At 48.7% G+C, this 70,777-nt stretch overlaps 1 protein-coding gene across 3 annotated transcripts; it reads right to left on the bottom strand.

Moving 5' to 3' along the window:
- Positions 1–37,145: 37,145 nt before the first annotated feature.
- RPS6KA1 (ribosomal protein S6 kinase A1) lies at positions 37,146–68,224 on the bottom strand. Of its 3 annotated transcripts, XM_034647309.1 has the most exons (22): positions 62,671–62,842; positions 62,317–62,486; positions 59,515–59,631; positions 59,169–59,250; positions 57,376–57,456; positions 57,120–57,199; positions 55,746–55,852; positions 54,994–55,031; positions 54,484–54,626; positions 54,060–54,130; positions 53,684–53,772; positions 52,608–52,672; positions 52,251–52,353; positions 50,704–50,834; positions 49,212–49,337; positions 48,927–49,016; positions 48,384–48,542; positions 40,230–40,391; positions 39,907–39,983; positions 39,524–39,641; positions 38,458–38,595; positions 37,146–38,117 (listed from the first exon to the last, which is right to left on the bottom strand). In XM_034647309.1, the coding sequence occupies exons 2-22, from the start codon at positions 62,374–62,376 to the stop codon at positions 37,995–37,997; spliced, it is 2,160 nt and encodes a 719-aa protein (XP_034503200.1). In that variant the 5' UTR covers positions 62,377–62,486; positions 62,671–62,842; the 3' UTR covers positions 37,146–37,994. The 3 variants fall into 3 exon arrangements, with proteins under 3 accessions (XP_034503200.1, XP_034503205.1, XP_034503193.1); XM_034647314.1 differs by lacking the exons at positions 62,317–62,486; positions 62,671–62,842 and adding an exon at positions 68,181–68,224; XM_034647302.1 differs by lacking the exons at positions 62,317–62,486; positions 62,671–62,842 and adding an exon at positions 60,443–60,784.
- Between the last annotated feature and the right edge of the window lie 2,553 nt (positions 68,225–70,777).

Here is a 70,777-nt window from a genome sequence, read left to right as displayed (position 1 = left end):
CACGAAAAATGGGACGGGAGGTCCTGGGCGTGTCAGAGAGAGTCCGCTCCGGGTTTTCCCGCCCACTTTAACTCCGTGAGCGCTTCGACCGCGCGGCGCTTCACTCCACCGGGCGCGCCCGAGCCCTCCGCCGGAACTCCTTCCGCCTCCCCCACACATCTTTCTCCGGCAATGCAAAGTGGGAGCTCGGACCTCTCCCTGAGCTCCTCAGTCCAGGCTGTCACCTCCTGTCTTTTCGGGGTTGCGACTCTGACAGTTCCTGGCAGCTAGAATTCTCTATTAAGGTTGCTCTGAGGGACTACTTGATGTCTCCGTGCGCTCGGTTGTGCGGCCGCGCTCTGAGCTCTTCCTGGAAACTCCCGCCTCGGGGAGCCAGGAGAGCCCGGCCGGGGGGAGGGGAGCGGAGGGGACGCGCACGCCCCCTGTCCCGGGGGAGGGCTCCGCGCCCCCGCCCTCCTCCCCGCGGGGAGGGGAGGGAAGGCGCGAGAGGGGGAGGGGAGGGAGCGGGGCGCGGAAACGAGGGGGGGCGAGGCTTCCCGCCCCACCCCCCACCTCGAGAACAACGGGTTCCCGCTGCTGCCCCCTGCCGCCCACAGCGCCTCGCACCCCGCGCCCCTCCCCGGCCCCGAGAGGGGCGTCGGGGGCGCAGCCGCCGCCGGGGCCGTGGGAACCGGAGCCGAGACTTACAAGAACTGACCGGTTTCCTGTCAGAAAACTTCCAGTTACTTTAGAGAAGCCGGTTGGGCCAACTTGGTCCCAGCCGGAGTTGGCCACATTTCACTACAGCCCGGTGACCTCCCTTCTACTTTAAAACAACGGGGAATAATCTTGGGGAAGCAGTCGGTTGATAAAACCAAGAGCAACACCACGTTGCACCGTTCCGACTCAAAGGAAATTAAACAAAATACTGATTGTGAGGAATTTTTAAAGGGCTACCAAACAGAAGGAACTCGGGTTTTTCGAGTTAAAGCCCTCCCCCGCCCCCGCAACTGTATGTACACAAAGATTTCAGTCGTGAGAGTTTACTACAGCAGTACATCTGCTTGTAAGCTTACTTGAGTCTGTAGTCTAAAAAACCTTCGTGAACTTTTAAAAAGGCGTTTGTTTCTGAATCCAACAGGAAAAAAACCAATTCGAAAGAGCCTGAAAAAGTTCAATTAGAATAGCAGCCACATTTCAACATTTCCCAGATTTTGCAATATTAAACTGTGAGGGTTTGTGCCAAATTTTAAGGCAAGAATTCTTACTGCCAAATTACAAATTTCTCAAAATGAGGGGTGTTCAACCAAATTGCTGCCAGACCCCATAAACAGGCACTAACAGCACTGCTATAATTACACCTTATTATCTCCCTCTCAGTCTTACTTGATTCACTGCCGGATAAAATCCTCATCCCGGGAGTCACTAGCTGGCCTTTTTCTGGGGCTGAACAATCACACACCTCCCATTCCTCAGTGCACCCAGTGCTTTAGTTGTATAACTGATCCTCTATTCCATTCTTCACAGTCCATCTCTTCCTAAAATGTAACCCAGATAGGTTTTCACCTCAGCTTTTCACCTCAGCTTCCCTAGGGACTACGAAATGAAGATGAAAACAAATTTATCGGAATTACAAGAAAAATTTCTTCTTTGAAGAAAAGGATTTAGGCCAAGAAACCAAATTTGTTGTTTAACTCAAGCCCCCTACAGGGATTTAGCATAGTGGGTTGAATGCAGTTAAACCAGCTTAATCACCTTCTTTGTTCTGGGCTCTTTGCATTTATTTAATGTTGTATTTTAACACGATTTGACACAACCTATACTAATTTCTTCTGTTAGTGAAGAGTCTACATTGTAGACCATACAACATTAGCGAACTTAAGTTTCTGTGGGAACTTTGGCATTTTGTAGAACTCTGTGCTAAACGCTATATGACCAAGACTAAAGAAGAGGGGTGATTTGGGGAGGGGGGAAGGAGGATAGGAAGTCATGTTTTCATTTTTTAAATCCAGAGATTTTTAAAGCACAAAAGATTGGCCATTGTAGACCACTTAATTCTTTTGGTAAGATCTGTAGCTCCACAGCCCTCACTAGGAGTCATATTTACTCATTTTTGTCTGAAAGTTTTGTTGTTGTTGTTGTTTCAATAGGAAGAAGAGAAAGATAATGCTGGATCTCATCCCCGATAGATTTTAATTCTTCTAGCTTTTCTCCCTCTTAAATAACAATTCTACCCTGCTTCTCACCAGCCCCAGATTGAGGGGCATTCATTCACAAATGACTCTTGAGCCTCCTTCTGAAAGTCTGCTTCCTTATAAAGCCAAAACCTCAATACTAAGGCTCAATGAATTAAGGCTTGTAAAGATGCAGGCGGAAAACTTAAGTGTCTGGGAGAAATAATCTCCTTTCTGTTTTGGTGTTATCCAACATGCAGGAATATCTGTCCTTCACTATGTGCGAGCCAGACACGGTTCTAAGCTCTTTATATGAATTAACTCCTCACAACAGGCCTAAGAAGTGGGTACACTTGTTGCCACTATTTTACAGATGAGGAAATTGAGACACAGAGAAGTTAAGTAACTAGCACAAGAATACCCAGGCTACAATCTGCAGAGTCAAGTTTTGAACCCAGGCTGCTTCCATTATTCTTATCATCCCAGCTGGTTAGTTATCAGTTTAGCTGTCCATAGAGTGAAGAGTCACCATTCGTTCACCACCTTTCGCATTCAGGATGACCAAGTCCTGGGCCATGTTCTTTCCTCTGGAACTCCAGTGAAGTGAAATTCGTTGAGATCTGCTTTGGAAAAGCATTTTCAAATCAAACTACTCTCTTGGAAGCCAGCCTCAGACTGTTAGCATATGTATTGTAAATGCTAACCAGGACAGACCCATCCAAATGCACCAGATTCAGAACATGCCTACCTCACATTTTAAAGAAACAAGATGGTTAGAAAGCAATTTGGATTCTCTGATTTTGAACTAGGTAGGAACCAGGAGGGGAAGCGGGAAGAGATGAGGAGATAGAAACCAAGAAAAAAATAAATGTAACCTATGTGCACATGCAGAGATCAGTACTACAGTGCAAGGAATGAGGCTCAAGGTCATGCAGAAGAAAAGTATGTGTGTGTATTGTGACAGAACCAGAGAAGGAACATAAACATCAAAACCAAGCACATGGCAAGGGGAGGCAGTGGGGAGTCAGGTTGGGTTTGCCCTCATATGAGTTCACATAAATTAAGTGGAATTTTAGGCTAGACTGATAGAAATAGAGCATCTGGAACAAGGGGGGGGGCGGTGAAGCTCCACTTTATTCTGTTTAGACCACATCTAAGTAATATGTTTCCTTTTAGAAGGATATAGTAAAGAGCAGCCACCCAAGATGGTGAGGAGACTCGAAACCCTGGCTTATGAGGAAGAGTTGAAGAATTCATAAGTGATAGAAGAACCATCTTGAAATAACCGAAGGGGTACTGTATGTAAAAGGAATTAAACTTGTCCTGGGAGGGAGGAGCAAGACTAGAACTGATGATTAGGAGCTTTAGAAACACACATTTTAGCTCAGAATATGGAAGAAGTCATGTAAATATGAAATAGACTGTCTTAGAATGTAACAAGCTCCACATCCCTCACTAGAAGCATACAAAATGGGGGCGCCTGGGTGGCTCAGTCGTTAGGCGTCTGCCTTCGGCTCAGGGCGTGATCCCAGCTAGGATGGAGCCCCGCATCAGGCTCCTCTGCTGGGAGCCTGCTTCTTCCTCTCGCACTCCCGCTGCTTGTGTTCGCCTCTCACTGCCTGTCTCTGTGTCTGTCAAAATAAATAAATAAAAAATCTTAAAAAAATAAAAAAGAAGCAGCATACAAAATGCACATGGTGGCTAGACTATTTAATATTCAAGGTGCCTATCATCCTTGCTCTGCCGTTCACTTAGACACTGTAAAAAGAAGAAAAACAATATAACCCACCTCATTAGTTTGTTGACTAGCACTTAGTACATAGTGATAAGTGATAGCACTCACTAAAAGTCAGCGGATAGTAACATCCCCGAAGTTCTAAGATTTAGTATTTCTAAATTTATCAGTGGGCAATTATTTAAGGCTTGTGTTTATAGATCACTTTTTTTGGCATTATCAATATTATCCTGAATGGTGGCTTGGGTATCACTTAGCAACTTTAGGATATCCTGATGCAACTAAAACTTATTTAGTAGCACCCAGGGAGCAATATTGTGAATTCTACGCCATCAGGATCTTAAAGGTTGAATAGTAGCACTACATTGCAATTCTAGAGGCAAACAACATGATAAGATAATGTGGGGTGACTGTAGGAAGGGTGGAGAAAATAAACTTAATAAAATCTGGCAGACTGAGGGAACTTAAGCCTTCCAGCTTTGTGTTAACTGTTGAAAAGCAATAGCTGCTGAGGTCAGCCTTACATTTCACATACACGGTACAGATGAAATGGCTCATCTTGAGCAAAAGGTGTCATGAAGTCCATGAAACCAACTGGAAAAGCTGTGTACAGAGACAAAGACAAGCCAACCAGTGATCTGGTTACCTGCTCACCCTGGGAAACAAGTTCCGTAAAGACTCTGCTATTTCCCGGAGAATAAAGCTGACCTCAGCAGCATCTTCAATGAAAAGAAAATGTGTGACTGCTAAAAGAGCCAGTAAAGTGGTCTTAAGCAATCAGACTTACTACTTAAGTTCTTGGTTCCTCCAACCCCAAAGGGAAAATGGAGAGGAGGCTGTACAGCTGTGGAGTAGGACGAAGCTGGAACTAGGATCCAGGCTCTGCAGAGGCTAGATAAGTGACTGCGGCAAATGGCTTTACCTCTTCAGGCCTCAGTTTTCTCATCTGTGGAGTGGAAATAATAACATACATAGCATTATTATGAGGATTATAGCATTTTTGTGAGGGATTATAGGATCCCCCTCATAGCACTTTTGTGAGAATTATAGGATCTATTATATGTAAAATATACTTAGGGGGCGCCTGAGTGGCTCAGTCAGTTAAGTGACTGACTCTCGATTTCAGCTCAGGTTATGATCTCAGAGTTCTGGGATAGAGCCCTGGGTCGGGCTCTGCACTCAGTACGGAGTCTGCTTGTCCCTCTCCCTCTGCTCCTCCTCCTCTCTCTCAAATAAAATCTTAAATATATATATTTTATATATAATATATATTATATATAATTCTATAATATATATTATAATACACAAATATCATATATAACATATGTTATATATTATAAAACACAAATATCATATATAATATATATTATAATACACACACTCGGGACAGTGCCTGACACATGTTGACTAATGCATTATCAGAATAAAGTTTTACTGGAAAAGAGGGAAGAAATTGTGACCATGTTAGTGTTTGCGATATAGACTCTGCCGTCTAGAGATAGCAACGTTATACAAAGGGAATGGAGAGCCATGACCACCACACAACCCTCTCAGGTGGTCACTAAAGGGCCTAACGCTTAGAACTTACATAATTTATAGAAGGCCAGATGAAATAGAATTGTAAGTGTCCTTGCTCCAAATGCAAGGTAAATAATTTCCCTTCTCTCTCCTTTGGTTCTGTTTTTCTCTTCAAGCTTTAATCATTTTGACACCAAGCTGTACAAAAGTAATTTAAAATTAACATGTCTGACACTTGGTAGCTAGCAGAACCTGATTCTGAACCCTGCCCCCTCTCCAGGGCAGCCAAAAGTTTTCTTTGATTGGCTACTGGTCCTGCAGCAGCTGATGAAGGACCCAGGAAAACACATCCAACAATTAATTTGCTAATTTAGTTTTCTGTTTAATTTGAAACCAGAAAATCTTCAATCACTCAGGAGCTTGGCTTTCTGGCTCAAGCATTGGCTTTTGAAACTTCTTGTTCAGTAGTGAGCAAAGAAACAAGGGGAGAAAGCTTACCTTCATAGGTAAATACCATACCCTCTATGCCCTTCTCTCTTCAAGGAGGTTGTTTATAGGATCACAGTTCACAAGACCTTTTACAAGAAAAATTGGGAGCAATACATTCATATTCAGTGTAAGTAAACTGCTTCCTCAGTTATGGGGAATTTCCAGACCAATATGTTTTCAGGATTTAGAAAACTACCTTAGGGTTACAGACAGACCCAGAAGGGTTTCAACCGTTTGAAGTAAGCATTGCCTTAAATTGTAAAGAAGCTTTCAGGTTCCCTGGGAACTTTTCCATTGATTTTGAAAAGAAGAGGCAAATTTGTATCAGAGATTGAAAAAATTTGTAAAAAGAGTTTAGTGAGAAGATGCACACAGGTCCCTGTGGTAGTTTTCCCTTTCTGGATAGAGTCTCAGAATTAAGAGGCGAGGTAGGCCTAGCCATCAAGTGTGCACCAGAATCCATACCCTTTCCGCCACTTAGAGTAGATTTTGTTTAGTGGGTGGTTTAATTTTACTCTTTATTTTCCCACCTCAGTCAGGTTAAATTCTTCTGCCTGACTTCTAAGACCTTCTATAATCTGGCCCAACCCTACCTATCAATCTCTATTTCTAACTCTTCATCAAAGTACGTATTCTAATTTGGTCAGACTCCCTGTTCTAAGAACATGCTGTTGTGTTGCTGTCTCTGAACCTCTGTTCATTTCCCTACTGATTTCCTCCACTTGCTCCTCTTTCCTTTATTCAAATCCTACCCAAAACTCAAAATCTTATTTCCTCTACTCAGTCTTCACCACCTCTGACGTCTCCCCTTCTGGTCTTCGTATTGGTAACATTTATAGAATGTGCCACAGGTTGACCACTGTGACGAAACCCTGCTCAGGTATTTCTTACCTCATTTCTTTTTTTTTTTTTTTTAAGATTTTATTTATTTATTTGACAAAGAGAGAGACAGCCAGTGAGAGAGGGAACACAAGCAGGGGGAGTGGGAGAGGAAGAAGCAGGCTCCCAGCAGAGGAGCCTGTTGTGGGGCTCGATCCCAGAACGCTGGGATCACGCCCTGAGCCGAAGGCAGACGCCTAACGACTGAGCCACCCAGGCGCCCCTTACCTCATTTCTAACTTTCCAAATAAACAACAAAGTTCTTAAAGATGAGGTCCACGTCATATCCTTGGTATCCCTCACAGGGGTTCTCCACCCTGGCTATCCACGATAATCATCAGATGCTTGTTTTAAAACACAGATTATTGGATTGTACTCTCTCTGAGATTCCGTTTTGTTAGGTCTAGAATGGGACTCAGGAATCTGTATTTTTTGCAGGTGCTCCAGGTATAGTCAGTCCCCTGATAGGAGTGGGAGAACCATTGCTCATAGCACACAGCAAAAGAGTCACTCAGCTTGAATATGAACATTTGGGTATAAACTACAAAATATGTACTTATTTATATCACATTGTGACCTAATCAATGGGCATTCACACTGTCAAATTCACACCTCAGGGCACAAATTGGAAGGCGGCTAACCTGGCTTACCTTCTGTGGCACCAGTCTGGTATGTTTGAAATCCAAATCTCCTTTCACCTCATGATCTTTTTGTAATTACAATTGCAGAGATCAGGTTGATAGAATTGATACAATTGTAGCTGGTTAGAAATAGGGACTCATTTCCCCATCCTTTTCCATTAGTTGCAATCTATAGTATTTGTGGAGCGATATTTGGGGGCAAGAGGACTTTGACCTGTGAAAAAAGCTGGTCAGATTCTGCCCCAGGCACAACTGTAAAATTGGTAAAATGTTCCTGCCCAGTTCTCACCCCATATCCTAAATCCAACTCAAGTGTTAAATGATGAAGGATTAAGCTGTGATCCCCTCCTGGGGTACTTGTGTTTCAGAGGGAATCCTCTGGAAGTGAGAGGAGAGGATTATCTAAATGACTCCCAACCTTATTTGATAGGCAGAGTGCCAGAGCCCAAGATTTGGGAGAGCATTTTCTTAGAAGATGACCCCTGACACCTCTCTGCTACCTCCTGTACTCTACTATCTTCCGTAAAGTAGCCAGTGACTTTAAAAGTTTCCAGTCATGGTTCTCAGAGCTGAGCAAATGGGACCCTTTCTGTTTTAATGTGAACACGTAGGGATGTCTGGGTGGCTTGGTAGGTTAAGTATCTGCCTTGGGCCTGGGTCATGATCCCAGAGTCCTAGGATCAAGTCCGCATCACTGGCTCCTTGCTCAGCGGGGAGTCTGCTTCTCTCTCTGCCTGCAGCTCCCTCTGCTTGTGCGCGTTCTCCCCCTGCTTGTGTGCGCTCTCGCGCACTCTCTCTCTCTGACAAATAAATAAATAGAATCTTAAAACAGAAATGTGGACATGTTGGTCTGCTGCGGCTAGTGTTAGAATAAGCATCTAGCTTGCAGAATCCCATCACTGCTTTGTCGAAATGCCATATTCTGGATTTTCCGTATTCTATTACACTACTAAATTCAAAGAAGGAACCCATGACGTGTTTTTCTATTCATTCAACAAATATTTATCAAGTGCCTATTATGTCCTAAGTACTGGCCTATATTCTAGAGAGACAACAATGAACAGATAAAATTCATGGGAGCTACATTATAGTGGGGGGCAGGGTGAGGAAAGGTCAAGCTATAAACAAAATAAATAATTATATAATATGTTAAATGATAAATGCCGTGGGGAAAAAAATAAGCATAGAATGGAAATGAGAAGTGTTGGGGGGAGGTGTTAAATTTTAAACTGAATGAGCAGGGAAGCTCTCACTGAGAAGGTGTGTTGGAGTAAAGACCTGAAAGAGGTGAGGAAGCAAGCAAGCTGTATAGATATCTGGCAAAAGGAGCCTCCTGTTAACTGGTTTAATACCTCCCAGAGCATAGGTTAAGAGTTGGGACTTGCAGGGGCGCCTGGGTGGCTCAGGGCAGACGCTCGTTGGGCATCTGCCTTCGGCTCGGGGCCGTGATCCCAGGTTCCTGGGATCGAGCCCCACTTTGGGCTCCCTGCTCTTCTGGGAGCCTGCTTCTTCCTCTCTCACTCCCGCTGCTTGTGTTCCCTCTCTCGCTGGCTGTCTCTCTCTCTGTCAAATAAATAAATAAAATCTTAAAAAAAAAAAAGCGTTAGGACTTGCAAATTCTAACCTAACTTGAGTGTCTTTGCTAAATGCACAATAATTTCCCTTTTGAAAGTTACTCAGCCCTTAAAGCTATAAAGTCTTCTAAGGCTCAGTTGAAATTTTCATGTCAAAAAGTAAATTTTACTTTTTTCCCTGAAAGCTAAATAGTACTACCGTAGTCACTTAGAGGTATGGAAATCCACCCAAAAAGCAAACAAATAAAACTTCTTAAAATTTTCAGCTAAAAGATTTTCATTTGTGTTAATTTACTTTAAAAACATTATTCACAGAAATAATTAGACATTGGATTTTAAATGGATTATTTGTTTTAAAAAATGAAAAATAGTTTCTTTCATTTGGTTCTTAGAACAACTTGTGAACTGTGCAGAACTGGTATTATGCTCAGTTTACACAAGAGAATGCTAAGGCTCAGAGAGATTAAGTGCCTTGCCTTAGGTCACACAGCTAATAAGTGGTTGAGCCAGTGTTAAAACTCAGGCCTTTTGACTCTAAATCCCATGTTTCTTCGCTCTATCATAGCTGCCATTTCAGTTCCCAATTTAGGAAAATAGCTACACCACAGTATTTACTTACAGAATTTAAGCAACCTCTAGATGCCCTGTGAAACCACATCTGTCACATAAAAAAGAAAAATATCAACAGTACATTGAAAAGCTAGTTGTGAAGTTAAACTTAAAACCAAAAGGACAGACAGCTGGCACCAGTTCCTAAGGCCTCAGTTTTAAAGGCTGGAAGTCTAAATCACAGAAGAAATGTTATACCTTTCTACCACTGGGCTCTGGTACAAGGAATGCTTTCCACCGTGGTCAGAGTAGATGCTGGGAAGCAGCAGAATGTTCCATTAAGTACTAAAATTTATCAATACCCTTGTTCAAGCAAAAGGAGATATAGATAAAGAAGTGGTTATATTTCTGGAATTTGGTTCTTTCCCTCCATTTCTAAAACCACTATGGTCATAGTCCTTGTCACTTATTCCTCACATTTCTGTAAAAGCCTGCTATCTTGCTTTCCCAGCTCTGTTTCTCCCCTTTCTCTGACCTGTTTCTCAAACCTTTATTGTATATTCTCTAGATTAACCTTACTGAAGTATTGTCATCCTTTTGCATAAAAACCTTTAGTGACTCCAAAATTTAATTAATTTCAAGAAAAGAAGATTCACTTTAACATTCAATACCTTATCTAACTTACTAAAACTGACACAAGATAAAAGAAAAAATGTGAATTGCCCTATATCTATTAAAGAAACTGAATTTGTTATCAATAATCTTCCCTAAAGAAAGCTCTAGGCCCAGATGGTTTCACTGGCAAATTCTAGCAAACATTTAAAGAAGAAGTAACATCAGTCTTACACATGTTCTTTCAGAAAATAGAAGAAGAGGGAATATTTCCAACTTGTTAGACCTTCTCTAGCCAACCAGATCGTCGACACTCCTGCCCCCAAAATTCTGTGTGTTTCCTAATTATCCCACACACGACATGCTGCTTGACTTTGCTGACACTTTCCCTTCCTTGGAATGCCCTCCCCATTCCTTTTGCCTATACAAATACTTTGAATGGAAAAGAGTGAGGGAGTGAGGGTTCTTAGATGATCTGAAGCTTAGGTTTATTCTTTTGTCACCTGCCTGTGACGAAGACAAGTACAGACTTGAGAAGTAAGCAAAAAAATAGAACAAATCATTGTTAGTACTGTATATAGACATAAAGCCCAGCATAGTGTACAGAAAACAAGAGTCAAGGGATTTTCCGATTCAATAGGGAGAAGTGTTTCCACTCATCAGTAAAATGGAATATAGAATTGTGCAAAATGCGAAGAAAGTGAGATTTTTAAAAAAAGAAAAAGAATAGCAGCAGAATACCAATAAGAGCCTTTTATGTCACTCAGCCTTTCAACAAATATTTATTGAGCGCCTACTATGAGCCAAGCATGGTGCCAGGCATTGTGCTTACCCTTGGTAGTCCCTGCCTTCATAGAACAGTCTAGTGGAAGAGACAGATGATAAACAGAAAAACAGAATTATAAGTTGTGATTCACTTTTCTGAATGAAAAGAACAAACCTTGAATGAAAAGAAGGAATTAAGAGTGAGAATCTATTTTTTAAATTGATGGTCAGGAAAGGCCACTCTGAGGAAATAGTTTCTTGCAGGTTGAGAAGGCACCAGCCACTGGGGTGAGGGCCATTCCAGGCAGAGAGAAGAGAGTATGTGATAGTTCTGAAACTGGAAAGTTGCCAAGATCTATTAACAGCCAGACAGAAGGCCAATGAGGCCTGGTTGGACAGGTAGGTGAGGCTAGACCATGCAGTGTCTTTTTTTTTTTTTTTTTTAATTTTGCTGACCCATCCCAGAGAATAGACCGTGCAGTGTCTTTCTGGATTTGGAAGGAGTTTGGATTTTATTCAAAATACAATGGGAAGCCATTAGAGGTTGTAAATTAATGAGGAGAGAATTGAGAAAACATCAGCTCCATAGTATTTTAAAAGGCATTATTTGCTCCCAGGATTCAAGTGACATGTATTGAGTATTGCTGTACCAGACATTATTCTAAGAATTTGCACATCCCATTCAATTCTCACCATAGACCTGGGAGAGAGGTATTACTATCATCATTATCACTTTCTTACTGATGAAGCAACGGATGCTCAGAGAGGTTCGGTGACTTGCCCAAGATTACAAAACCCAGAAGCCATGGATTTAAGGTCTAGTTTCATCTGATTCAAGGCCTCTGCTCATTCCATTAGATAATCTAATAGTTGCCCAGGCCCCAACATCCACAATATACTTGACTCCTCTCTGTTTCTCATATACCTGTATCAGGTCCATTAGCAATTCCTGGCACCTTTACCTCCAAAATCTAACCACTTGTCACCATATGCAGCTGCCCCCCTGACCTAAGTCACCATTGTTTCCCCTATATTCCTACAATTGCCTCCTAACTGTTGTTCTTCTTGCTTCTACCCTTGCACTCTTATCTTCTGTTTCCTACACAGCAGCCAGAACAAAGCTTTTAAAACATAAATCATTTCATAAAATATGTCATTCCTGCAGTAGCTTTCCATCTCAGAATAAAAGCCTACAATGNGAGAGGGAACACAAGCAGAGGGAGTGGGAGAGGAAGAAGCAGGCTCACAGCGGAAGAGCCTGACGTGGGGCTCGATCCCACAACGCCGGGATCACGCCCTGAGCCGAAGGCAGACGCTTAACCGCTGTGCCACCCAGGCGCCCCCAGAACAAAGCTTTTAAAACATAAATCATTTCATAAAATATGTCATTCCTGCAGTAGCTTTCCATCTCAGAATAAAAGCCTACAATGACTTACAAATCTCTGCCTCCTGCTCTCCCACTTCCTTGGCCTATGTCCTACGTCTTTCCCTTGGCTCACTCTTTTCAGCTACACTGGTCTCCGTCACAAGGAAACTCCTGTCTCAGGGCCCTTGCATTTGCTGTACCCTCTGCCCGGAATTCTCTTCCTCGTCATATTTGTATAGCTTTCTCCCTCCCTTCTTTTATGTCTCAGCTCAGAGAGTCCTTTCTTACCATCTTTTCTAAACTAAAAAACTCTGCTCAAACCATGATTCCCATCTCTCTTAACTCCTCTCTGATTCTTCACCATCCTCATTACCATTCGGTACACTACCTGTTTACTTGTGCACTGTTTGTCCCATCCCCAACCCATACCCTTTAGAATCCAAGTCCCATGAGGACAGGAACTTTATTTTCTGTTCTTAGAACACAGTTTTCAGCTTCTCGGAAACTGCCTGCACATAGTAGGTACTCAGTGAATATGTGGCAGGTGACTAAAGAACAAAGCCTATTTGTTCAATGACTGAATGAACAGAAAGTCAAAGTCAATCTTCTGAGGACGGGAACAAACTTTGTAAACTAAGAAGTGATGTGGACGTTTATTTCTTTCAGTTGGTTCATTGGTTTCTAAGCCTTAAGAACCACTTCTGAAATCCTTAACTAAATTGAGTGGACCCAAATGATCTTGGTTTATGTAATGCTGCCTTTTGGTAGGCCAGCAACTACATAACTGGTATTGCCAGGGAATCCAGTCTTGTCTTCCTTGCCTTCTTCAGTTTACTGGCAAAGCCAGCAAGGACCCCTTCTCTTTTCTAAGGCACCCTTGCATGCCTTTAGATTTTTAGGGTTTTTATTCTGGGCAATGGGAGTGATGGTTCATGCTCTGTCTGTGGTTGGGATTCTATACAAGGAAAGTCATTCAATTAAATCAAGCAGTATTGAATTCTTAATTGACACAAATGAGACAGACAGACAGCTGGAGGAGTGGGGGAGGGATAGAGAGCAGGTGCTCTGCATAATGGAGAAAGAAGAGGGACAGAATATAAATTCAAACTGATGTTGGAAAAGCTCACTTGTGAGTCTAGATTTTGCACCAGGAGAAAGGTAAGTATCTCTGCGAAGGGTAAGGCAACAGGTTTCAAATGTTTATGCTATCTTGGCTGCCCTGACGGCCAAATCTGCCTCTTTTCAGGTACTGTCATTTGTGACGGTCACTCTCGGTAAAGCCTAGGGTCTTTTTCAAGATAACCTTATCAGATAATGTTTGAATAAAAGAAAACACTTTTAATGCCATTTCTCAAATAAAGGGATGCTTGGTGCATGAGTTAGGAAGGTGAAGGAAAGCATATTTCCAGATCTTTAAATGCCAGATATAGGGGGCATTCCTACAGGGAAGGCAGGTCCCTTGACAACTCTGGAATTTCCTCGGAGAATGTTGGGGGCATTTTTCCTCTCAGCGCCCTCTTGATCAGAGCTTTGACTCCCCAGCTTAGACAATTCTTCTCTGTATCCATGGGAATTGCTCCCATAATTAGCAGTGTCTCCTGCCTGGAACACAGACAAGTAAATGTTCAAACCTGGCAGCTGATCCTGGGAAGGAGAGCTGATTAAATCTTCCCTGTTGAGAGGCACCTCTTTGATTCGTATGTTGACACCTACATCCTCCACCTCAGGTCTGTCTGAGGGAAGCAGTTTCACAGTTCCATGTCTTCATAACCAGAGACCCTAATATTTAAAGATGTATTTGATCTTACAAGGAGACTCCTGGTTCCCTAAGTCAAGCGACTTAGGAAAATGCATAGGTGATTCTTCCTCTCTCCTGCCCCCTTCTCCACTAAACACCAGCCTGTATTTGCTATGATGAAAGCTTCTGCCGCACAGGTATCATCAAATGCCAGGGGCCCCGAGAAATAAAAGGAGTTCAGAACACCACTAAGTACACGTAAGTATTAACTACAAATGTAAGAGGGAAAGAGTGGGCAAACTATTTCTTTAGAAGTTTTAGTAAGACAGGCTGGAAGCGTCAAGCCGCAAAGTGAATCCTGTTGGTGAGATTCGGTTCCAGGGAAGCTTTCCATGGGAGGAGGGAGGAGGTGTATTCTTATCTGGATGTAGCTAGGATTATGTACTACCATTCCAACACGTTCGGGAGAGACAATATCCATTTTCTTCTGACATCAAGGCAGCCTTTTAAGTTTATCCAGATTTATTTTGGTTTAGTGCAATAAAAAAAAGCCAGGTTGGAGAATTACGTCTAACAAAAATAAAGCCATTGTATGTTTAAAGTTTCCCACTGAAAGCCTGCTTTTAAAGCCGTTTGCTGCTCCACAGCTCCAGCCATCTCGCCATACTTGCATTCAGGCAGGTTGGCCATGAACAAAGCAAATTCGCTTCACACACAACAGCCTAAACCTTCACTCTCAGGACAAAAGTTTTCCTTAGCAGTGTTTTGTACATGGCTCTGGTTAAGGGCCATTCACTTACCTCCAACCTCTTTCTCCTAGGAGACAAAGGCACCTTTGGGCTGCAGGGACACGGGAGAGTTAGAATCAGATTTGTTATCGACATGGCAGCCTTCAATTTCAGTAAGAGGCTAAATGTGTCTGTTCCAACTACAGGAAGGCAGCCTTTATAACCCCTGGAGCACTTGGCCAATTATGCACCTGCAAATATACCATACAGGACATTCCAGGTTCCTAAGCACTTTGAAAACCGATACTTAGATACTTAAACAGTCTCAAGGGATCCTATCACCCACCTCGAATAATAGCTGCTTTGGAATCTGTTGTTGGCACCAGAAAAAGAAAGAGTCCTCTGAAGTCATTCTAAAGCCATTTTTATTGTGCATTTTCAAACAAAGAACCTCACCAAAAGAACTTCTGTTACAAAATCAGGGTAGAAAGTCAAACTCATCTCATCTAAGAGTCAATTACCCTGGTAATTTTGTGAAGGGATGGGAAATGAGTGCTAGGGGAGAATTGTGGGGAAGGGGGTGGGATTGGCTTTTAAAATTCCCCGGGTGAGAAGGGTGTTCCCACTGACTCTAAACTCTAACAATTACAACAGAAGGGCCTCTGTGACTTTCTGGCTATAAACTTTTTTATGATTATTAACTGGGGAAATCTAGAGTATGTGGAATTTCAACCTCCGTTTGCTTCTTACCTGAGAAATTTGGTTTTGCACAGAGTGTAATAACCTAAGGCTCAGAATTTATATTGGCTACCTTGATATTCCTAGCCGAAAAGCCACCTTCTTACATGTCTTACTTTTAATAAGGAGGCAGATGTCCTACATGCTGTTTATCTCAGGAAAGAAATACATGTGGGAAAAGAAGCAATTTTCTTCTCATTGCAATTAAATTAAGTCATGACCACCTGTTGTGGGATTATCCTGCCATCTGCTGTTCAAAAGAGAAATAACAGCAGACAAATGGGATGGATGAGGTAAAATGTCCCTAAGTTGATGAAAGGTTTGGCACAGCTAAAATCTTCCTTCTTTTAAGCGTATCACTCTCTTTTTGTTATTGTGAGGTAGAGAAAATGGGATTCAGAGCAGGAATGCTGTTGGAAGTTCCCAGAAATGCGATGTAATCCTTTTTGAAAACAATTGGCAAGAGTTGTAGAATGTTCTTCACCTTGACTTACTCATTCCACTCCTGGAAACCTATTCTAATGGGTGAATTTAAAATTCAGAAGAAGCCATGTGTGTAAAGTTGTTCATCACAATAATCATTTTATGTTGAAAAAAATGTTTAAAACATGCAACCCAGATATCTACCAATTAGTAAATGATCAAAACCACCTACTTGTTGTGAAGCTATTAAAACTAATTACATTAAAAAATTGTGACTACATGATGATGTGTTTACATTATAATGCAATATGAAAAAAGAAAAAACTGATTGAAAGAGCAGATTAAAACCTAAGCATAGAAAATATTTTTTTGGGGAAAAAAGCCACACCAAAATATTACTAGTAGTTCTTTGTAAAGACATAAGGGACTAAATATTTTTTCCTACTTTGTAGTCTTTTTCAAATGGTCTTTCACAAGTATATACTAACTTGTACAATGGAGGAAAAATTTGTTTCCCCTAAAAGATGCCAAGGTTCTAATTCCGCATTTTACTAAAAAACATTTTAAAAAATACACAAGACCTGCGTGACCATGGGCAACCCACTTCAGCTCTCTAGGGCTCAAGCCTTTCATCTGTCAATTGCTTCCCTCCCCTCCCAGGGTTGTTCAAGGACCAATCCAATAACGGATGTGAAAGTACTTTGAGGAGTATTATATTCCATATGATTTATTATTAATAATTAATTTTGCTACAGGTTCTCCCCAGTCTTCTCCATTACCCTGGTTTCCCTATTGATCTGAAGTCAATAGGGAAAATATAGAAACTTTCATTTCCCCTCACTCTTGGCAAAATAATAACTTATAATCTTGGTAAAAGACACCACTCTCCATTCAGTAATCCAAGTCCGATGGGTGCCTCCCGTGAACTTCTGATTTGGCCACTCTAATCGTCTCCCATCTGATCTCCCTGTCTGGTCTCTCTTCCTCCACAGCATTACTTACACAGGTGCCAGTCAGAGTAATCATTCTAAAATGCAAGTTTGGGGCACCTGGCTGGCTTAGTCGGTAGAGCCTCCCATTAGGGGTGGAGATCACATAAAGAAATAAAATCTAAAAATAATCTAAAATGCAAAGTTGGTCAAACCATTCCCCAGCTCCGAATCCTTCAATGGCCCCCACTGCTTTGTGGGATTAAGTTCAAACCCCTAGTCCTGGAATCCGAGGTCTCTGTGTTGAACTTTCAAGTCTTCTGATTTGTCAGGCTATTTCACACCTCTTTGATTTTGCTTGGGCTGTTCCCTCTGCCAGGAATGCCCTTTCTGGCTGTATGTCTGACAAATTTGTCCCTATCTTTGGGGACTCAGTTTAAGCATCAGCTCCTTTCGAAACCTTCCCTGAAACCCAACCCCCCGGTAGAACTTGCCATACCCTCCTTCCTACCACTGACTCCCCTTCCACACCATGCTTTAATAATACCTCCTATCATAGAGTCAGGTAATTTTTTACTTTCTTATCTGACTCTTTCACTAGATTAAAAGCTCCTTAGGAGTTTACAAATCTCATATTAAGGTATATAACCCAGCTCTTAGTACTGTGTCTGGTTTACAGAAGAATTTGGGTAAGTGCTTGTTAAATTAAAAAAAAAAACCTATCTAACATTTTTTTGAAGATCCTATTTATTTATTTGAGAGAGAGAGAGAATCTCAAGCAGACTCCATACTGAGCAAGGAGCCCAATGCGGGGCTTGATCTCACGACCCTGAGATCACGACCTGAGCCAAAACCAAGAGTCAGATGCTTAACCGACTGCACCGCCCAGGTGTCCCCTCATCTAACATTTTAACTTTAGAAGGCTTTCATTATATTGCTCCATTTGATCTTGGTAAGTGGCAAAACAAGGAGTTGAGCCCAGCTTTTCTAAAAGGAGGGAAAAAACCCAAACCCTGTGGCAGGTATTATTCTTGCTCATTCCAGATCCTCTCAGATCTCTTCCAAGTCCATCCCAGCCTTCCCTTGGTTGCTGTTTGCTTCTGCTTCCAATAACCAGTATCTGAGGCTCTTCGGAGGGAGGATGGTCCTCAGGCTACCAGAATGGCTTTGACCCCTCCCTCTTCCCTAGTTTCCGCAAATGACTAATTGGACATGAGAGTTTGAAAGCCAGTTTGCTCGTCTCCGTAGAATTTACTATCCTGAGTTCCCTGAGGGATTAAGCTGCCCTCTGTGGGACTGCCTGAAATCTCATTTTTGCTTGGCTTCTTCTTCTTTCTTGTCCTGCTTTCCCTATGCCCTTACTGGCTTCTCAGAACACTTCTTTAATAAATCTCTTATCCAGGAATCCTTGTCTCAGGGTCTCCTTCTGAGGTCCTCCAGGCATCCAACTAAGCGCGTTCTTAGTACTTACTATATGCCAGGAACTCTTGGATGCTTGTACAAAAGCTAGGTTGTTTATACCTCATAAACTCTCTATGAATAAGGTATATGTATTTAATTTTTTTATACCTGAATAAACAGGCTTAGAGATGCTGGGTAGTTTATCCAAAGTCACACAGCAATTGGAAGACTCAGAAGTTGAACCTAGTCACTTTTACTCCAAAGGTGTGCCCTTTCCACCAGGTCTTGATGCCTCTTCGAACTCTAAATTCAATGTTTCTGTCTTGGTGAAGACTGCACAACGGGCTGACTAGGTTAAGATCAATTGGTGGGAACTCTTATTTTTGGTGTTTATCTACGTGTCTGGTTGACTCATCTGCCAATTTGTACAACTTTTAGTAGTGTCATCTTGAGTGGCAAAAGGAGGTAAGAGACAAAAAGACCTTCATCAAAATATGCTCTCTCTTTTTTTTCTCTCCTACCCTAGGAGTCCCTAAATTAACCATAAATCCCTCTAGTGACTACATGACCTTTGGCAAGTTTCCTAACCTCTCTGGGTGTCAATTTTCTTATCTTTATTTTATTTTTTTTTCAATTTTCTTATCTTCAAAGTGGAGAAATAAGATGATAAGAATACCTACCTTATAGGATAAGCTAATGAAAAACACTTAGAAGTTTGAGTGCCCAGTACGTTAAGCGCCCAATACAAAGTGTACATCAGTAAATGCTGGCCCCTCCTTCTCCTCCTGCTGCACCTTATTCAACAGGTTATTCTCCAAAAGGCTTTTTGTCAGTTCTTCTGTCCATATGTTCATTATGGTGCTCAACCACAGAGACTCGGGAAGGACAAAATACTAGCAATGAGTCACTCACATAAGCCCTGGATGTGACATACTAAGAAGGAGCTAGTTGCTCAGATATCAATATTGTTATTTCCAAGTGGGTAGATTAAAAGAATATCAAATTGTTCTCACAGCTCACAAGAGTGAACTCCTATTCCCCCTTGTGGTCACTCTGAGAATTACCACCGCCCCTTACATCCTAGACCTTACAGGACCCGATTGCAAGCATTCCTAGAGACCACTGAGGGACCACATTTAGCTCAGAGGTTACCAAGCCAGAGTCCCAAACCCCTACATGTCAGAGAAGGTGCTGATGAATATTTTCAGAATTTCAAAAAAAGTCTAGCTAAAGTCCTTCAATTACCTGTGACAGGGAAAAAAATTTTTCATGCCTATTAACTCTTAATCCTCATAACAATCCTTTGAGGTATGTACCACATTATCATTCCCATTTTACAGAAGAAGATGATTCATAGAATAAATTGTCCAAGTAACAAATAGCAGAGATGCGTTTGAACCCAGGCAGTCTGGCTCCAGGGCCTATACCCTTAACTACCCTGCTGTGTGGTTCCATCATACTAGCTCTATTTCCCCAGTCCCCTCTATGGGCCGGAGCTCAAGCGAGGCTCACACCCTACGTCCTCAAAGCTGAGCTGCATTTTGCAGATGAAAAAGCTCAGACTCAATGGGGCACAAGGAAGCTTTTGTAGGTAAAGAACACATTCATTACTGATTCGTGAAGACGGTTTCACAGGCATGTACAATGTCAGAACTCGTCAAATCGTTCTCTGTGCAGTTTATTACATGTCAGTTTTATCCCAATAAAGCTCCTTGGAAATATCAGGTTATTATATTAGACTGGCAAAAATTAGAAAGCCAGGTAATGCTAAGTGTTAGCCAAAATGGGAGGACTATAGGGGCTCCAGTGGGAATGTTCAGTTAGTGCAGCCATTCTGGAGAGCTACTGCCAGTACACAGTCAAATTCATTTTGGCCCTAGCCTAGGTCCCAGTAAGTCTATTCCTGGGCCAATATTAAAAAAAGAAGAATCCCATCATAGTAAAACTGCACAAAATCCAAGAAGTAAAAATACAAAAATATACAAGAGAGGAGGACTTAAACTACCTGATATCAAGACTAACTATAAAGCTACGGTAATCAAAACTGTGTGGTATTATAAAGACATAGACCAATAGAGTAGAGTTTGGGAAGAGAGGCACAACATATACGGTCAACTGATTTTCAACAACAGTGCTAAAAAAGGATAGTCTTTTTCCAAAAAACGGTGCAGAAACAATTTAATATACATGAGGAAAAAAAAAATCTCAACCCTTATACCATACAAAAAAATTAATTTGAAGTGGATTATAGACGTAATCATAAAAGTGAAAACTTTGGCGAGAAAACAGAAAAAAATCTTTGAAACCTTGGATAGAAAAAGCTTTCTCAGAACAAAAAAAGAAAATAAACCATAAAAGAAAAACTGGATAAATTAGACTTAATCAATGTTAAAATCTTCTCCCCTTTTTTTTAATTTATTTTTTTTAAGATTTCTTATTCAATTTGTCAGAGAAAGAGAGAGAGAGCACAAGCAGGGGGAGTGGCAGGCAGAGCAGGCAGAGGGAGAAGCAGGCTTCCCATCGAGCAAGGAGCCTGATGCGGGGCTCCATCCCAGGACCCTGGGATCAAGACCTGAGCTTAATCGACTGAGCCACCCAGGTGCCTGGTGGTTTCTTATAAAATGAAACATATACTTAACTTATTACCCAGCAATTCCACTCCTAGATATTTACCCAAGATAAATAAAAACATATGTCTACAAAAAGTCTTGTAAATGAATGTGTACAGCAGTTTTATTTGTCATAGCCCCAAATTGGAAATAACCCAAATATCCATCAGCAGGTAAATGGATAAATGAATTGTGGCGTATTAATGCAACGAAATACTACTGGGCAACAAACTGAACTGACTTCTGCAGCAGTATGGACAAATCTCAACAACATTATGCTAATGAGGGAAGCTAGACAATAATGAGCACTTACTGTATTACTCCCTTTACTGAAATTTTAGAACAGGCAAACCTATATAACAGAAAGCATATCAGTGATTTTCTGGGAGTGGAGAGATTGACAGCAAGAGAACATAAAAGAATTTGGGGAGCTAATATAATTGTTCCATTTCTTTGGAAATGGAACAGGTGTTTTTGCATGGGTGTATATATTTATCAAAACTCATCCAACCGTATACTTTAAATGGGTGTGTGTTATTACATGAAAATTATAACAGTACATTTGATTTCAAAAATTAAAAGAAGAATAGAAACAAAAGGAATAGGAGGATGTAGGGGAAAAGGAAAAAGGAGAGGGAGAAGCGGCATCACTCAGGCTCAGAAAGGGAAAGCGATTTACCTAAGGTCATACAGCTAATGAACTGTGGATTTTGAGATCTCAGTTTAGCTCTAACTGACTTCAAATCTCGGCCACTCTTTCCACTGCTCCCATTGGCAAAGTGGTTTGATTGTAGTTCACAGGGCTAGAAAAGAAAAAAATAACACTTTATTGGTTTTAATGGGTTTTTGGATTGTTTGTTTGTTTGTTGCTTTAATGGTTTTCAAACAAACAGAGCCATTGGTTGGGTCTTAATTCTTCATTTCAGATGGGTACCTGAGGTCCAGAAAGGAAAGTGACTTGCCTAATGTCACACAGCTGGAAAGTAATGGACTGGGACAATAACTCTGCTTCTGCGTTCTGATGATTTCTCCATGGGACACCTTCTCTTCCACTTCACTCCTTCATTTCTCTCTGTCTCAGAGAGTTAAGAAAAGTAGCTCATAGAGTTAAGAAAATAGTAAAGAAAGAATAAGAAAAAAGGTGGGAAAGCAATGATCAAATGAGTGTTGCAAGCAACAAAAATAAAAGCAAGCAACTGAACTCGAATGGTTAAGAAAGGCTTTTCTGGAGAAGATGGGATTTGAAGGAAACTTGGAAAGACAATCATATGAAGTTTGTGAGCAGGAGAGCTTAGTTACTGGGGGAGCAAGGGGACTTCATGAGAATACGGTTTGGGAGGCCCACCACCATCCCATTCAGAGTTTTTTCCTCTGGAAACCTGCCAACCCCAAAATGTTATTATCAGAGCCTTAATTTTTTAGGTTGGAATCATATGCCTCCAGGAGTCCTAGGTCAGGGTGACTATCCAACACGCTAAATGTAGAGATCAGTCTTTGGCTCTTTTATCATTCGATAATCCGTGTCTACTTAGTGGGGGCTCAGGGCATGAAGAGCCACTCCTCTGGAGTGAAGAGTACTACCCTGGCTAGGCCCTCTGTGTGGACTTCTCAGGTCCACAAAGACAGGTCCTGGGAGGCTTGGAGGCTAGGGATTGCCAAAAATGAGAATGCAGTCTTCATTGATCCTTTGGGGTAGTATTTGGTGCTATAACAAACAAACCCACAAAACAAGTTTTATTTCTTGCTAATGTAAAATCCAAGAAAGTGTCCCTGATTGACATGTGACCTTCTTTTTAGCAGTGATTCAATAACCCAGGCTCCTGCCATCTCATGGCTCTGTCCATCTTCACCACATGGCTCCCAAAGTGGCCAAGCTGTCAGACCATAGGAAGAAGAAAGGGCATGGGGAGGAGGATCTGGTGGACAGAGTATGTCTGTTCACATCCCATTGGCTAGAACTCTGTCACATGGCTACACCTCACAGCAAGGGAATTTGGGAAATGTAGTCTAGCTGCCTGCTCAGGAAGAGGAGGAAATAGACTCAGAAGGGACATTGCCCACAGCACTTAAAAAATAAAATAATTACCACTGATTGAAGATCTGCTCTGTGCCAAACATGATACTGGCACTTCCTTTAATTTCTTTAATTAACTCAGTCCTCTGAAACACCTCTGCAAAGTGGGTATAATATACAGGGAAGGGATGACAGAGGAAAAAAAGCCAAGGTTTGGAAATGTTGGATAATTTGACCAAAGTCCCCCAGCTAGTGCATGGTGGAGTCAAGTTTTCAAACCTGGATTTGTCTGGATTCCAGAGCCCAATCTATTTGTAAGAGTGGGATTCCTTTGTATCTGTGGTTCTTGTTTATATTTATATCTAATCTCTTTTCTATAAGGCACTTTTTAGTGGCAACAAGTTATTTATGTATGCAGCCTCCCAATACCTCCAGTATATGCCTTGTACACAATTGGTGATCGACAATGTTTTTTGATTGAATGATAATACATATACATAGTGCTTTAGAGATATACAAAGCCCTTTTATGCATTTATTTTTTTTTAAGATTTTTATTTATTTATTTGACAGAGAGAGAGACAGCCAGTGAGAGAGGGGGAGTGGGAGAGGAAGAAGCAGGCTCATAGCAGAGGAGCCTGATGTGGGGCTCGGTCCCAGAACGCCGGGATCACGCCCTGAGCCGAAGGCAGACGCTTAACCGCTGTGCCACCCAGGTGCCCCCTTTTATGCATTTAAAACAATCCTGAGGGGTGCCTGGGTGACTCAGTCAGTTGAGCATCTGCCTTCAGCTCAGGTCATGATCCCAGGGTCCCGGGATCGAACCCAGGACAGGCTCCCTGCTCAGCGGGGAAAGTTCTTCTCTCTGCCCCTCCCTCCTGCTCTGCTCTCTCTTGCTATCTCTCTCTCAAATACATAAGTAAAATCTTAGGAAATAATAAAATAAAAACAAGATTTGAACACAAGTCTTCAAATGCCAAGTCCAGCGCTGGTACCAGCATTACTATTTTCCAACAGGATGACCTTGAGTAGGTAATTTAACCTCACAAATAATTTAACCTCATATTCCTAAGTAAAATGAATATAATCAAAGACTTCACTTCATAGGCAAGTAAGTAAAGGCATTAATACTTATAAAGCATTTGGTACAGTGGTTGGCACTGGGTAAGCACTCAATAAAAATGAACTATTGATTAAAAAATTTAAGTTCTTTTTTTTTTAGACCGTGGCATGAGCTTTATTACTTGTTTATAAGACACATATCAATTTCAGAGATGTTTAAAAACACATGCATCTTTTTAAAAGAGACATTTGAGTTCTTTAATATATCACTTGATTTAAGTTCTCTGACATTTCAGTTTTTTGTCATATGTAGATGGAAATATTCATATCTCCTTTGCTGTTTCTTTTTAAATATTTTATTTTTAAGTAATACCTACAGCCAATGTGGGGCTTGAACTTACAACCCCAAGATCAAGAGTCACATGCTCTACTGACTGAGCCAGCCAGGCGTCCCCTGTTTTGTTTTGTTTTTTTAATATTTAAATGAGCAAAAACCTTTAAAGCCTCTAGTAAAGTGCTTAGCATGTGGTAAATGGGAGGAAGGAACAGACAGATTGCTTTTTAAGAAACACCAAACCAAAGTCATAATTTTTTCTTTCAAAAAATTAGATGCTGGGTAGATGCCCAGGAAATGTTTGTTGACTGACAAATGAGCAGATGCCAACACCACTGCAATGTACAGCATAATAAATGAATTTCATTTTTCTTTTTTTTTTTACTTCATTTTTCTAAAACATGCTTTTTAGAACACTTGCCTGTCCCTACTCAGGCTTTCTAGTTTCTTGGTCGGAGATCAGTAAATCATTTTCTTTTTGCCATAGTGTCCTTACAAAGGCCCTAGAGATTAGTCAAGACTGCGCTTCGAGATCCTGAAGGAAGGAAGGTGGCCCTATAGGGCTATGGTCGTAGGAACAGTCAGCCACTTCTGGATCTCCCTACCCCTTCCACTCTTGGGACACATGCTCAGGGCACAACTGGGCTCTGAAAGCCACGCACACAACTCTTTTTAGTTAGGAGTTTGTGGCTTTTCTTTTCTTTCTTTTCTTTTTTTCTTTTCTTTTCTTTTCTTTTTTCTAGATTTATAGCTTCATTTTAGAAAGTTTGTCAAGTATTCAAAAAATACAAGGCGGGCTCCCTGCTCGGCTTGTGCTCTCTCTCTCAAATAAATAAATCTTTAAAAACATTAAAAATACAAAGAAGAATCATTGTTAATATTTGGTTTATCATTTGGGTTTTTTTTCTTATACATATAAAATTTAAAAAATAAATGGATCTTATCCTATATTACACTTGCTTCTTAAAACATTATATCATAAATATTTCCCTATGTTCTCGATAGTTTTCCTAAACAAAATTTTATTCATGTCTGTATAAAATATCATCATATAGCTATACCATAATGCATTTTTTGCCTCACTGGTGTATATTTAAGTTTGACCAATTTCCCACCAATAAAATAATGCTGTGGGATATACTTGTATATAATTTCTTATATTTATTCCTAAGTTTTTCCTTAACATAAATTCAGTGGTATTCTGGGGCCTATTTGTACCCGCTCCTGAGAGCCAACTGTCGACGTCTCTTCCCAGCTACACATGTATGGTTAGTAGCTTGAAAATGGCCATTGTGGGAACATTTATATCACAAAATCAGTAAAGGCTACAAATCAGGGGCTGCTCTCCCTGCCTCTGTTGGTTGTTAAATATTTTCCAGTATACCACTATGTAAGTTCTTCAAAGTAGTATTTCAGAAGCAAAGAGTATGTGCATTTTATATACATTTTAAACATTTTGTTATTGCCTTGTTGTCTTCCAGAAAGGTCAGACACTTCTACTAGCAACTTATGAGAATGAGGCAGTGTTGGCATTTTAGTCAGCTTCCAGTGGAGGAAGGAGGATAAACCTTGCAGATTTTAAAAGCCAAAATCAATGAAATAGAAAACAGAAAAACAATACAAAAACAATACAAAAAGTTGAGAGTATCAGTAAAATTGATAAATCTCTAGCCGATTGATCAGGAAAAAAAGAGAAAAGACATGAATTACTGATATCTGGAATGAGAGACATTCCAGGGACATCACTATACATACCACAGACATTAAAGTAATAAGGGAATATTATGAACAACTTTATATCAGTAAATTAGATGCCAACAACCTAGATGAAATGGGCAAATTCCTTGAAAGACACAAATGACCAAAGTTCATTTGAGAAGAAATAGATAACCAGAATAGCTTTGTATCTCAGGAATGCAAAGTTAAACATCTGAAATCAATCTATATAATTATTACATCAATAGACTAAAACAACAAAAACAACAAAAAACATACGATCATCTCAATGGGTATAGAAAAAGCATTTGACAAAATCCATTCGTGATAAAAACTCTCAGCAAACCAGGAAGAGAAGCAACTTCTTTAGCTTGATAAAGGACACCTAAGAAAAACCCACAGATAACATCATACATCATGGTGAAAGACTGTTTTTCCCCTAAGATTGAGAACAAAGCAAAATGTTTTAAAATTTCATATTGTACCAAAGATTCTAATCAATGCAATAGGCAAGAAAAAGAAATGAAATGCATACAAATCAGAAAGGAATAGATAAAACTATCTTTATTTGCAGAGGACAAGATTGTCTATGTGGAAAATCCTAAGGAATCTACAAAAAGAGCTATTAGAACTAATAAGTTAAGCAAAATAGCAGAGTATACAGTCAATATATAAAACTCAATTGGTGGGCACCTGGGTGGTTCGTTCAGTTATGCGTCTGCCTTTGGCTCAGATCATGATCCTGGGGTCCTGGGATGGAGTCCCATGTCTGGCTCTCTGCTCAGCAGGGAAGCCTGCTTCTCCCTCTTCCTCCGCCACTTCCCCTGCTTGTGCTCTCTCTCTCTCAATCTCTCTCTCAAATAAATAAAATATTTAAAAAAATAAAAATCAATTGTATTCTTTTATATTAGCAACACATAATTGGAGATCGAAATTTAAGAAGCAATGCTATTGACAACATTATTCAAAATATTAAATTCTTAAGGATAAAGTCAACAAAAGATATGCAAGACCTGAACACCGACGTCTACAAAATTAAATAAAACCTCAACAGATGGGAGCGCCTGGCTGGCTCAGTCATTGGAGTGTGTGACTCTTGATCTTGGGGTTGTGAGTTCGAGCCCCACACTGAGCGTAGAGTACTTAAAAATAAAATCTTAAACATATACCAATAAAACCTCAGGAGGTGAAGATACACTGTGTTCATGAATTGGAAGACTCAATATTGTCAAAATGTTAATTCTTCTCAAATGAAGTTATAGACCTAATGTAATTCCAATAAAAACCTTACAGATCTTTAAAATTCCCAGATTAAGCATCACTTGGGTTTAGAATTAGGGAGGTAGGAAAGCAGTAAATGTTAGGAGGAGGGAATTCCAGCTTAGACCTGAATTTAATCCCAACTCCATCCCTTCCTAGCTCTGGGCCCTTGAGTAAATTATCTAATTTCCCATTGCTTAGGTTTCCTCATCTTTTGAGTGGAGATGATAATTTGCCTCCTGGGGGTCACTCTGATGATTTGGTGCAGTGCTTGGTGCCAAGGGCTCAGTGTCTGTTAGGACAATTTCCATTACAATTTTGGATTTCCCTTAAAAGAAAATCTTTGTGACCATTACCTAGGAAAAACAAAACAAAACAAAACCTCCTTGGATAGGAAAATATCAAACAAAATTAGAATTTGAGAAATAAACTGCATTTTATCAAAATTAAAAGCTGCTCTTCAAATAAAATGTCGTCTCGGATTGGAATATTCACAATACAGGTATCTGACAAAGATGAACCAGAATATGCAACAAATCCTTTACAATCTTTAAGATAGCTTAATCTTAGAATAGGGCAAGAGGTTCGAACAGACAAAAAATATATAGGAATAACTAGGAAGCACATGAAAAGATACTCAGCATCATTAGTCCTTAGAGAAATGCAAATTCAAACCACAAAAGGAAACCTCTTCCCACCCACTAGAATGACTAAAGCTAAAAAGACTAATAATACCAAAGATTGGCAAGGGTATGAAGGAACTGGAACTTTCTTTCTTTCTTTCTTTCTTTCTTTCTTTCTTTCTTTCTTTCTTTCTTTCTTCTTTCTTTCTTTCTTTCTTTCTCTTTCTTCTTTCTTTCTTTCTCTCTCTCTTTCTTCTTTCTTTCTTTCTTTCTTTCTTTCTTTCTTTCTTTCTTTCTTTCTTTCTTTCTTTCTTTTCTAAGATTTTATTTATTTTTTTGACACAGAGAAAGAGAGCACAAGCAGGCAGAGTGGCAGGCAGAGGGAGAGAGAGAAGCAGGCTCCCTGTGAGCAGAGAGCCCAACGACCACATGGGATCATGACCTAAGCCAAAGGCGGACACTTAGCCCACTGAGCCACCCAGGTGTCCCACAACTTCATACATTGCTGGTCAGAGTGTAAAATATGTGTTGGAAAACGGTAATTTTTTATTCAGTTAAAAGTACACGTAACCTGTGTTGTAGCAACGCCACTTCTATATATTTACCCAAGTAAAAACATATGTCCACGGTTACATCAACAGGTAAATGGATTCAACAAATTGCGATATATCCACTCAGTGGAATACGACTTAGCGGCGAAAGGACACGAAACACGGATCCATGGAACCACACGGATGAATCTTCCCAGACATTATGTTGAACAAAAGAAGTCAGACACAGAAGAGCACATACTGTTACAATTCCATTTATACCAGTTCTAGAACAGGCAACACCAATTTGTGGTGACAAAAATCAGGATTGTGGCTGTCTGACATTGGGGGAGATTGAGAAAGGAACACAAGGGAATTCTCTGGGTTACAAAACAGTTCTGTATCTTGAGAGTGTTACGGGTTTCACCAGTGTACGTGTTTGTTAAAAGTCATCAACTGTACCAAGTGTATGCATTTTTATCATATGTAAATCAAACCTCAATATGGTTGATATAAATACATGTGTGGAATTCCCTCTTGGTCTGTCAGCCTGAGTTGGAGTTTAGGAAGGGAATCCATCCTCCCCGAGGCAGCTCACAAAAGGGCTCTTCACAGTCTAGGACCTGCCACCCACACGCAGCTCAGGGCACATCCAGGAGAGGACGGGTGTCCACTGCCTACATCTGGCTCCTTCATGACGACTCCAGAGCCTCTCTTACGGAATGCTGGTCTGCTGGTCTCGGGGCCGGGGGAACTCTGGCAAGCGCAGACCTGAGAGGGTCCCTCTACTGAGACACACAGTGGCCGGCTTTGCAGCCAGAGATTTGGGGTTCCAATCCTAACAGTAGGCTTCCTTCTGAGGTGTGTGACCTTCTGAATGACTTCACCTTCCTGAGGTGCAGTGCTCCAGAAAAGCAAGGAGGATTTATCTTTGTCTCTTCAGCGCCTGGAACATACATGTCTTCTAAATGAACTAAGGCCCAGTGCTGGGACAGAAAGTCTGGGCTGCACACTTATAAAGTAAACGTGCTAGTTATCTGCTCTCCTGGAGACAAGAGTTCCTAACATTTTAGGGGATCACAAACCCTTTCAAAGTCTGATGACCACCCTCCACGCTCTCCTCCAGAAAAATACACATATATAAGCTGTTTTACATATGCATATAATGTCTACATTCCTGGGAAGCTTGCGGACCTGGAGTTAAGCTCCTCTGGTTCTGGAAGGTCTCACCTAGCTCTGAAGGTTCTATCAAGCATTCTTCCAATTTAGCTCCCCTTTGTTCTGCACCTAATCTCTGCCAGAGCCTTTGTTCTTATAACCCTTTGAGGACGGTTTGCAGATGAGGAAAATGAGGCTCAGAGGCCAATCGACTTGCTCAGGGTCACATAGCTAGTCAAGGCTGGCATTGGGTTTTGACTTCAATCTCAGGCCTTCTGATTCCAACCCCGACTCATGCCTCCAGGCAAGAATTTGGCCCCTTCAGGCGCTCTCTGAAGTCCATGCAAAGGGTCTGATAACTCTGAAGTTCTGTCATGACGGCAGGAATGACTTTGACCAAATCCAGTCCTGGTCAGGAGATTTTGAGATAGGCAAGTGACTCCAGGGCAGTTGCAAGAACAGCCCTCACGTCCAGTTCAAATATGTGTCATCGCCCCTCAATTTCTCAATTTGGCCCACAGCCTGGGCAGTGGGTGTGGAGCAAAAGAAGAGAAGAGAAACAGAGGAAATTATTTATAATAAGAAGTTTCAGACTGAGTCATAAACATGAAGTGTAACTCAGAGAGAGCTCTGGGGTGGGAGGGGAGAAGAAAGAGAAGGTCCTTAAGAGAGGGCTCCATCTTCTCCCTGTGGGGCAAAGATGCTCTGCCGCATGGACCTCTCTCCAGGCTCTGGATGTGACTCCTTCTACTTAAAAGGGTGTTGGGGAGAGGGAAAGTGTGAGGGAACTGAGAGGTTGGAGTCTGCTCTGGGAGGAGGGAATGGGTGGTCAACACGGGTTAAGTGGGTTAAGTACTTCATAAACATACCCAGTGCGTTTCTGAAGCATTTCCTCGTTTCACCTTCACCAAGGAGTAGACACCACTATTAACCCCCATTTTAAAGAAGAGAAAATCAAAGCAGAGAGGTTAAATGACTTGCCCAACTCTGTACTGGGCCCGGAGACTGCTTAGGATTCTCTCCCTCTCCCGACCCCCAACCCTCCAACCCCACCCCCCTCTGCTTAAGCAAACTTATACACACGCTCTCTCTCTCTTAATTAAAAAAAAGTTTTAAATGACTTGCCCAAAGTCACATAGACAAGTGGTCAAAATTGGGTTCTAACCCAGGACTGCTTGTATGTTAAGAAAACAGTTAAACAACAAAACCAGGGTAGCCTAACCTCAGAGTCTGCACTTAGCCACAACTCTAGATGGCTTCCTACATCCTGGTTGCTGTTTGCTTGTAACCGAAAAGCTCTGTAGACACTTCACACGCCCTCTCTTTTAATGCTCACGGTAGCCCTGTTTGACGGTTGAGGGAACCTCAGAGCAGGGCAATGACTTGCCCAAGGTCACACAGCAGGTTAGTGTTGGGGCTGGAGTGTGATCACGGCTCTGACTCCACATCCAGTGCTGTTCCCACTACCGCTAACTCACTGCTACCTTCCCAGAGGAGCTGGGCAGGAGTCAAGGCAGGAAGAACAGGTAAGGGCCCCTCTGCACGGGCCTGGGGGGCGGGGAGGGCCGCGAGGCCCTCCTGCTCGCTTCACAGGGTCTTCCTCTCATGGCAGCATGACCTTAGCCCCAACCCTTTGCCCGCTGTGGCAGCTACCTTCGTGGGGGGCGAGGGGCGTGCTCATTGAGATTTCTCCCTACTAGTGTTGAGTCATTTCTCCCTGAGTCCCTTGGAGTTAGTGGGACCCCCCCAAGAAATAGAAGCGACTCAGAAGACCTCAGAGTGGAGGAACTTTCCAGCCATGCGGGGACTGCCTTGTGGTGTGGGGGAGTCTCTGTCATCGGCAGTGTCTGAGCAGAACAGATAACCATCTACGGGAGATTCCTTTAGTGGGTGGAGATTGGGTCTCAGTCTTCTAGAGCATTTTTTGACTGTGAGATTTCTGTGAGTCACTGCGGGATGAGGGGCAGCCTGTGTATCAGGTGTGCTATGAGCTCTGAGGCTGAACAGACCCGGTTTCGAAACATGACTCAGTCACGAACTTGCTGGGGGACCGCGGGCAGGTTTTCTCTCTAAGCCTCATGAGATGGAAGTGATAAAACCTACCCCATGAGATTGCTTTGAGTACAGGTTTCCTTGACTGTCTGAAAGCACAGTGTTCCTATGAAAACTTCTCTACGCCGAAATGACATAAAGTGAAGAAGCAATTAACATTCATTTATATGGAAAATTTTTTAGCTTTCCCGAAATCCCAAAATAACCTTTCTTAGGTTTTTCTGAAACCTTAGAACCCATCTTGCTAACGGATGCACAGAGTAAACTGAGATAAATCACAGATGCTCCCAGACACAGTTCAAAGATCCAGTAGCTGGCTTAGTTGGTACAGCATGTGACTCTTGATCTTGGGGTCCTGAGTTCAAACCCTGGTTGGGTGTAGAGCTTACTTTAAAAGAAGAAGAGAAGAGAAAGAAGAGAAGAGAAAAGAGGAGAGGAGAGGAGAGGAGAGGAGAGGAGAGAGAAAGAAAGAAAGAAAGAAGAAAGAAAGAAAAAAGAAAGTAAAAAGAAAGAGAAAGAAGAAAAAGAAAGAAAGAAGAAAGTAAAAAGAAAGAAGAAAGAAAGAAGAAAGAAAGAAAGAAAGAAAGAAAGAAAGAAAGAAAGAAAGAAAGAAAGAAAGAAAAGAAAGAAAGAAAAAGAAAGCAAGCAAAGAAATGCTATGGTGGCTTGATGCTGAATGGAGCTCCCTGGGGAGGAGCTTGGAGGGGTGCTTGGGGTAAGAAATCCTCTTCGGATTTCCTTCCGTTAGCAAAACCAGATACTAATGTAGCTCTTTTGTAAAAGCGAAACGGCCTATTGCGAACTTTTGAAAAACGGAGGACAACTACATATACACAACTGTGTATGTGTTCACGGTAACGAAGGAACTCAACAAAGCCTGCCTGCTATTATGGCCATTACATGAATAGCCAAATCACAGATTGGCAGGTCCTTTGATGGCCTTTTATGATAGGGCTGGGTGAGAGAAATCCAAGTGTTAACTAATGTACCAAAGGTTTGGATATCTAACATATGCAGGAAACCAGCCTTTTTTCTGAGGTTGCTTGTCTTAGAAACGGTCATGGAGACCATGGTACATAGTGGGTAGAAGGCAAGAAATGCTCAGGGACTTTGATGCCTGTGCCAACAATTGAGAATATGAGTCTCTGACTCAGAGGGGACATGTAAGACCATTTAAACAGTTCCCGGCTTGGGATTTAGAATCTCTTCTAATATCCTGACAAGGCTCATTAGTTAGTTCTGTGTGTTTGCAGCCCAGGCGATGGGGAACTCACTACCTTCTGAGACTGTGCATAGGAAACTCCCCGCATTTCCCGCGCCTTCTCTGTTGTTTGCCAGCTGGGAAATGTAACTAACAACTACATCCTCTAATTGAGACCAGACCCCAATATTATAGCAACGTTTATGACCACACCAGACAGATCTGTGGAACATTTAAGTAGATTTTGGGCATTCTCGGAAGCAGAGAAATGGGCCAACACAGTCGTTGAGTGAGTTTCAGAATCACACAGACTTCGTTTTGAGTTCTGCTCTGCCACTCACCCGTGTCCTTGGGCAAATCAACCTCCAAGCCTCGATTTTCTCATGTATGAAGTGGAATTAATCATATCTCCTTCACGTGAGGATCAAGTGAAGTAAAGCATGGAAAACACTTGGTGTCCAACACCTCCACATAGTATTTGTTTATTTATTTATTTTTTAGAGAGGGAGAGAGGGGAGGAGGGGCAGACAGAGAGAGAGGATCTGAGCTCGGAGCCCAATGTGGGGCTCGATCCCACAACCCATGAGATCACGATCTGAGCCAAAACCAAGGGTCAGACACTCAACCGAGCCACACAGGCANGGGCTCGATCCCATAATGCCGGGATCACGCCCTGAGCCAAAGGCAGACGCTTAACCGCTGTGCCACCCAGGCGCCCCCGGGAGAGAGAAAATCTTAAGCAGGCTCCACGCTCACACAACTCTGAGATCATGACCTGAGCCAATATTAAGAGTCTGGCCCTGAACTGACTGAGCCACCCAGGCGCCCCTAATATTCGTTTAATAGTTGGAAGCCAATATTTCGTGGGAAGGGGTGTCCCACAGGGGTGGGAGCTCAGGGATTGTTATTGAGCATTAAAGGGAAGAGTGACTCTAGAATTTAGGGACATATGGATTGACAATTTTTTCCTCCAAGACAGGTTATTTCGATTAGTGGGTTTTACCCAGGGAGTCAGCACTCAGAGAAGTTCCTGGCTGAGATGCTGGCAGCTGGGAACGGTTTCTGGGGTCCACTGAGTTCTTGGGGAGTTGTTTTGACTTTGTGAAAATCAGAACAAGCTTAATGGTACAAGCTGCTCTTTTAACTTCCTAAACATACTCACATTCACTTGCTCATTGATCTTTAGGTGATGCTGTGAAATGGACATGAATTATGATCCCATTTAGCAAGTGGGGAAACCGAGGCTCAGAGAGGTGAAGAATTTATGCTTTAGAGTTTAGTTGCTGAGAAGACACCTATGGCACCCACCCCACCCATCACCAGTTCCTGGTTCTTCAATCTTCCCTTTGGTGCCTGGGACGAGGCATTAACTGCTCTGGGCCTCAGAGCACCAGCGTCTCTTCCTCCTCCCCAGATGCCTTTCCAGTCTCCTGCAACTCCGAGGATGTAGCTTCTGTGCTTCCACTTGTACCACCCATTTTCAGGTCCACTGTTCCTGCTTTCTCTCGTGCTGACCCAGTCAACAAACGCTAGCTGAAGACCAAAATATCGTGTGCCAGGCCTGCTGCTAGGTGCCTGGGGTACAAAATGAACAAAACACAGGGGCGCCTGGGTGGCTCAGTCGTTAAGCGTCTGCCTTCGGCTCAGGTCATGATCCCATGATCCCTGCTCAGCGGGGAGCCTGCTTCTCCCTTTCCCACTCCCCCTGCTTGTGTTCCCTCTCACTGGCCCTCTCGCTGGCTCTCTCGCTGTGTCAAAAAAATAAATAAAATTAAAGAAAAAAAAACCCAAAATGAACAAAACACACTCCATATCCCCAAGTTCACAGTCTGGTGTGGGGGAGGGGAGGAAGACATCATCAGCTGTTTCCAAACAGTGTGATGTACAAAGAAATGGAGCAGCCAGGTATCTGGGGATCCCACAAGAGGACTGTCAAAGCCTGTGTGGGGTCTGCTAATTGGTTTCTGGGAAGTGTCGTTCAAATTTTCCTAAAGAATGAGTAAGAGTCAACCAGAACACAGCAGCAGAAGCCAGGGGAGGCAGCAGCACAGCAAGTTCAGGTTTTGTGAGCAGTACGAGGTTATGTTATGAGCGCTGATGCTCAGCGAGGGCCAGATCACATGGGAGATTGTCAGCCTGTGCTCTATCTTGTGGACGGTGAGCAGCCACTCCCGGGCAGATGCTGGGTCAGATCTGGAATTCTAAATGGAGGATGTTGGGGACACAAAGACTGGAGGGAATTAGTAGGCTGTGGCAAAGAACAAAAATATGAGGACAGGGAGGATGGAGAGGAGGGGATAAATCCCCCAAATATTTAGGAGACAGAATTGATGGCGCCAGGATACAGAAGGATGTGGGAAGTGGGGGAAGGAGTCGGGAATGACGCTCAGGATTCCAGCTCGGGTGAAGAGGTCCAGGGTGGACAACCGTGGGTGGTGGGTAGGACAGGACATGTTGGTTTCACTGCACAGATGGAGAAACTGAGTCTCAGGGGAGTGAACAAACCCAGGTCAGGGGCTCAGCACTGTGTGCGTCATTGGGTGTTCAGGAGGGCTCCTGAGCCCTTGGGACCCCAACACTGCCTTCCCTCCTCCTATGCGGAGGCCGCTAGCTCAGAACCTGCGTGCTTAGGCCAATGTGAAGCTCAGGGGCTCGTGTCGGAAACTCCTTCCATCCTAACAGGATTCACTCACCCCCAAGGCTCTGGCTTTCTAACCTACAAAGCGGGGAGGCTGAGAAATAACAGGAACAGAGGCCCCGGTTCAAAGGGCCTCAGATCTTGCCAGACCGGCAGGCCCCGCTCACGGGCTGTCTCTTCTGCGCCACCCTAAGTGCTAGCATGCTCCAGGGCCCGACGGCGGTCCCTTTCCTTCTCTGCTCAGTCCTCCCAACAGCACTTCTCAAACTTCCATGCGCACACGAACCATATGCAGATCTTGTTCAGAGGCAGAATCTGACGGAGTGGGTCCGGGGATGGGCCTGAGGTTCCGTGTTTGGAACAAGTTCCCAGATGCTGCTGCTGCTGCCGGTCTGTGGGCCACACTTGGAAAAGCCCGGCCTCTTGGCTCTATAAACTTCCTCCAAGCTAATGACTCCCAGATGGATACTTCCAATCCAGACCTCTCTCCAGAACTCCAACTTCTAGTTACAACTCTGAGTTGACATCTCCGTTCTGGTATTTAAAAGGTATCTCCCGCAGAATTCTCAAAACTGTTCCTCCACGTTTCCCTCAGCGTTCAACTGCTCAAGTCCACAATCCAGAAGATATCCTAAGAATCTCCTTTTTTTCTTAGCCTCTCTATCCAAACTGCCAACGAATGCTGTCTACTCTACCTATAAAGCATATCCCACCTGCTCGCTCCCTCCCCGTCTCCTCTCCCACTGTCCTAGGCCAGGCCACCTCATCTCTCATCTGAGCCACTGCAGTAGTCCCCCCCCGCCCGCCCCGTTAATTCTCTATACATTAGTCAGAACCATCTTTTAAAAATGTAAATCAAACCACTCTTTTGCTTAAGTTCGTCTAGGAGCTTACATTTTACTTGGAATTCAACCCGAACTCCCTACCGTGGGCCACAAGGCCCAGCATGACCAGTCCTAACTTCCTTTCCAACCTCATCTTATGCAAACCCCTGGCCCTGATATCACAGCCACATTGGCTTCTCTTTGGTCCCTCTGTGAGCATGCCCAGGCTGTTAACATCCTCCTTGGAGACAGTGTTTCCACACCCACCTCCTTTCCTCCCAACTCTTCCCAGCCCTTATCATTCAATCTCAGCTTCTGGGTCACCTTCCCACAAAGGCCTTCCTGACCATGCCATCTCATATCCCAATTTAATTCTGCATATGTCTTATCCATAGCTGACCTCAGTTTGCTAATTGTCCATTTCCTCTATTAGGAGGAAAGACCCATGAAAACAATGACCTTGTTTTCTACTTGCTTCCCCGGTATCTGGAGCAGGGCCAAGGTCGGTGCTCAGAAAATACTTATTGTGGACAAAATGTCATTCCCCTCTCTGAGCCTCTGTTTCCCCTTCTATAAACAGAATTAATAATAGACTAGCATTTACTTCACAGCGTTAAGATTAAATGAGATACACACGGAAGGCCCAGGCACAGCGCCAGCACTTGGTCACTGGTGGCTAATAATACCATTCCTCTTATTAATACCATAATGGAATCTCCTGGCAGGAATGTGTAGGAAGGGCTGGTGGGACTCCCACATGCTCCCCAAATGACCTGAACTCCAAGCAGCTGGGCTCATTGGCCCTGGTCCATTTCTCGTTGCTGCCAAAGTCCTTAGCACCCAATAGCAGAGAGGGGAAATTCAGGGATGAACAGTGGAGGCGAGCGTGCTTCAACTCAACTGCAAGTTTATTAGAAAGGCCATGGACAGAAGAACCCTGAGTAACCAGCTGAGGAGGAAATGAAAAAGAGCCCCCGCCTCTCTCGGCCCGGCCCACAGGCCTCCTGTGAACTCTGTCCTGGAGCAGAATCCCAACACAAGTCAGTCCAAAAGTGCTTTCTGGATCCCTCCTCCTGGGGCTGCCCAATCTCCTTGCAGGAACCCACTGGAGGAGCCGGTGTAGATGCTGGTGCCTGAGCTGAGGGCCATGGGGTCCTGGTCCTCTCTTCTAGCAGGAGGAGGTTNCCCCCCCCCCCCCCCCCCCCACAGCAGAACAGAACGGAAAAGGAGCTGACTTCGAATAGAGCAAGTTCTGCTAACAGCTGAGGGCTCTGGAAGGTGGTGCGGGACTGCCCTGGAGGTATGTGCGGATGGCTGCAGGTGGCCTGTCGTGGGGTGCCCCGGGGTAGGACGCCAAAGCTCTGAGGACTCGCAGCCACAGAAAGCCCTGGTGTGACTCAGTGCCCCTCCTGGGGCTGCACTGGCTATTTCTGTTCCCAGAAAGGCAAATGGATCTTGTAAAAAATCCATGGCGGTTGATGCCATTTTTTCCCTTAAAAAAGATTAGTTTGTACAGTGCATCGATTTCAACCAGCAGAGCACGAGCCGAGAAGAGTCCGTCCTGGGGAAGGAGAAGGCACTTCTCACACCCTTGGTGGGAGTGATCTGGGCTGGCCGCTTCCTGGGCCCCTCGGGGCTCCGCTCCCTGGGGCCCTGTGACTCAGGCCTGCTCCCTCTGGGAAGTATGCTGCCTCCATCAAGCTAGCACCGCCCTGCGGCCCGGACGCCCTGGCCTCTCACAGGGTGGTGGACGGCAGCTTCCTCACCCGCCGCTGGGCCAGGATCGATGACTCGATGGGCTTCAGCTGAGGGGTGGGCTTGGAGCTGTTGAGGGCAGAGTAGGTAGCTGCCATGGCTCCCTGGGAGAGATGGCGGGAGGTCAGACCATAACGGTGGGGGTGCAGGCGGGAGCGGGGACATGTGCTCGCCGGCCGCTCTCAGTGTTCCACACCCACCCAGCCCCCTGTTAATCCAGCCTTGGTGGTCCTTCATGGTCATTAGTTCTGCCTCCTCCATCAGACCGGAGGCTTTGGAGGTCAGAGCCTGTGTGCCCCCAAGGACCGCTGACACCCTTGCATATTAGACTGGGGCTCCCTGAGGACAGATAGATGTGGCATCTGCAGGCTATGCCACCCAAGTTCTTGCCCATGGAACCCTGGCCTGGGCCACCAGAGGCCCAGCAGCCCGGAGTGGCTGTACCTTCACAAGCTGCAGGTCCTGGTGGGACAGCTGGCTCTGAGGGAGCTTGTCTTTCTGGGTGATCCATGGGTGCTGCAGGACCTGCTTAGCTGTGAGGCGCTGGTGGGGGTCCACATGCAGCATCTTGGACACCAGGTCCTGGGGGCACGGCAAACAAGAGGGTTGGTGGGAGGGGCTGGCAGGGGAGCACACAGCGGTGCCCCACTGCTGAGAAATGGGCAAGTGGCCATCTTCCACCATCTCCCACCATCTCCAGCCTGAGCCCTTCCAATAGCCCCTGTAATCCATTCTCCACATCGCTCCAAGGCTGCCCAAGCACATGCCCTTCTTTGGCACTTCTTCCTGGAACGTCCTTTCCTTTCTCTTTCACCTTCTAGAAGCCATGCAGGAAGATGGGGAGAACCTAAGATTGAGATCAGGCAGACTCAGGTTCAAAACCTGACTCTTCTGCTGATCAACTGATTATCCTGGGCAAATTACTTCAATGCTCCGAGCCTCAGTTTCCCCTCTAAGAAAGAGGGAGGAGAACAGTATCTGCCTCATAAGGTTGATATGAGGTACTATTTATTAAGGGCTCAACCCATTGTCTGGCACAGAGGCTCCCATAACTGCAGCCTTGCTAATACGGTGAGCTCAAATGTTCCCTCCTCTGAGAAGGCCTCTCTGCTTGACATGGTCAGTAGCCCTGCTCCATGCCTCCAATGCCGGCACCCCTGGAGGAGGACTTGCCTTTCTCTGCTGCCTGGCATCTCTGTTCCTTGTACGCAAGCCTGCATCTCTCCCCACACCAAGTTCCCACAAGGCAAGGGCTGTGATTATGCAGCCTCCTGTCCCCCCGCAGGGCTCAGAACACGGGAAGGGCCGTGAATGATCACCAAGTTGTCCAAACAAGGCAGGAGGGCAGTGCGCCTGGGAATCTTCCACTTGGAGAAATACAGCAACAGGGATCTGTGGAACATTCCACTTGCAGAAACGAGGTTGCCACTTACCTATTCATGGACTGCTAAAAAGCCCGGAACTGGACCCTGCCTCCCCATCCCAAATGAGCTGCGCCTCACAGACTCACCTTGGCTGTCTCTGAAACTGTGTTCCAATTTCCCCCACTCAGGGTGAACTTCCCACTGCCGATCCGGGTCAGGATTTCCTCCGGTGTGTCACTGGGTCCATTGGCGAATGGAGTGTATCTGGAGAAAAGTCCACCCAGTTTGGGTACAGCCCCTGGCCTCCATCCTGGGGCAAGGGGTGGGGGTGGAGAGCCGTGTTTCTCCCTTCAGACCGGGTACTCTCCAGGGCAGTGTCTTCCCCTTCCATGTGGGGCTCCCAAAGGCAGGGCCACGTCCCCATCTTCAGACCCTCCTGACGCAGGGCTGTGTCTCTCCCCTCAGCCAAGCACCAGCCCTGCGGGTGCCCGCGGGCTGGAGGAAGGGGCAGGGGAGAGGGGACGCTCACCCAGCCAGCATGGTATACAGCAGGATGCCCAGGCTCCAGATGTCACAGCCCTCATCGTAGCCCTGGCGTTTGAGCACCTGGCAGGAGGGAAGGCAGGGGAGGGTGGTCAGTCGGAGGGGCAGCGGCAAGTGGCCCCCTATGCTTGCGCGCTGCTCCCCAAAGGGTAGGACAAGGATCCCAGCCGTGGGCTGGATCCTCCCTCGGTACCGAAGCCAAGACCATACAGACTGGAATCCTGGACAACGTGGGGCCTCAGCAGAAGGGCCAAGGCCGCCTGCACCGGGCCCCCTTACTCTCGCAGGTGAGGAGGCGGGAAGGCTCACCTCGGGTGCCACAAAGTTGGCAGTGTAGCAGGGCGTCATGAGGAGCCCGTTCTCGGCACGCAGCTGCTTGGCGAAGCCAAAGTCACAGATGCGCAGGCACTCGGGGTTCCCAGACTCGTCCACGTACAGGATGTTGCTGGGCTTGAGGTCCCTGTGAACAACCTAAGGGCAGAGGGTCCGGTCAGTCTCAATGTGGGCAGGCTGCTAGCGGCCCAGATCAACTGCCAGGGATGGGGGAGTTAGGAAGACGGGCCCAGAGAGGGACAGGAGGACCCAGAATCTGAAAGGAAGGGAAGGGGCTGAAATGGGGCCCTTAGGGCTGCTGATCCTGCCGACCTGTACTCTGTGTGGATGTCTGTGTGGCAGCCCTGATTTCACCTGTCCACACCAAACTCTACTTATTCCTCCCCTCAAATCCACTCATCACAGTTTTTCCTAAAGACAACTCCACCGATGCTTCCCATCGCTTGGGTCAAAATCCCGAGTCCTCCTCAATTCCTCTTTTTTCCTTACATTCCTCAATCCAGGCATCAGCGAACTCTGTCTCTGCCACTGAAATCTATCCAGAGCCCAACCACTTTTCAACCCCTCTACTGGCAGCACTGATCCCAACCAGGGACACTATCCTCCCTCCCCTGTATGATGGCAACCACCTCCCAACTTCCCTGGTTCTGCCCTGCCTCCTACAGTCTGTTCTAAATACAGCAGCCAGGGCGCCTGGGGGGCTCAGTCGGTTAAGCGTCTGCCTTCTGGTTGTTTGGAATGATCCCGGAATCCTGGAATCGAGCTGCAAGTCAGGCTCCCTGCTCGCTGGGAAGCCTGTTTCTTCCTCTCCCTCTGTAGCTCCCTTTGCTGGTGCACTCACTCTCTCTCTCTTTCTATCAAATAAATAAATAATCTTTAAAAAATAAAATAAAAAATAAATAAATACAGCAGCCAGAGTGATCCTGTTAAATGTAAGTCAGATCATGTCACCTGGCTGGAACCCCTCCAAGGCTTCCCCCTTGTAAGAGGCAAAGTCCTTCCAAAGACCTATGATGGCCCTACCTGATCTTTCCCCTGCCCCTCACCCACATCTCTTGCACTCTGTTGTCCTCTAGCACTCTCCTCCTTGCTCAATCAGCGTCAGCCACACCAGCCTCTTTGCACATCCTTCAACATGCCAAGCACACTCCTGCCTCAGGGCCTTTGCACTCACTGTTCCCACTTTTAGGAACATTCGTCCCTCAGGCATCTGCCTGGCTCATTCTCGTTTCTTTCAGGTCTCGGCTCAAATGTTACATTACCAGTGAGGACTTCCCTAGACCATTCCACATAGAATAGCAAATGCCAACCAGTAATCCTTAGTCTCCTCACCCTGCTTTATTTTTATCCATAGCATTTACCTCCACTTGACATATTTACTTTGTTTTTCTGAATCCACCCACTGGAATGTAAGTTCCATGAGTGTTTGGGTCACCGCTGTATCTCAACATTTAGAATAGTTCCTAGCTCACAGAAGGTATTCAAGGAGCATCTGTTGAATCCCTGAAAGACACTTACTACTGAGGTCTGAAGCAAATGACTCCTCTGGCTCCCCTCTGCTCCTCTGTAATCTGAGAGGGCTGAACCACTCCACTTTCCACCCTCCCCTCTTCCTCTCCAGGGTTCTATGTAGAGCCCTCCTCCATTACCTAATTATCGACAACTCTCAGATCACAGACCCTAGCCCAGAACTTTCCTGAGTCCAGAATCATATAGCTGCTTACCAGATAGCAGCAACTGAATGTTCCACAGACCCTCGAGCCCAACACACCCCTCTTGCTCCTCCCCCCATGAGCTAATAGGGTGTTGTCAAAAACCTTCAACGGCTCCCTACTACCTGCAAGATAAAGCCCAAAGTCCCCATCCTGGTGTGGGAGGCTCAGATATCCATTCTAGTCTCATTGTCCACCACAACCCCTCAAGTGTCCTGAGCTTAGGCCAAGGGAGGCTCCTTCGACCATAAGCAACCCTGTCTGTGGAGCGCCTGCTCCCCTAGTAGCCCAGCACAGGGCAGATGCTAAGTGAACTCTGTGCGACGGATGAACAAACCCACCTCTGAAACACGTAGAGATCTTGCAGGTGAGGTCAGCTGACTCCCACAGATCAGGTGGCTTAATGAAATGATCCTTTCATAGTCCCCCTTGACCCCCAAGCCCTCTAGCAGGTGCCCGTGGGGCAGGTAGGTTGGAGGGTAGACATGGCCCAGGGCAGCCCACCTCCACAGAGGGAACAGGGCCAGATGAGGAGAGGGCTAGCCCAGCAGGGCGGTCTGGGCGACACCTGCAAATTGCACCCAAGCTCTCGGGAAGCCCCTTCCTGGGCCGTGCCTGAGCAGCTCCTAGGTCTCTGTCCTTCCTAATACAATCATATGGCCCCAAAGACAAGGCCAGACCCTAAAAATAGACTCTCTTCCCTGCGGCGGGCCCAGCTAGGCTTCCCGGAGGTCAGGGATGCTCAGCCTGGCTGAGGACACCGACTACCCTGCACGAGTGATCTTCCCGGTTTCCAAAATACTCTCCTGCCCGTGATCTCACGGGGGCTGCGGTTACACCTAGGGCAGAGGGCAGGGCAGGGACTGCTGTTTCTTTCTCCAGAGAAGGAAACCAGGGCTATGAGAAGAGAATGGACTTGCTCACGTAAGTGAGAAAGCAGAAGTGGCACTTGAACCCAGCTCTGACCTTAATTCTACAGTCTTTGTAGTTCAGTGTGACACAGATGACACTTTTGGGAAAGTGGGATATGGAAGTTTTCGATCTCTTTCCTGCCCTCGCACGACACAGAGAAACGGCAAAATGCTCCAGGTAATGCGGCTCACCGGTGATTCTGACATCTGTCCCCTGGGTGTGGGACAGGCTCCCATCTCTTTGCACTGAAGAGTGCGACGGGCGGGGCCCACGAGGAGCAAAGCCCGGCTGAGAGGGAGCCAGGCCAACCAGTCTACGGGGGTAGCTGCCACCTAAACTACTCTGGCTGATGGTCCCTGCACAGCCGCTCAGGCCCGGCTTTCAAAAGGAGCCAAATTACCCAACTCAACCAAACCCAAAGCAAGGAAACAACCCACAGCCCGCAGGCCAAACAAAATATGTGTGCAGGTCAAATGCAGCCACTGAGTACTGGCTGTGGCCTCGGGCAGAGCTGTGATTTCAGTCAGGCCAGAGGGCAAAGCCCGGCTTTAACAGTCGGTGTGACCTTGGGCATGACACTTACCCTCTCTGGCCCTGTTTTCTCACCTGGAAAATGGGGCTGGTGAGAGCGCTGAGGCAGGAAGGAACATATCAGTTAGGCACCAGGAATACTTAGCACCGGGCTTGGGAAATGGCAGCTGCTGTCACAGTGACCCCAGCACTCCCTGGGCCGAAGCCACCACCATGCTGGACGTTAAGACACAGTGCGCGCTTGTTAAGAAGCACTTAAAGGGGCGCCTGGGTGGCTCAGCTGGTTAAGCGTCTGCCTTCAGCTCAGGTCATGATCCTGGGGTCCTGATATCGAGCCCCACATCGGGCTCCCTGCTCGGCTGGGAGCCTGCTTCTCCCTCTCCCCCTGCCTGCTGCTTCCCCTGCTGTGTGCTCTCTCTCTCTCTGTCAAATAAATAAAATCTTAAAAAAAAAGAAAGCACTTAAAGATTAAAGGACAACAAGGACAGGAAAACTAGGGGACTGGGAAGCCAGATTAGTGAGGAGACTTTTACTTACTCCCAGAGCCTCAGTTCCCTCACTTAGAAAATGGGCATAATGACAGTACCCACTTCCAGTTGTCTGTCGGAACAACTGAGTTGATGCGTAAAGTGCTTAGAACTCTGGCCTGTGGGAACTGCTGTGTCACACCAGCTTCCATTAGCAGCCACACCTGTGTCATCCTCCCTATCACTGGAGGATGTGCATTCAGGCGCCCGGGACAAGCCACAAAAAAAAAAAAAAGAAAAAAAGAAAAAAAAGAAAGTGAAGTTCTATGTAAATCATCTGGTTAAACAGAGAAGCCAAAGTGTGACTCCACTGGCTTGTCTCAAACAGGCCGTCCCGGGCACAGCGGGGCCCTTCTGGAGACAACACGAGGGAAGCTAGGCTCAAAAGGGCTCCATGTGTTCAACAAAGAACTCTGGCAAAATGAGATGAAAAAGGCAGACAACCCAATTTTTAAAAATAAACATAGGGGGGCGCCTGGGTGGCAGAGCGGTTAAGCGTCTCTTCAACTCAGGGCGTGATCCCGGCGTTATGGGATCGAGCCCCACATCAGGCTCCTCTGCTATGAGCCTGCTTCTTCCTCTCCCACTCCCCCTGCTTTGTGTTCCCTCTCTCGCTGGCTGTCTCTATCTCTGTCTTATAAATAAATAAAAAATTAAAAAAAAATAAATAAATTAAAAAAAAAATAAAAATAAACATAGGACCTGAACAGGCAGTGCATGAAAGAGGCTGTCCAAAATGGCAATAAACACACGAAGAGGGGCTCAACTTCACTGGTCATCAGGGAAATGCAGATGAACTCTGCTTTGAGAAAGCCCTCGCCGTCTACGGGCGCGGCTAGGCTTAGGGCCATGCAAGAGCCCAAGCGCCGGCGAGGACCAAACTCCCGCACGTGCTGGAGGGGCTGTAAGCAGGCAAAACAGCTCTGGAGAACTGTCTGGCATCACCTACAGAAGACGAACACACACACACACACACACACAGCAACCCAGAGGGTCCACTGCTAGGCGTGCGCACAGTGTCACAACGCACATGTGTGGCCACCAGAAGACAAGTGCTAGAATGTCACGGCGGCATTATTTACTTGTCATAGTCAAAAACTGATAACCACCCAGTGTCCATTAACAGCAGAAGGGAGCACGAAAGCACTGTCTGTTCATACAGCAGAAGTTACACCACAGTGAGGACGAGGGAGCTACGGCCGCACGACGTGGAGGAATCGCAGGGAGCACGCAGCACGATGGTAGCCAGACACGACCAAGCATGTGTACGCAAAATTCGAAGACGGGCAAAATGAAGAGAAGCTGTTAGCACTTAGCTTAGAATGGTTATCCTTGGGAAGGCGGCAGGGACTGGCAGGGATATGACGGAATTGTGGGAAACTGGAAAAGCTCTGATTCTTGATTTGGGTGCTGGTTAGGGGGGCGTATTCACTTTCTGAACATTTACTGACTTGTACGTTAGGATGCGTGTTTATGGCATACTTCAATTTTTACTGAAGATAACATTAAAACAAAGTCCCAGTGGACCCTGCTGCTCTCCTTCCCATCCCTCCCAGGAGATTCCCAGCTTCTAGACCACAGGTACTGCCAACTCATAACCAACTCAAAGAATCTCCCTCCAAATACCTCAAGGAGGGTTTCCCATTTCCTCATCATCTCCGCTGGTATTTGGAAAGGGCCAGAAACTTTAGAGACCCACAGACTCGCAGCGTTGGGAAAGCGAGAACTTTCTCCCGTAACACCCCCACCACGTGGCTGTCTGTCCTCGGAGTTTATACATCCCTAGTGGAAGAGGCAGCTCTCACTCTACAAAGTCCTTCCTTGTTTTGAGTTTGACCCATGAGAAACTCACTGCTTTGGCTCTGTCTTCTAAACCTTCTTGGAGGTAACTTTAACTAGTACTCACTTGAGAACAAAACAGGAAAAGGAAACATTATCTGACCTGACATATTTAAATATTAGTCCATTTGCACTGGCCATTTCAAAAGCCAAAACCACTTCAAATATGACCATAAAACAGTACGTGTGGTAACCGAATTGAAGCTCTGATTTTTTTTTTTTTACAAAAGAATCCCCCCTAATAAATTAGAATCAGACATTGTCATTTTTGCCATCCTAATGAAATGACTGATTCAGGCAAAGATCCTGAAAGGATGAAACCATTGCATGAAAGGCTGGTGAGGGTCCTTACAATACGCTGTCAGGCTCACCCACTGCCTGTCACCCATTCACCCACCCCAGACTGTTACCACCGGAGGGCACCGATGACTAATGGGGGCAAAGTGACACTTTGCTTGGGTATGTGATGCCATAGGAAGTACACTGCACCTCCCACGAAGTGTTTTTTAACTCCTTGCTTCTGAAAAGAAGTTGAAGCAGAATATAATTAAGATTTTAGAAATACAGGCAAGAGAGAAACAGTTAAAATGATGCCATAGGGCGCCTGGGTGGATCGGTCGTTAAGCATCTGCCTTCAGCTCAGGTCATGATCCCAGGGTCCTGGGATGGAGCCCTGCATCAGGCTCCTTGCTCAGTGGGGAGCCTGCTTCTCCCTCTGCTCCTCCCCCCTCTCATGCTCTCTCTCTCAAAAATAAATAAAATCTTAAAAAAATATATTTTAAAAAAATGATGCCATAAGGAAGCAAACAGACACATTCAGAACGTGGGACATTCCACAGAACTGATCTCTTCAACCAGTCAGTGGCATAAGAAAGGAAGGATTTACTACGGAGGTTATGTGGATGTACACATTTAAGAAAACTCATCAGGTTACACACTTAAGATCTACTCTGTGCAAATTTTATCTCCGTTTTTGAAGAGAGACTTAAGGGATTTAACAAGTGAAAGAAAGGTGTAAATCTTGCAGAGATTGTGATTCCAATATAATAATGGCAGAAGATTGTTTGAAAGGACAATAGGGAAATGTATCTATTGACCAGGTACCAACGTGAACACAAGTAATTGTTAATTTTGAGAGTTGTTATGAAAGAAAATGTGTTTTTTAGAGTTAGATATACAACTAAGATTATGTGAGGTCTGAGATATGCTTTAAAATATTTCGATTATAGGTATTTATGGGTCAAGCACCATAACTTCCTTTCAAATGCACCTGTAAAAATATATATTAATATGCAGAGATGAGGACATAGAGCTAGAGACAAACACAGAAACAGAGATAAAGAAAATGGGGCAGACTGTTAAGATCTGGTGAATCTAGAAGGGAAATGGTTTTCACTGTAAGATTCTTTTAACTTTTCTATAGATTTTAATGTTTTCCTCAATAAAAGGTTGGGAGAAATACTTCAGCAACAGAAAAAGAAAGAGAGGGAAGGAAGAAGAAGGAAGGGAAGAAAGAAGGAAGGAAAGGGAAGAATAGAGAGAGAGGGAGGGAGAGACGGAAGAAGGGAGATAAAAATCCCAACAATTCTTTAATCTGGGTGATGGGTATCTGGAAGTTCATTATGCTCTTCTCATAGTTTTGTATATATTTAAAATTTTTGATAGTAAAAAGTTAATTAAAAAAAACAAGGCACAACGATGATCTGGCCCTACTCCCCCCGATGCAGCATCGGGGGCTGCCGTGGCCCGTGGTGCCTTCCCAGAGCGGCGAGGTGGCAGCTCCTGCTGTCCCGAGTTGGCAGATGAGGAAATGGCTCAGAGGTGAGGGGCCTTCCCCACCGTACAGATAGGACTTAGACACAGCTGATCATCGGATTCCAGAACCTGCATTAACTCCCACGCTGTCTGATTGGAAGCACCCCAAAACATTATCTTGTCCAGAGAGAAACTCATGCTAACTCTGCTTTCAGCTTCTATACACACCACAGGAAATTTTCTACCTCCATTGCATGCAGTGACAGAGGCCAAATCGTATGGTTTGGACAAATACCTCTTCTCTTGCACCTGCTATCTTTCCAGCAGCATTTCCTCCTACATCCACTTCCTCTGTCCTAGCAGCCGAACCCACAACCAGGTTCAACTCCCTGCTGACCCTGCTGCTTCCTAACTCAAAAACCCACACCCTATCTGCAGCTCCTCACATTCCTCAGACATTCTGGCTCTGTTCTTCCCTGGCTGTGTGACCTGGGCAAGTGACCTCACATCTCTGAGCCTTGGTCTTCTTACCTGTAAAGTGGGGCCAATAACAGCACGAACCTCACAGGGTTGTTGTGAAAATCAACTGAGATAATGTAAGGAAAGAACTTAGCATGGTGCCTGGCACACAGTAAGTACAGTGTAAACATTCCTTTTCACCATCTGGCCTCACATCTCCCTCCTTCCCTTCCTAAAATCCATCTACTTACCCACCCACCATCCCTCGTCTCCCCTCTGGCTGGCTGCCTGAAGCCTGCCACTGCCCGGGCCAGCCCATGGCTCACGCACTCTGCTGATGGTCAGACTCTCGGCAGCCCGCCATCCCCGCGGGGTGCCCCCTACCCCAGACTTACCCCCTGGGAGTGCAGGTACTCCACGGTTTTGCTGATGGTGTGCAGGACAAAGCTGGCCTCCCGCTCTGAGAAGAATTTCTGCCGCAAGATCTTGTCTAGCAGCTCCCCACCCCGCATCAGCTCCGTCACCAGATACACGTGTTTGCCATCATCGTACACCTGCCAGAGACCTCACCATCAGGGCCCTCCCCTCCACGCCAGGCCCGGGCTCCCTGGTTACCCGTTCACTGGGAAACAAGGACATGAGCCTCGGACACGTGTTCTGCTCTGTGCTTCAGTGGCCCTCAGGGCCTTCACTTCTCTGGGCCCCTGTCCTCCCTAGACAGGAGGATATCAGCACTGGTCCCCCAGGGGACAGGCAAGCGGTCAGACTATGCCTGAGTCTGAAGTGGGGGCCTTGGGGTGCAGCCAGACGGGAGGCACAAAGATCCTTGCCTCCCACGAGCAGAGGAAAATCAGAAGTCAAAGGAATGGCAGTCCTGAGACAAATCCCCGAGCTGAGTGCCCCAGCCCTCATCCCAGTCTCAAGGACCCCCCACTCACATCTTTCAGAGTGATGATGTTGGGGTGCTGCCCATATCGCAGAAGAATCTCAATCTCTTCTGAGGGATCCCGCTTGCTCTTGTCGATGACCTGAGGAAAGGGGGTACATGGGGCGGTATCAGGGGGACATTCTTCAGAGCCCCTCCCTGCCATGAAGCCCACCCTGCAGGGCTTGGGGGGTGCCGGCTACATGCCTTTCACCCACCCAAAGAGCCTAAGGGCAAGGACTACATTGGCCTCCCCCCAGCCCAGCAGCCCTGGTTGAAACATGGTCAAGAGGCCAACCTTGACAGCATACTCCATATTGGTAGCCTTATGGACACAGCGCTTGCACACGGAGTAGGAGCCCACACCAATCGTCTCCTTTACGACGTAGCCATCGCTAAAAACCAGGTTTTTCCCATGGAGTTGCTGTAAGAGACCAACAGGTGGGGCTGACCCTCTGCTCTAGAACTGGGGGGGGGGGGTCGTCCCCTAGCACCCAAGGCCTTGGCTCAGTGGACGTGGCACCAGGCAAGAGCCAGAGGCCTGGGGCAGAATCTTGGTCCTGTAACCTCGAGCAAGAATCTGCCCCCCGCCCCAGGCCTCAGTTTTCTACTCTATGTTGGCACATGCAGCGGCTCCGGACTGTGGTCAGACAGGGTGATGGGGGCAGGCAAGCCACCACACACACATCGAGGGGTCTGTGGCCCCGAGAAAGCTGGGCAGGCCTGAGGAACGTAGGAGCCCTGAGCTGGGTCCCGGCTCTGCCAATTCCTGTGAGAGTGGGTGAGTTGCCTCCCCCTTCTGGGGTGTCACAGCCCACCTCATGAGGGGTCTTAAGGTTCTGAGCCATTAACAACAGCAAATGCTTCTATGGCGCTCAGTGTGTGGCAGGCACGAGTCTCAGCACTTTTCAGCAGTGACCGCGTGACAGCCCTGGTTCACACCTGTTGTCCTTGTATCCAGTCTGGTTTAATACTTGTCCTGGACAAAGATGTCCCAGTTNTTAATACTTGTCCTGGACAAAGATGCCCCAGTTGTATAATAAATTACACAGTCACCTTAACTTTACACACACAACCACCTACGGAGAAAGCTTCTATCATCACCCCCATTTACAGGCTGAGGAAACGGAGGCCCTGGGAAGGTAAATGTCTCACTCAAAGTCCCTTACCCTGGAAGCTCTGGAGCCAGGAAATGAGCTCCAGAGTTTACACTCATGCCTCTCAATTCTGAATTTCCCATGGAGCTGGGAAAGTGCACTCATGGGGGACACATGTGAGGAAACGTGAGTCCTCTGTCCCCATCCCCATCAGGGACCTGCCAGTCACCCCCAGCACCACCGCCCCGGGCACCCCTTGCATTTACTTTTTTTTTTTTAAGATTTTATTTATTTATTCAACAGAGAGAGAGACAGCCAGCGAGAGAGGGAACACAAGCAGGGGGAGTGGAAGAGGAAGAAGCAGGCTCATAGCAGAGGAGCCCTGACGTGGGGCTCGATCCCAGAACGGCAGGATCACGCCCTGAGCTGAAGGCAGACGCTCAACCGCTGTGCCACCCAGGCGCCCCCCGCCTTGCATTTACTTATCTAGGTTCTACAACGTCCCTGGCTCTGCGCTGGGAATTTCTATCCATGTTGCCATCCAAGCTGAGAAACTGGCCCAGGGAGGTTGGGAGGTCCAACAGACTATACCGTGACAGTCGGGGTTTGAACGCCAGAGCCTGTGTTCTCAGCCGTTCTGCCTTGGTGGCTTCCAGGTAGAAAAGACACTGGAGCTGTCTCCTGCCCCCTCACCTGAACCACTGAGTGCAGTGGTGCCTGTGTGGCCCGAGGCTTGCCATCGTCCTCCAGCAGGCCAGTGGCCACGAAGCTGAAACCACGGAACAGCTGATGGGCGCCAGCGCTGGGGGGGATGCCTGGGGAGTCTGCAGGGGCGGGAGGAGGATGTGACCCTGAGAAGGCGCCCTTGACCTCGAGGCAGCCCAGCAGAAGGAGACCATGGGGCTTCCAGGCCTGCCTCAGCAGCGGGCTCTGGAGGGGGCTTGGGCAGGCCCCTCACGCCAGGCCTCAGTTAGCCCATCTGTTCATGTGTGATTACACCAGCCCAGCCCTGACATACAAGAAACATAAAAGACCCCCCACACTGGGCGTCTGGCCCAAGCCAGGACACCTCATCCTTCTCTGGAGGCCTCTGTCCTCAGGTCTGCCCCTTCGAGTCCATCTTCCGCGCAGCAGCAGGAGGGATGGTCCCAACCACAAACCTACCCCCTGCCTGAACACTTCAAGTGCCCTCCAAAGAAAGCCCAACTCCACAGCCTGGCAACTGAGGTCCTTGTGATCTTAGCTTCCTCTGTCCCCACTCCACAGCTCAGCCTCACCAGACTCCCGAGGTCCTTAAAGGAGCCCCCGAGCCCCTGCACATGCTGTTCCCTGTAACCGGGTACTCCACGGCTCGTCTGTCCTTGGGGGCTCAGCTGTCATGCTCCCCTCTGAGAAACTGCCTGAGGCTGCTCCCCCAGCTCCGCACCCCTAGGAAGCTGCACTCGTCACACTGCCCAATAGTTTTCACGTCTCTCCCCCAACTACGGTGTGAGCCGTCTGAAGGCAGGGCCAGCCCCGTGGCTGGTCACCAGCACACAGCAGGAACCTGGTACATCTGGGTCAGTAAGTGAATCAGGATGGGACAAACTTTTGGAGAAGTGCTAAGCTCCCTGTCATCAGAGGTGTGCAACCCACAGTGAGAGCTAAAACCCACCCATCTGGGAATCCTTCCAGAACTAACACTATCCCCCAATATCTGGCCAAAATATTGGGATTTATCAAACTCCCTCCCAAAAGCCCCCTCCTTGGCTTCTCGCAGTAACCCCAAGAACAGAGTGGGTCTGTGGCTGAGCCCATGTTCTAGATGAGTACACTTAGGTCCAGTGATCAGAGCAGCCAAAGGCGATTCCCACACTTGCCCCTGACCTGTGGGCGCTGTCACCTCTGCTCTGTCAGACTGTCTCCACCTCATGTTTTTGCTGGGTCGGATTCTTTAGCCCTGACGTGAATGTGAGCCTGAAGTGTTCGGTCTTCCCAGTGGGCTGGAAGATGCCCCAGGCAGGGGGCCTGACTTTTCTATTGTGGCCTTAACCACCCACTCCCCCACCCCCTCACCCAGATACAAAGAGGCCCATAGAGCCCTGGAGTGGGAGAGTCAGGCTGAATGAGATAGGGACAAAGAGTCAGAGGCCTACCCTCCGGTCTGCCCACACACCTGGACCACCCCTACATCCCAAGGGGCCCCCGACTTCCTGCTTCCCTCCTGTACCAGCCCAAGCCAAGCCAGACAACAGACGTACCCCTGGGTGTGCGGGATGTGAACTCAGTGTCAAAGTAGAAGGTGTCATCAGGCTGAGCCACGGCCGGCTTGAAGGGTGGCTTGATCTCACGACGGTATAGCTTCTGCAAGGTGGGGTGGGCACTCCAGTCACCATGGCACCCCCAGCAGCCCACCAGGAGCCTCAGGCAGGAGAAGGTAAGTGGCCTGGAGCATAGGCTATGCAGACAGGGGCATAACTGCTGGCCCTTGGGAGGCCAGCCTCTCCTCCAAGGCCGTGCTGTCACCCACTCCATACCTGGGGCCCTTGTTGGTAGAAGCCCCCTCCCACCACATGTGATGCCCTGACTGGGGCTCTGGGGTGGACAGACACACTCACATTCCAGTCAATGGTAGAGTAGAAGGCATGCCGCTTGATTTCCTCTGCCCCATCAGGGCCGGAGCCTGAAAGAGCCCAGATGAGGGGTCTGCCCCTGGATAGTCCAAGTCCCCAGACACCCACCCTGTCTGCTGTGTGACCTCACTGTGGTCTGGGACCAGCAGTTGCAGTAGTCCACTGGGGCATGGGGGACAATGGGCTCCTCTGCCCCAAATCCACCCACTCATCACCCCAAAGGCCTAACTGCCCACTCAGCATTTTCCACTTTCTGGAAACCCTTATGATCAAGCTCCAATGTACTAATGGAAGAAGAAAGGCCCAGAGAGGTCAGGGAACTTGTCCAAGGCCACACACAACAGAAACTGGCCTTGTTCTGAGACTGCAGAGGCCCCCACCTCCCTCCCAGCCCAGGCCTCCTCTCTATTGCTCTTATCCCATGTCGTTGTCAGCCACCAGGCAGACTCTCACTCCATTCAACCCCAGGGACCCGGACTGGACCTTACAAAGCTGTTCATGGTCCAGAGGAACCCAGGAGCCAAAGAGCCAAGGAGCCAAGACATACTATCATCTACTATACACCAGGCATGTTCATGCAACTTCATTTAGTCAACACGGTTCGAGAGCATCCTCCCCCATGGAGATGAGGACCCGGGGCTCCGGGAAGTGAAGTCAACTGCCTCGGGTCACTTAGTTCATAAATGGCACTCATTCAACAAATATTTACGGAGGGACCACAACTGTGTGCAGGACAGTGGGGACCTGACACAGGGCCAGGATTGGGACCTGAGCCTTTTGACTCTTGAGCTCATGCTCTTTCTCTTGCGCCAGCAGCCTTGGCGAAGGAGCTATGTGGGGACCTCTGTCCTTGTCCCCAGGGGGAGTGCGGATGACTCAGTTCCTAACTTCCCCCTACACACAGGTCACCCCCCCAACACCACACATGGAGCCAGAAAGCAGGGTGGCCCGCGGCATTGTCTGCCCACAAAAAGGACAATGGCCCCTTTCAGCCCCAGATGTGGCTCTGTGGCCCAGTCTGCAGCTGTACCCCGCTCCCCTCCCGAGCTGGGGCTGCTTACCGAGCCGGTTGGCAGGATTCCGCTTGAACAGGGCCCGCAGGAGGCTCTGGGCTTCCGTGCTCAGAAACTGGGGCATGCCTAGCTTCGCCCTAAAATAGCCCCCAGATCTCATCAGGGCTGAGCCCGCCCGAGGCCCTGTCTCTCCACCCCGCTCTGTCCAGGTCGAATTTCCAGCTCAATCCAGACAAACCATCCACTAACTCACCTCCCAAAGACTTCAGGGATTCCCCACCCAAGCCCTGGAAAGCATAATGCTTAACCCAGAGGAGGGTCTCATCAATGAAGTCTGGGGCAGGAACAGGGTGTTATGCTGGCCCCCAAGCTGGGGCCAGCATCGGGGGAGACCCTGAAGTGTCAGGGCATGGCTGGTGCTTACTTCAGAATCAGTGTCATGGTCTCCTTCCGGTCCTTCCCCTGGAAGGGCAGGGAGCCCGTCAGCATCTCAAACTGCAAAGGACAAGGGTCTCTGAGACTCTGGTCTCCATCTCCCCGTCCCTCACCTCCTCCCACCCAGGCCACTCAGCTCCATTCTCAGGGTTCTTGCTGGACTGGGGTAGGTCCAGCCGGACCAAGAATTGGGACTCTCTTTCCTTTGCCAATCAGAACACCAAAAGCAGTACTAGGGGGCTGAGGCTGAGAAGAGGCCCAGTCCCGGGCTGGGGGCAGCCCACGCGGGGCCAAGCCTGGAATCCTCCCAAGGAAGGTGGAGGGTGAGGCAGCATGGCCGGGAGAAGACAGGAGGAAGTCTTGGAGACTATCAACCCCCTCACTGCACAGATTACCCCTGTCTGGGCACTCACCATCAACACCCCATAGGACCACCAGTCTGCACTATGGGTGTGGCCCTGGCGGTTGACGACCTCGGGGGCCATGTACTCCACTGTCCCGCAGAAGGAATAGGCTTTTTTCTCATGGTCAATGGCCTCCTTGCTTAGGCCAAAGTCTGCGGCAACGAGGGCAAGAGGACACATCTTTAGGAACCCCCCTGCCTTCCCTGCTGCCAACCCCTGGACAACCAGTCCCACTGCACACCCAGCCCCTGCCCACAGGCCTGAAGGCATCACCCCCCAAGACGCTCGGGAGGAGGCTAAGGCCCAGAGAGGTTAGGTGACTTGCTCAAGGTCACCTAGTGGGGAGCTAGGGTTCAGACCCAGGCCTTCCCAAGTCTAGGGCCTGGGCTTTTGACCACTTCCAAGTGCCTGGCACAGCCTCTCAAGAAGAACAGATTTCCTGGCACTCAGCCCAGGCCTATCAAGAGCCCATCCTGCCCTCCCTGGGGACTCGAACGGGGGCAGGGGCCCTCTACTCACCAGTGAGTTTGATGTGGCCCTCCTCATCCAGAAGGATGCTGTAATGGAGAGATGGGAGTCGGGGCCCTTCAGCTGTGGCCCCTTGGGTTCTGGTGACACCATGGGGGCTGGGGGGGGGTTGGGCCTGGCCCAGAGAAGGTGATCCACCCAGATCCATCTGATGAGGGGCAGGTGGAACAGGCTGGTGCTGCCAAGCAGATGCGTTGCCTGCCTTCTTTGCTAATCCTGGGAACAACTGGCTGAGGTAGGTACTATTATGGCCCTGTTTTAACAACGGGGAAGCTAAAGCTCAGGGAAGTTCAGTAACTCCACACGGTCACAGAGCTAACAGGTGGTGGAGACAAGATTTGAATTCAGGCCTGTCTAACTCTAAAGCCAGATCTCTTTCCAGCCCAGCACCTGGCCCCCTGGGCTCCCCCAAGTTACCATCTGAGGATATTTAGATATTAAGGAAAATTCTAGAGAGGACCACATCGAGGAACGACCTTTAGTGATGGCATCTCAGACATCACACTGGATTAGCAAAAAATGTAGGCAGTCGTCTACACAGAGGAGCCTCGGCCTCGTCAACAGCGGCACTGGGATCCGGCAGCCCCCCGAGTCCACCACCATCCCACTCCACCCCCTATTCATGGGGCCGCCAGAGAGAGGGAGACTTTGTTGGGGAGAGTCACGCCCCCCCTGGCAGGAGAGACCCGGGGCCTGCCTCTCACTCCCGAGGGAGGCTGGCGTGGAGCTAAGGCTTCACTCACTTTTCAGGCTTGAGGTCCCTGTAGATGATACCCAGGTGGTGCAGGTGGTCCAGGCCCAAGGCCAGCTCAGCCAGGTAAAACTTCACGTCCTCCTCCGTGAACATCACCTGCAAAAGGCGGGAGGCGGAGTCAGCGGGAGCGCCCCTTCCTCAACAGCTGGGGCACCCGGCAGCCAGCAGCTTCCTGGGCCTGACGGCTCACCTTGGGGAGGACCCTTAGACACCCCCGTGCCATACACTCTTCTCTTTACAGAGGGGGTTGAGTGTGGAAGGACTAACATACAAGTCACTCATTGTGGCACTGTTTGGAAAGAGCAAAAGGGTTGGGAAGAGTCCGGGGGTTGAGGAGAAGACTGGAACGAGCGCTCTGTCCCGTGCATGACCGAGTGCTCTGTGCAAGGAGAGTCTCTCCGTGCTCTGATACAGATCAATCTCTAAGATACACTGTCTTGAGCAAGGCAAGATACAGAACGGTATAGACAGGGTAGTACTTTTTCTGTAAGAAAGTGGGGGTTGGAATTCAGAACGTGTATCAGAATGGTTTGTGTTACTAAAGAAACATGGGGTGCTTAAACAAGAAATCAATAAAAATGTTTACCTATCGGGGGTAGAGGGACTGGGGTGGGAGGAAGACTTCTCAATGATATTTTTCTTTTCAATCATGTAAACGTATTACCTATTCAAATATTAAAATAACATTTAAAAAATCTTTTTAAAGTTTGTTTCTCTTCTGAAGTTTGACTTCTATTGATGGTCCCATTTTTATAACTGGCTCAAAATCTTTTATGTCAGTTAAAATCCTTTTGGTTAGGGTCACCTGGGTGGCTCAGTCAGTTGGGTGTCTGCCTTCAGCTCGGGTTGTGACCTCAGGGTCCTGGGATCAAGCCTCGCATCAGGCTCCCTGCTCAGCGGGGAGTCTGCTTCTCCCTCTCCCTCTGCCCCCCCACTCATGCTTGCTCTCTCTCTCTCTCTCAAATAAATAAAAAATCCTTTTGGTTAACACATGGGACATAATGTTAAAATATCTAGATTTCTGGGAGGATTTGGGTTTCTTCCCAACCTCACAGCCCTGCCTGGGGCAGCCTTAGAAGAACAGAGGTGGAGAAATGAAAGACTCCTTAGCTCCTGTCAGTCAGGGTGGCGTGAGACCCAGGGCCTACTCCTCCTCACCCATCCTGGGAGAAACTCTGAGGTGTGGCCAGAGTGTACGCTCTGTCCCAGGGCGGGTTCCTAGGTCAGGGTCTGCTAGGCAGGCCTGGGTGGCGGTCCAGGTCCAAGCCACACTGGTCACGCTCTTCACAGAGCTCTGGGATGAGAGGCCTTGCTGTCCCTCCAGCTCCATCCCGGGGCCCACGGCAGTGGGGTGTCAGCTCACCTCTTTAGAGAGCCGCGTGAAGAGGTCCCCGCCACGCAGGAAGTCCAGAATAAGATAGAGCTTTCCCTCAGTCTGGAAGGCTGGGGAGAGGGGAAAAGGCAGTGGTAGAGCCAGCTGGGCCCTGGGCCCTGCCCCCCTACCCTAAGCTCCCTTGGCCTGCTGGGGGTGGAGGCAACATACGGTCAAGGCAGCCCCCCACAGGCAGGGCAGAGGCCGGCAGGTAGGGTGGGACCTCAAGCAGGGGCTGTGGTCTCACCATAGTGCAGCTTCACCACAAACGGGTGGTTCACATCAGCTAGGATGTCTCTCTCCATCTTGGTCCGAACGCGGTCACGCACTGGCCGGAAGAGAAAGGCAGTCAGGGAGAATCTAGCCCCCCAAACGGTCATCCCCAAGCCCTGGCTGAGAGGGGCTCTCTTCCACGTGTTCCTCACACCTCACGGCAGTGCCCAGGGCTGGGCCCTAGGTGCCCTGCCAGAACCTCGAGCCCCATCTCCCGCTGTGCCCCATCAAAGGCCGTTCAATCCAGCCCATCTGAGCAACCTGTTCTGTCCTCTGGGTACCCTTAGCCCCGAGGCTCTCCCTGGGATGCTTTTACCAGCCCCCTCCCTACCTGGCACAAAAAATCCCTAATCCTGGTCTGGGGGACGGACAGCATAGTCACCTGGGAGATTCCTTTCCTTGGGCCTAAATTCAGACTCAGGGGTCAAAGCAGGCACCCTCACATACTTTTTTTTTTTTTTTTTTTTTTTTAAGACTCAAAGTCCCTGGGCGTTCGGGTCCCCAGCAGGTTCTTCTTTGACTCAGCTCAGGCCTCACCTGCCTCCAGCGAGTCCTCCCTAAATTGCCAGGCTGAATTAGGGTCCTCTCTCCTACAGTGTTCCTGCTTGCCCCTTCAGAGCACTTTTCACTCTCTTATTTTTTCATTTCCCTCACCAGATGTGGCATGGACCATGCTAGAGTTGGACTATTCCAGCCACCGTTTCCCAAATATACCTTACATTTTTACACTTTTGCTCAGGCAAACAGCTTCTCCTTCCTGGGGTACCCTTCCTCTACTATTTTTTAGTCTGGATTAGTCCTAACTCATCCTTCAAGGCACAGCTCAAGTGGCCCCTCCTTATGTGAGCCTACCCTCTGTGAGGCTGCAACCCACCATCCCCGGGCTCCCTGCTCACAGCCCCAACCGCCCCACACTGCAGGCTTGGCTCGGCCACTCCTGCCCTGACCTGGGAGACCCTCACAGCAGTGCCCAAGTCCTCCATCCTCCCCTCCATGGCTCCCGTCATCCCTCCTGGGGAATGACTTCTACCCCTGCCAAAGCTACAGCACCCCAGAAACAACCTTTCACAGGCCACAGGACCCCTAAAGTCTGCAAGGCCAATACTTCTGATCCCCCCCACCTCACCCCAGCCAGGGCCCACTCCCCCTGGTCAGTGGCTACACTGGTTCCCAGACTGCTCATGGGTCACTGCCCAGCCCAAAGTCCATTACCAACCACTGTCATGCCCTGTGTGAGCCTGGGAATTCTAGACCTGGCCTTGGGCTCCCTTCTGAACCTCCCTGCTATCCATCTCTGTGGCCTTACCTCAACTCCCCCTCTTCTATCCTCCCTGGCTGCCTCTTCCCTCACACCTTTCTCCACCCTGAGAGGTCTCCCACAGACTCTCCAAGCATCGTGAAGCAACTCTGCCCAACTAGTCTCAGTATCAGGCGTGTGAAGGCCCCTGTCACACGTACACTGCTTTCACCCTTTGCTTTCCTTCCAGACATTCCCCTTCAGCTATGGTCATTGGTGCTTGGCTTAGGGGGAGGAGGGAAGGACAAGGTTAATCCCCAGAAGTCTTTTCTTCGGAATGGACCCTGTCTTCGCCATGAGGTCAGGGAGGGGAAGGGGGGCTGAGGACAGACCTGTTTCTCTACCCTCAGGTCAGGTGCTCCTGGAAACAGCCATCTCCTCCATCAGACCGAACACTCTGGAGAGCTGGGCTGTCTCCCTCAATCCTTTGCCCAGCCTTGGCTCTGCATGGGGAGGTGACCCTCGCTCACCTTTCAGCGTTGCCTTCTTGAGAACCTTCATGGCATACAGGTGCCCACTATCAGGTCGGGTGACCTTCCGCACCAGGAAGACCTGAGACGGCAACAGGGAAAAAGCAGAGGAGAAGCTGGGGAGGGGGCAGAGTCCGTTAGCTCCCATCCTCCAGGTCCCAGGCTGACCTCTAGCTTTCCTGAGCCCCAGGTTGACCTTTTGTCCTCCCTGGGTACCAAGGTGACCTCCTGCCCTCCCCTCAGACCCATCTACCCTTGCCCTCTGATTCTGAACCCCAACGTGACCCCTCACCCCCGCCTCTGACACGACCAATGCTGCCTTCCCCGTTGTGGGCTCACGACTCACTTTGCCAAAGGATCCCTGGCCCAGAACCTTGAGCAGCTCAAAATGGGATGGGTCGGCCTTCTCAGAGCCAGCCTTGACGTGGTGCGTGATGGAGATCTCCTTGAGGATGCCCTCATCCTGATGGAGGGACAGAGCTGATGAGCATGGTGGGTCCCATCCGGGCCAGCAGGGGACATGGTCCCCATCCAAGCCCAGTCCCCTGGAGACAAGGCCCTGCTGGCCACACCAGACAGCTATACTAATGGGGCCGGCCTCCTGGTTCATCAACACCAAAAGGGCCTCAAAGGCCAGAGAGGGTCAAACAACCAAGGTGCCGAGTCAGGTGAGCACAGCTCCTACTGCTCCTGCTGCTCTGGCCCCGGTGAGGCCCAAAGGGGTGCCCAAGCACGGCCCAGGTCCTGCCTGCGCGACTCCCCTCCCCCGGCTGCACAGGGTTTGGTTTTGCCACAATAGGAAGTAGAGTCTGTTCTCATACCGGGGAGGCAGAGCCAGGCTTTTGTTCCTGGTCAGAGTGGATGATAGGATACTTCTGGCCAGAAGGACAGGGCTCAGATGCACAGGGAACCAAGAGTCACCAGAGACTACCCCCACCAACCCACTAAGTGTCAGTCGGTGGACAGGAGCTAAGGCCAGAGACTCCATGATCCACCCTTTGAAACTTCCTTCATAGGAGTCTACTAAAAACCCCTTTGCCAGATCCTAGCTGTACCGGGACCCTTCTGCCCTCCCTCCAATCTGCCGCTATTGCCCTGGAGCCCCGAAGCGCCTCCTCACTTCCCCAGGAAGCAAGTCTGGGCAGGGTCCAGTCGTCCAGCAGGGCCAAGCCGGGGCCAGGACAGCCGAAAGCCAACTGAGGCCAAACTCTCTGCCCAGGCACCTGCTCCGAGGGCCACAACCAGGCCAGGACCAGACATCTAGGCACACTCACCGAGTCCCGCCTGGGGCCAGAGCCAGGGCCAGGGGCAGGCAGAGAGGTCTGGCTGGTCCTGGGCCGCTGCTTCCTGGGTAGCCAGGGGAGCAGGGCCCAGAGCCGCAGGCGGGGCGGCTTGGGATCCTGCTCCATTCGCCCGGCAGGGCCGAGGCACCATGGCAGGAGCAGGCAGCGTCCGGGGCTGCCTCGGAGGTGGCCGGGCCCAAGGCGGATGTGCACGGTGAGGGCGGGGGCTGGGCCCAGCTCAGGGCGGCCAATCACTCGGGGCCTGTGGTTTCCCAGCTCCAGGCCTACAATCTTACCACGTTCCCTTCCTCTCTTTCCCCCCCTCCCTATTGCCTGAGGGCTGCCCTCTGGCCCTCTCCCCCCATCATCCTCCCCGTGGGTCTGCAAAGGGAAAGCCCGATGCCAACACAGCTGCTGAGGGGTAGACAGGTACCCAACGCACAAAGACAGGCATCTAACGTGCAGAGGCAGATAAAGAGGGACACCCAATAGGCAGAGGCAGGCATCCACAGGGAAAGGCAGATGAAGGTGGGCATCTATCAGGCAGAGGTGGGAGGGCACACGGGCCCAGCAGGCAGGGATGGATAGGGGCACATACCCAGCAAGGGGAGGTAGGAAGAGCACACACCCAACAAGCAGAGACAGATGGGGACATGGACGCAAAAAAGCAGAGGCAGGAGGGGACCCATACCTAACAGGCAGAGGGCATGGGGCATATATCCAACAGGCAGAGACAGAAGGGGACATGAACTCAACAGGCAGAGACAGATGGGGACCCAACAGGCAGAAACAGATGGGGGCTGACATCCAACAGGTGGAGACAGATGGGGACACGTACTCAACAGGCAGAGACAGAAGGGGACACAACCCAACAGGCACCCAGCATGTGACATGTACCCAACAGGTGAAGACAGGCACTCATCAGGTAGAGACAGGAACCGACAAGACAGGCAGGTGGGCCGCAGAAAGACAAAGCCGGTCAGCGAGGCCCACAGGGACGGACAGAGATGCAGACCTGACGCACAGAAAGCCAGACCCAGGACTCAAGGGCAGAGCTCCAGGTTCTTGCTGGTCTGCTGCGGGGGGGTGGTGGGGGGAGGACTGGGGGAAGAGCTGAGGGGACATCACCTGCAAACACCCCGCATCTGGGGGAACAGCCCACTATTTGTGGCAGACACAATTCTGAGGTTTCATCCCTGCCAGGGCCTGCAGAGGGCCCAGGACCAAGGCAGTGGGCTGAGAGGAACATCTCCTGAATGCAATCTGATGGCTTTGACTCAGATCCAAATTTCCCGAATCTGTTATCCCCATTGCAGATACAGGAAACCGAGGCCCAGGGCCAGTGACTCACCCGGGCTGAGAGTGGACAGCGATGGAGCCGCCTTGCACTCAAACCCTTCCCTAGTTACCCTGGCTTGGGGTCAGCAGGCCTCGAGTGCCAGGAAAGGGCGAGCAGGTAAGTCAGCCAAAGCCATGCCCTGCACATCCAAGCCCACCCCCTCCCTCAATACTGTGGTCAGTCCAGGGACTTCCCATTCTAGGTCTAGGACCTGACAGCCACAGCCCCATCTTCAGGGGACCTTGAACGGCCACAAAAGCTGCAGGCTCTGCAGGCCCCTGAGTGTAACCCTGGGCAGGACAGGAGAAAGCCTGGCTCAGAGAGGGGCTTAGGTGAGCCAAGGCACACAGCAACCCTTGTCCACCCCGCCCTGAGGTTTGAGCCTCCGCGCCTGCCTCTGAGAACACTCCCTGGGGACAGAAGCAGTCACCCGGAAACCCCAGGGGACAGAGCCACTCCCAAGCGCATTCCTTGCCCAGGGCCACGGTGACAGATACAGCTGGAGGCCAACCAACCCTCTGCTCACCTTTCTGGGACAGGGGAGCGAGTCTCTCTCACCCCTGGGGAAATCTGCCGGGGTCTGCATGGTGGGTCTCAAGCCAGTGGCCAAAGGGCCCCGTTACTCCTCTACTTCTGCTTTTTCAGCCTTCCCGGCCCAGAAGGCAGGGTCCCTGACCCCCTCCTTCTCACTTCCCCCTGTGCAGGGAGGAGGGACAGAAGATGGGCCAGGCTCCCCTGCTGAGGACACAGCAGACCCCAAGCCCATCACTCCAGGGGGGCCCAGGGATAGAGCCTCTTCATCTCCTCTGATCCTAAGGAGGGGAGACTAGAACACAGACAAAAGTCACAAGAGTCAGTGACACAATGGGCGTCCCAGCACCTGCAAACATCCCTTTGAGAGAACGTGGGGCAGAAGTCAGCAAGGTCGAGGTCTCTGAGTGCCCCAGGCCACAGTGCAGAAGTCCCTTCCCCGGCAGTGACCTTCCTATGGCTGGGCCCACCCATAATGGCAACCGCAGAGCAGGCACCGCCAGCCCAGGGCCCTGGGATGGACAAGAGGGCTACAGGGCCTAGCAAGGACCTCACAGAAGTCCGAGAGAAGGAGAAGGTAGCGGTGGGGCAGGGGCTGACCAGGCCCAGCCCCCTTCCACGTGGCCTGGCTGCATCAGTCACACCAGTACCCCCACAGGAACTGGCACGCCCACAAATACACACAGGCCGATGATCGGAAACCATTTCCACAGACATGTGGAAACACACGCCCCCACGTACACACGGACTTCCCCTTCCAGTCCTCAAAGGGCCTCCAACGACAGTCTGATGATGGCCTGCTGGCGGTTGTGAAAGAGACCTCCCAGGACAGGCCGCTCGCTGCACCCAGCTCCTGCAGGCAGGGGTGTGGAGGCTGGGACAGCCTGGGGAGCCCCGAAGCTCTCTGGTGTGGAGTCAGCTGGGCCCCCCACCAATCCTCAAATCCCTCAGAAGCAAAGGAAGACTCTGTGGCTAGCAGGGTACAGGAAGGGGCAACAGGAAGGAACCGGTCTCGGAACTGCCTTCCCTGGAGGGTCTGTGCTGGGGCTGTGATGCCTCTGATGGCAGGAGTGGGGGAGCACAGGCATCAGACCACATCCCTTGGTCCCTGCCCCATTGCCCCCCCTATAGATACTTCCTCTTAACTTACTTCCTCCCACAAGGCAGCTGGGAAAGAAGCCTAGAGCCCCCCAGCCTGATCCCTGGTCTCTAGGGTCCCCACCCCGGGGCCTCCCTCCACCAGCTGCAGCCCAAACCCAGCTGCGATCCCAGTGGTAACGGACACCAACAGCCCCCTCCCCGGCTGGCAGCATATGCGGGGCCTCCCAGGCCTACCCCTCCAGTGGGACAGATCGCTCCTGATCTGTCTCCCAGCGTGCCCCTGGGCAGGTGAGGAGAGAAGAGGTCCACAGTTCCCAGGCGTCCCTGCTGCACTAGGCCAGGGCTGGCATGAGTGACAATGAGAACTGTGCCCCTTCTAAATGGAGCGTGTACTGCACAAGGCCGTTCTTTCCTTTGACCTCTACTGGTGTGGCTTCTGCCAGGCCCTGTGTCTCAGCTTTGAGAGAGACAATATCATCCCATTTCAGAGACTCGGAGAGAAAGTGACTTGCCCAAGGCCACATGGCTAGAAAGGGGGGCAGCTAAGGGCAAAATCCAAGAGGGTTTGCTTCCAAAGCCCACACTCAAGCGTTTCATTATCGCCCTCCCTGCGAGCCTGCTTCCCCTTTGGACATCCGGCACAGCTAGTGGCCCGGGCTCCGTCCCCAAGCCACGAGCCCGACACTAGGAGGCGCACATGTTAACACTCAGGCCTTGTTCTCAGGCAGCTCCTGAAAATACAAAACACAACCGGCTACAATCCTACAGGCAGTAACTACCTGCTGGGGGTGAGGTCCCAAAAGACCTTCCAGAGAGGGTGCCGTCCAGCTAAACCGTGAGGATGAACAGGAGCTGACCGGGTGGAAAGGAAGGAAACAAAGACACTCTATGCAGAGACTCGCACGAAGAGGAGGCTGAGACCAGGAGCGCAGGGTAGCAAGTTAAGAACTGTCCACTCACTAGCTGAGTGCTCCCAGGCAAATTTCCCTCCCCTGTCTGAGCCTCAGTTTCCCCCTCTGTAAAACAGAGGTTAAAACTAAATATTCCACTCTTGGAAGGCTCTTGCTACAAGTACAGCAGGCCACAGAGACAACGGGATGTTGTAAACAGGACTTCTCCCTGGATGGGGCGGGCAGTCTTACTGCTGCAGTCTCCTCTGGGCCGGCTGAGGGGACACAGCCCAGCCACATGGTCCCAGAGCCTGGAAGGGTGGGCTAGCCTAGCCTGGCCAGTCCAAGGGAAGTTCCCCCCAACACCTGAGGCTTCCAAGGCTCCCCGAAGTCCACAGTCACATCCTGCTTGTGCTCCAGCCAGGGGAGCATGAGGGATCCGGGATGGATCAGGGTTTCATAAACAGGAAGAGAGGAGGGGAGGGGGAAGACGCTCAGCTCTCAAAATAGACCTGCAGGCGCTTCAAAGGGGTCCAGCTCCGGAGATAGCCGGGGGAGGGGGCCGGGGGTGCCCGGTCACCCTCGTGGAGAGGGGGAGGGTGAATGGAGCCCCAGTCTGCCTGAGGACACCAGGTGTGCCGGGGTGCTGACTGGATCCGGGGAGCTCTTGCCCTGGACTGCTGTCCATACCATGGCTGCTAAAACCCAAATCCCCCTTTTGTCCTAAAATGAATAAAATAAGCAAGCATTAAACACTAAACTTTGGGTACACCTGGCGGGCTCAGTCAGTGGGGCAGGTGACTCTTGGTCTCAGGGTTGTGAGTTCGAGCTCCACTCTGGGTGTAGAGATTACTTAAAAATAAAATCTCAAAAAACAAAACAAAACAACAACAAACTTTGTGGGACTGTTTAATTTATACATATCACATTCCCTCCTCTGGGTGGCCCTGAGGGGTGGACCCTATTCTTCTTGTACAGGAAAAGCATCTGAAGCTCAGAGGAGCAAAGTACCGCCCAAGCTTCTACAGCAAATGACAAAGGGGCAGGATTCCGAGCTCGGAAAGCCTGACTCCCAAGGGCCCCTCTTTGCCTCTTCTCCACCTGGAAGGCCCACTTCTCTCTGGGGCTGCCAAACCCTGCCTTTGGAGGCGCAGCCAAACGCCAGTTCTGCAGGGAAGGTGCCTGGCACCCTCCAGCCCGCCGCGACGCTTCCTCCTCTGCCACGCAGAGCAGTAACCATCCATCTGGTGCACGCTCAGCCCGGAGAGCAGATGCCCCTGGCTGGTTCCCCAGGACGTGCTCATCTTACCACCTCACTGGCAGAAATGTGGGCACCTGGCAAGGTGGCCTGGCACCACCTCTCTGCCCAGTATGGGGCCTGGCACGGAATGGAGATTCTCTGTGCCCACAGTCACGCTCTCCGCCATCACAGGACCCACCACCACACAGCTTGCCTGTCTCCACCCTCTCCTCAAGCCTGAGAACAACCTGAGGCTAGGGGTACTGACTTCGCTTTAGGGTCCCCCAGCGCCACAGCACGGGGACCCAAAAGTCTGATAAGTGAAGGAGAAACTGGCCTGCTCCCAGCTCATTCCACGGCACCAAGTGATGAGGTCCTGACCACAGGCTGAGTGCCCCCTGGTGCGCTGAGCCCAGAAGTAGCCACTGGGGATGCCACAGAAAAGATAGATGGGCAGGTGTCTAGAAATGGTGCAACCTGGGGTCCCAGGGACCCAATACTCCCCCTCTTCAGCACGCAGTATTCTCTGGGCTGGGAGAAGTATGGGCCCTGTGGTCAAGCAAGACCTGACTCCATTGCTCACCAGCTATGTGACCCTGGGCCTCAATTTTCTCATCTGTAAAATGGGGATAGTAACAATCTCTACATCAGGGGTGTGGTGAAAAGTAAATGCAAAGCGCCTGGTGTGGGGCCAGGTATGGGTTAAGCTCTTTCTCTTCCTTAATGTGGCATCCAAGGTTCTCCTTGTCCGCCTATCTCCAGCCTTGTCTCTCTTCCCATCCCGGGGTCTTCTGCTCGAGAGCAGGGGTCATAGGCTTGAGATCAAATATAAGCTCCTACCCTCTCCCAACAAGCCCCTGTAGTTCCTGAGGTAGCTTACCACCTGCTCCCCAAAGCTGCAAGCTCCCCTGCAACCCCCAGAACTTGAACCCCAAGATCTGAACATCCTGGTTCTTCCTCGAATCCCTTCGTTTTGTTCCGAGGCGACTAGAGGCAGCTACTTTGTGGAAGGAGATTCTCCAGACAAGGGGCCCAGACAAACCAAGGGACCCAGAGTCTGTATCACTTGGTCTGGCCTCTGTTGGCCAAAGTGGCCACAGTCCCCATCAGAGGAGGGGTGGGAGCCTACTTATCTCACATTGCCCCACCCCAGGCAGCTCAGCTCCCTTATCTTAGGAGGCTGAGACAAGGCAAACATGGGGACCAGCCCTAGGTCTATTTCAAAGGTCGAGCTTCTGGCAAGTGTGGTGCCCAGGCTGACCCAGGTCTAGGGGGTGCGGCCACTGGAAGGAAGTGAAGCAGAGCAATCCTGGGGTACCCGTGCTGCCGGGGCTGAAGTCCTACGCGCCTGGCGGTCACTAGCTCATCCGTCCTTCCCATCGCTCCTGTGACATAGGCACCGTAGTCCCCAACTTACAGATCAGGAAAGGGAGACTCAGAAGAGAGAACACCTCTGACCAAATACCACCCTCAAATAGTGAGGGTAGAGCCAGGACCTGAACACAGTTCAGAACCCACGCTCCGTCCTTCCTAGGCAGCTTCCCAAGCCCTCCCCACCCCATAGCCAGCGGCTCTGGGCCCTCACAGCTCCTGAAAACTGGGTGTGGTTTTTCCCAGCAGAAGAGAAAGCCCAGGCCCAGAAGGAACAAAGGACCCACCCAAGGTCACACAACTGTCACACAGCCCCTGGTGCTTCGGTCCACACACAAAACCAGCAACAGTGACTGAAGGGCTAAAGGGAGGCGCCCAGGGGAAGCAAAGACAGTAGGGCGGAAGGAACCAGCCCAGGGCTGGGAGGTGGGAACCCAGAGAAACGGCCAGTGTGCCACATGCTGGGCCGGTTAGACTTGGGGGGTCACCAGGTGCCCTCCCTTCATGTACCAGCACCACATACCCAGAAGACTCCAGGCCCTCATCACACCCAGCTGACCCGAGCCTCTCCTGTCACCGGTGCCTCCAGCCCTTTCCTTACAGCCAGCCCAGCTGCCATAAGGAAATAAACCAAGGAAGTGGCCTGGGTGAGAAGGAGCCAGAGTGCTAGCCTGGATTCTGCTCCTGACCCTGTCTCCGCCGCAGTCCCCTCGCCTAAGAAATCGGAAGGGTGAGGAGCACTTGGCTGGCTCAGTCGGCCAGTGTGACTCTTGATGTCAGGGATATAAGTTCAAGCCCCACGCTGGGTGTGAGATTACTTAATAAAATCTTTAGGGGTGCCTGGATGGCTCGGTCAGTTAAGTGGCTGACTTTGGCTCAGGTTGTGATCTCAGGGTCCTGTGATCAAGCCCCATATCCTGTGCTCTGCGCTCAGCAGGAGTCGGCTTCTCCCTCTCCCTCTGCCCCTGCCTCCGCTTGGGCGCTCTCTCTCTCTCTCTCTCTCTCTCTCTCGCAAATAAAAAATAAAATCTTTAAAAAATAAATAAAATCTTAAAAAGAAAGAAAGAAAGAGAGGGAGGGAGGGAGCAAGGGGAAAGTTGGAGCAAGGGATCTCTGTGCCCAAGGTCGCCTCGAGGATTCAGGGTCGCCTCGAGGATTCGGTGGGACCAGAGAGGAAGGCTGAGTTAGGTGGGCCTCCCTCCTCCTCCACAGCCATGCACACGGTCCCTTGCTCAGGGTGCTTGCCTTGGTCCTCACCTTGGACGGCTGAAGTCCAGCTTCTTCCCCTGAAGCCTGTCCATTCTGGAAAAGAGAAGGGAGATGGGGGAATATCATTGGAACTTACCAGGGTGGGACAGAGCAAAAACAGACCCTACCAGAACGCCCCCCCCACCCCCACCCCGTGTGGCTGTCCCGGACAGCTAGGGAGGCTAGGTAGGCAAGGGCCCTCTACCTCCACTTTCACTGTGGGGCGCAGGTATCAAGCCCTCCTCCAACAGCCCCTCTCCAGCATTTCCCACTCCTCCCTCCCTCATGCTCTCTGCCTAGCAAACCCCTCATCTTTGAAGACTGAGCTCAAATGTCACCTCCTCCCAGGGAGAAGGAAAGGGCATGTATGGCTCCCAGCTCTGCTGGAGACAAACTGTGAGTCTGCGCCAACGAATCAACTGCAAAGAGACCTCAGTCTCCTGATCTGTAACACGGGGATAGTTACACCCACCTCCCAGAATTGCTGCAGGGATGCAAGGGGGCCAAGTCTGCGCAAGTGTCCAGCCTGGGGATGGTGGCTGCCCTGTTCCTGCCCCATTCTGGGACTCCTCCCCTGCCCCTGCCAGGCAGAATCACTGCTGCCACACTGTGCCCCTGCATCCCTTCCCTGCACCACTGGCCACAAGACAGGGACTATGTACATATAGGCCTGCCTTCCTAATACAGGGGGAAGACAGAGATTAGGACTTGGTGCTAACAGCTGCTCTCTTCCGAGCCCGTGCCACATGCCAGGCACTGGGCTCGGAGCCTCACACCTGTGGCACCAGTAAATCCTCCTGACCTGGGAGGCAGGCCCTGTCCCCATTTATTAGATGAAGAAACTGAGGCTCAGAGGAGCATAGCGATGGCACCTAAGGTCACACAACTGATAAGTGGGGATTCAAAATCCCGTCTCTGACACCCAGGAAATGCTCAGAAAAGGTCTGCTGAAGAGGAGCCCACATCTCCGCAGGGGAACTACCTGGAGAGAGGCAGCCACTGGGGCCCATTTCTAGGCAGTGCTGCTTTTCCCAGCCCCTAGACTTCGCCCTCAGGGATATACCAAAGCCAGCCCATCCCTTTCCTGTGTGATATGAGGTGAGTAACCAGGCCTTGGGAAGCCTGAAGAGCTGTCCCCACCCCTCCTGCCACAGCAAGAGTGCGCTGAGGCAGACCGAGGCTCCTACTGTCAGCGAGACCCAGCCTAGGGCAGGTCAGGGCTTTGCAGCCAGGGGCTGTGTCCACAGGGCAGCTGCGGCTTTGCCTGGCAGAAGCAGGCACAGCTGTGTTCTGCCCATTACATAACCTCCCTGCCCCTGGAGCAGCTCCTCCCTGCTGCTCGCAGAACATCCTGCCCCCTGAGCCCCTTAATCCTAATCCTCCCCAGGGGCCGCTGTTCCGCAGGCCCCTCCACACGCACATGCACATACATGCTGTCATCTCTCAGCGACCTGGGGGGAGGGCTGGGCTGGTCAGCGCCGGGGAGTAGGGAGTGGGGGCCACGATGCATTCATATGTTGAGCTCACCCAGCATTCTAGACTCAGGCTATAATTCCCACAGATGGGCACAACGGCCTACATGCATACCAGCCCCGCCCCCCACCCTCCCCATGCCAAACCCCCATCCGGCCTCAAACTCAACTGGGATCCTTGCATTGAGCAATCACCTCTCTCGCTCACGCACTCCTTATGGAGAACCTTCTATGGACCAGGCCCCAAACCGTCCCATGGCTTCCCACTGCCTGCAGAATAAAGTCCCAGCCCCTTGGCATGGCATCCAAGGCTGTCATCTCCAACTGCCCAACACAGGTGACTAAGCATGCGGGTTCTAGAACCCGACCTTCTGGGTTCAAATTCTAGCTTCTACGACTGCATGACCCTGAGGTTACTTCATTTCTCAGGGCTTCAGTTTCCTCATCTGTGAAATGGAGTTGAAAGTAATGTATCTCATTGGATGGCTACAAGGAGCAAACAAAATACTACCTATAAGTATCTACCCCTGGCACATAACTGGTCCACAAACAATAGCCATTATGATTACTGGGTCCTATTCTTGAGCTGAACCGAATGACCTGGGACCCTGAGCAGACCAGCTTGTTTCATATCCCCAAGCATCTGTATGGTGGCTCCTTCCACCAAGAAAACCCTTCCTGCCTTGTCACTTTGGTAAAGACCTGGCCTTCTTTCAGGACTCACTTTCAATGTCCTCTCCTCTGTTCACAAAACCTCAAGTCCTTTCCTCCCTCCTCAGGGCCCCGAGAGCACCAAGCAAACCACAGATTAACTCAGAAAGAAGCCACAGCTTGTCCATCATCATTTCCCTAGCACCCAGCTCAGGGTTGGGCACACAGTCGGTCACATGAAAGCTCAGCTCAGCAGAAAGAGCGAGAAGACCAGAGCAGCTTCTGGTACTCCTATTTGTCAGACGAGGCTCAGAGTTAAGGGACTTACCTGAGGTCCCTCAGCTAGCAGGTGATGGGCATGGGGCCATAACCCAAAGTCACATGGCTACAAGCCTAAATCCCCAGTGAGGGAGGGGAGGAGGCCTCGGATGCACCCAGAGGTGTAGGCTGACTGAGCAATAGCTGGATGATTCAGGGGAACCC

This window comes from Ailuropoda melanoleuca, chromosome 2 (genome assembly GCF_002007445.2).
Source record: "Ailuropoda melanoleuca isolate Jingjing chromosome 2, ASM200744v2, whole genome shotgun sequence".
NCBI lineage: Eukaryota > Metazoa > Chordata > Mammalia > Carnivora > Ursidae > Ailuropoda > Ailuropoda melanoleuca.
This window is presented reverse-complemented; position numbering and strand designations above follow the sequence as displayed.

Bases quoted from the DNA above. Each gene is read 5' to 3' on its own strand.
- RPS6KA1 (XM_034647302.1), bottom strand. From the start codon at position 60,577: ATGGAGCAGGATCCCAAGCCGCCCCGCCTGCGGCTCTGGGCCCTGCTC. The intron at 52,673-53,683 runs GTAAGCAGCCCC...GGGCTCTTTCAG, and splicing joins GAATCCTGCCAACCGGCTCG to GCTCCGGCCCTGATGGGGCA. The intron at 49,017-49,211 runs GTTGGCCTCTTG...CCCTTTCCTCAG, and splicing joins ATATGGAGTATGCTGTCAAG to GTCATCGACAAGAGCAAGCG.